Raw genomic sequence first — 67763 nt, 5'->3', positions numbered from 1 at the left:
CCGCCAGTGTAAGTGACTTACAGATGGCGGATCTTAAGTGTATCTATGCAAAAATGATTCTAAGAATCAGGAGCATAGATACACGGGTCAAAAAAGGGAGTTACGATGGAGTATCCTGAGTTACTCCATCGTAACTTTACTCAGAATATGGCCCATCGTATATAAGTAAATGTGGGGGCTGGGCTCAGCTCAATGGACCTAGCTATGTCACTGCCAGTCCTCAGTGCTCAGCCAACCCAGCTCCATTATAACCATCATTGATCTTACCTTATCACAACTGGAGAAAGTGGGGCTTGAGCCACTATAAGATCGCGGATGCTCCCTCCTCTGAGATATTCCATGACGTATAGAAGGTATTCCTGTGTGAAAATGAGAGAGATAAATGAGAGAAAGAGGGATATCAGTTACACCAGAGACATTCAAGATTTATGGGGACATTTACAGACACAAACAAGTGCAGTGTGCGGTTTTCTCATAAGAGTTGGAGGAAATGTACCTCTTAGCTCAGAGATCCAACACACCTCCCAGGTAGAGTTCTCCAATCAGAAAAGCTTGTGTTGCCTGCTGATTGGACAGCTCAAGCAGAGGCATGCTGGACCCCTGCAGAGAGACCACTGCTTGCACACACGATACAAGGGTATAACATACCCTGTGTTTGGTAAGAAAAGGGGTAGATGATAAGACTTACCTCAGTCTGAAAGCTGCCATATAGACAAGTCACGAAACGATTGTCTCTAATTTGTTTCAACACCTTAAGCTCGATCATGGCACCTTTGGGATTCTTCTGGAGCATGCGTCTCTTCTTCACAGTCTTGATGGCCACCTTTTTGTTGGTGGCATTATAGGATGCTAGCACAACCTGGAGGAGACAGAGGTACATTAGTTCACATTTCAAAGTTACAATACAATATTACTACAGTCTGGAGGGGTTTTCCTTTGCCTAGTACTGCACATATCAGGAGTGTCATTCTTACAGTGTCTAGGGAGTGAGTAACTATGATCATATTTTCTGCAGTATTCCCAGATCTGTAGGGCTTAGTTCCGGCTAGACACTTGGGGATGCATGCATTATGTTAATACAGAGCCTTTTTTAACAAGACTTGAGAAACCCCCATTGAAGAGGAACTTCAGTCCCCATTATTTCTGCCCTGTCCCTCCTCACCCATGTAGCCATCTTTAAATATTTTGCATGGGCACATATGTGCCATAGGCCTCTGCCCTGTCTTTAGAACAAGGTAGAGTCCTGTGGCACATCTGCGCAGGCACAAAGGTTTCTTATGTGCACACCAGAATAAAATTGCTTTAAAATATATCTAATTGTGGGGGGGGGGGGCAGGGGGAAGAGAGTTATTTGCGTTAAGCTGCAAGCATTATGGCTTAGCACACTTTGCCTCTAGTGTCTAGTGTAAGTGAGACTTTTACAAGAATAGGGATATTTTATCATGGAGAACATGTATAGGAAAACACATTGCAGACTGTGGCAATCTCCTGGGTAAATCAGCAAAATCACTTACCTTTCCAAAAGAACCTTCTCCAAGAAGTTTGTGAGCCGTAAAGGCCTGTAGGTAGAAACTACATTTGGATGTATTAAGCTGGCATAAATCTCTGTTGCTGGTGTTTCCTGGCGTCAGTGAAGCTTTAGATGGTGGGATGCTAGATGGGACTAATAATGCCGAATCCTTGGTTTTGGCCGAAGCCACAGGTGCCACAGGTGCCTGGATACGTGGGGCAGATAATGTCCAACAGTCATCAGGGGTCAAAGCCACAGAAGCTGGAGATGGTTGCTGGTTGCATAATGCAGATAATGCTTTGTCCTTGGTTTGGGTCAAAGCCAATAAAGCCGGAGATGGTGGCTGGATACATGAGACAGATACTTCCCACCAGTCTTCAGGGGTCGAAGACAATGAAGCCGGAGATGGTGGCTGGTTACATGATACAGGTAATGCTTTGTCCTTGGTTTTGGTCAAAGCCAATGAAGCCGGAGATGGTTTCTGGTTGCATGATGCAGATAATGCTTTGTCCTTGGTTTGGGTCAAAGCCGATGATGCTGGAGATGGTGGCTGGCTACATGAGGCAGATAATCCTGAGTCCTTGGCTTGGGTCAAAGCCGATGATGCTGGAGATGGTGGCTTGCTACATGAGGCAGATACTGCTGAGTCCTTGGCTTGGATTAAAGCCGATGAGGCCCCATCCTCAGGGGTCAAAGCCAATGAAGCCGGAGATAATGGCTTGATACATGAGTCAGATAATGCTGAGTCCTTGGCTTGGGTCAAAGCCAATGAAGCTGGAGATGGTGGCTGGCTACATGAGGCAGATAAGGCCCCGTCTTCAGGTGTCAAAGCCAATGAAGCTGGAGATAATGGCTGGATACATGAGTCAGATAATGCTGAGTCCTTGGCTTGAGTCAAAGCCAATGATGCTGGAGATGGTGGCTGGCTACATGAGGCAGATAAGGGCCCGTCTTCAGGGGTCAAAGCCAATGAAGCCGGAGATAATGGCTGGATACATGAGTCAGATAATGTTGAGTCCTTGGCTTGGGTCAAAGCCAATGAAGCTGGAGATGGTGGCTGGCTACATGAGTCAGATAATGCTGAGTCCTTGGCTTGGGTCAAAGCCAATAAAGCCGGAGATAATGGCTGGATACATGAGTCAGATAATGCTGAGTCCTTGGCTTGGGTCAAAGCCAATGATGCTGGAGATGGTGGCTGGTTACATGAGGCAGATAATGCACTGTTTTCAGGGGTTGAAACCAATGAAGCCAGAGATGGTGGCTGGTTACATGAGGCAGATAATGTCCAGTCTTCAGGGGTTAAAGCCAATGAAGTCGGAGCTAGTGGTTGGTTACATGAGGCAGATAATTGCCAGTCTTTAGGGGTCAGAGCCAATGAACCTGGAGATGGTGGCTGGTTACATGATGCATCTAATTCAGAGTCCTTGGTTTGGGGCAAAGCCGATGTCGCCAGGGATGGTGGATGGCTACATGAGGCAGATAGTGCCGAGTCCTTGGTTTGGGTCAAAGCCAATGAAGCTAGAGATGGTGGCTGGCTACATGAGGTAGATAAGCCTGAGTCCTTGAAGTTGGCTGAAGCCAATAACTCGTTGTCATTGCTGCTATCTTCTGAAGCCAGTTGAGGTTGCTCTTCAGTAAAATTGGGTTGAGCGAATGATGCTAAAGAAGATTTTGACTTTGGCTTAATGTTTGGAGCCGATGATGTTCTGCTGGTGATGCCGGTAGGTGAGGCATCTCTTGGCCCTGGGGAGAGAAAGAAAAATTAATTAACAATTTCTTGTTTATAATAAAAACAATCAGTGAATATTTAAATGTATTTTCTTTTTCCTATGTGAATGAACGGCATCCGTGTAAACAATCCTATCAATGCACGTGTATGTATTGAGGTGTGATTTACATAGAAAGTTTGAAGTTTTAGTGACACCGTTTATTGGATAAGTTAAGTGTTTTTTTCCTCTTTTGAACAGCGAGAATTGTATAACATGTAAAGATCAACTGACAAAGATTTAGGGGCAGATCCTCAAAGACATTACGCCGGCGTATCTGTTGATACGCCGCGTAATTTCAAATTTTGCGCGTCGTATCTTTGTTTTGGTATCCACCAAACAAGATACGACGACATCTGTGTTAGATCCGACAGGCGTACGCCTTAGTACGCCGTCGGATCTAAGATGCAATTTTCCGGCGGCCGCTGGGTGGCGTTCACGTCGTAATCCGCGTTGAGTATGCAAATTAGCTATTTCCGAGGATCCACGAACGTACGAGCGGCCATCGCATTCTTTTTACGTCGTTTCCGTTCGGCTTTTTCCGGCGTATAGTTAAAGCTGCTATCTGGTGGCGTACTCAATGTTAAGTATGGCCGTCGTTCCCGCGTAAAATTATACGCCGTTTGCGTAAGTCGTCCGTGAATGGGGCTGGACGCCAATTACGTTCACGTCCAAAACAATGATGTCCTTGCGACGTCATTTGGAGCAATGCACCCTGGGAGTTTTGACGGATGGGGCATGCGCAGTTCGTTTGGCGCGGGGACACGCTTCATTTAAATGAAACACGCCCCCTACTCGCCGCATTTGAATTCCACGCCCTTACGCCGCGAGAGATACACTACGCCGCCGTAACTTACGGTGCAAATTCTTTCAGGATTCAAAGATTTGCGAAGTAAGTTACAGCGGCGTAGCAAATGTATGTGGATCTGCCCCTTAGAGTGTATGTGTAGCCAAAACTGTTCTAAATTTTTGGTAGAGTCAAGGAGGTTTACAACCCTTAGGGCTCTTTCACACGGAGCGGATCCAAATTGATCCGCCCCGTGTGTGTCCGTCGGCTCAGCGGGGATCCTCCGTAAATCCCCGCTGAGCTGTCGGCGGACAGGGCGGTCCCCGCACACTGTGCAGAAACCGCCCTGTCTTTGCTCTGCTCTCCCCTATGGGGAATCGGATGAATACGGACCGTGTGTCCGTATTCATCCGATCCGTTCCGCCAGACGGAAGAAAAATAGGGTTTTCTTCCGTCTGAAAAAGCGGAACTTTGCGGACGCGGATCGTTACGGACGTTAGCGGATGCATCATCCGCTAACGTCTGCAATCCCATAGAGATGCATTACAAGTCCGTAAACGGACTTGTAATAAACGGTCCGTTCGTCCGCCCGTGTGAAAGGGCCCTTAAAAAGTTATTTTTTGTTTCCTGCTGGGGAGATTTCCCTTCATTTCCTGTCCTGGAGAGGCAGCAAGAAACAAGAGACAATTCCTCTGCCCTCTGAGGCCTAGTACACACGAGAGGATTCATCCGCGGATACGGTCCACCGGACCGTTTCCGCGGATAAATCCTCTTGAGGATTTCCGAGGATTTTGATCCGATTAAGTGTACTCACCGTCGGATCAAAATCCGCGCCGAAATACCATCGCGATGACGTGTCGCGCCGTCGCCGCGATGATGACGCGGCGACGTGCGCGACGCTGTCATATAAGGAATTCCACGCATGCGTCGAATCATTACGAGGCATGCGGGGGATTCATTCGGACGGATTGATCCGGTGAGTCTGTACAGACCAGCGGATCAATCCGTTGGGATGGATTCAAGCGGATAGATTTTAAAGCATGTCTTAAAATTTTTATCCGCTGGAAATTCATCCCAGGGGATAAAAATCAGCGGAAACAGATCCGCTGGATTGTACACACCAGGGGATCTATCCGCTGGAGCCGGTCCGTGGATCAATTCCAGCGGATGGATCCTCTCGTGTGTACGGGGCCTTAGTTGTTATTGGAACCGGTGTCCCCATTGAAAGGTTTCCCCTCTATTCCTGTTCTGGTGACAACTCTAAAATGCTTGCTTTTGTACTGTTGACAATGTCAGAATCTCACAGAGGGGACATTCACATCACAACTCTGCACATGTGTTTGGTGCATTGACGCATGTTACATTAGGTGGTTCATTCAAACTCAATAGGATGCAAGGCTAACTTTCTGAAACTATAGATATAATCTATTTAGTATAAACATTTCTAGTCAAGTGTGTCAAGAAAAATGTATGTATTTCATGAATGCTTTTCTGGTATATGTATGGAGATTTTACACAAGGCAATGGGCGGGCTTGAAATGTCAGAAATGTCAGAATGACCTTCCAGTTCAATCCAATAAAGAAGTGTCCTGACAAGCCTTGTTTCAGCAACATTCTATAGGCCTGGTTCACAACGCCTATACACCTGGATAAGGATTGTTACCGCTTCTAGACAATCAGTGGAGAGGGTGGAATTAGAATTAATTAGATGGACTAGTAGAGTTATTTACATAAGTGCATTTAAATTTTATTAAATTCAATTACATAATTAGGAATGGGCGTTCCTATCCAGAGGGAAGGTGATTGACGGCCGGCTCTGGCACGTCACGCTCCCCGAAGACAGCCGGAGTAGGTCTCGGCTCTTCACGGCGCTATACGGCGCCTGCGCACAGACTATGCGCAGGCGCCGTGAAGAGCCAAGTCCTATTTCGGCTATTTCCGGAGAAGCGTGACGTGCCAGAGCCGGCCGTCAATCACCTTCGCTCTGGATAGGAACGCCCATTCCCCGCGGGGAGTCGGAATCTTCAATATACGATTGCACAGTGAGTACGGGGCTAAAAAAATAAATACAGGCATACTGTATATATATATATATATAGTAAATGTATAAACTGCAGAACACAGGTAGCAATGAGTATATATATTAAAATTATAATCTAATGCAGGGATATTCATTTAATTTTTTTTTATAAAAAAATTAAATAATCTATATATATATATATATATATATATATATATATATATATATATATATATATAAAATTATTTAAAAAATGATCTATTTATTTATTATTCCAATATCCCTGCATTAGAATATAAATTTACTATATATATATATATATATATATATATATATATATATATATATATGTACATGTATAATCTAATGCAGGGATATTGAAATAATAATTCAATAAATAAATAATTAAATATTTAAATAAATTATATATATATATATATATATATATATATATATATATATATATATATATATATATATATATATATATATATATATTATTTATTTTAATATTTATTTATTTATTTATTATTCAAATATCCCTGCATTAGATTATAAATGTACTATAGATATATATATATATATATATATATATATATATATATATATATATATATATATATATATTTATATAGTAAATTTATAATCGAATGCAGGGATTTTGGAATAATAATTAAATAAATAAATAATTAAATATTTAAATATTTATTTATTTATATTAATAAATTATTGGGTCCTAATTTTATGATTATGACACTTACCATTTGTGTTATCTCCATGCACTTTCCTGGCAATGCATGGACACCATTTGCTGAAAAGTGCTGAGATGACTTTCCTAACTGACCTACACCCTTTCTTTTTCTGGGTAGTAGGAACAGTCTGTCGGTTGAGCTGGCTCATCTCTGCTGAGGGTCCAGCTGTCTCTGTTTTTTTTGTGTTGGATTTCAAAAAATCCTTTCTCTTATTCTTCAAGTGAAATCGTTTCATTATTTAATAATGAACAATGGTGAGTGAAGATAAGTTGTTGTTCTGATTGCTGAGCGAAGATAAGTGGTTTTTCTATCTGTTTGCTGAGCGAAGATAACTTGTTATCAATCTAAATGCTGAGTAAAGCTGAACGCTTCCTCTCACATCAGAGTACACAAACAAGTGCTGGATCTGCCCAGCCAGCTGGCTATTTATTGACCAAGGCTATGACATCACAAAGGGCTTCACTGAAATTTGAATAGTGGGCGGGGCTTCAACTGGCAGTTAGAACTTTTTTTTCTCCACTGAAATTTGAATAGTGGGCGGGGCTTCAACTGGCAGTTAGAACTTTTTTTTCTCCACTGAAATTTGAATAGTGGGCGGGGCTTCAACTGTCAGTTAGACTTTTTTTTTTCTTTAGCTCATTCCAAAGCTTTGTGAATGGAGCCTAAAGGGGAACATTTGTCAAGCAAATTAGTGACACAATTAGGTTAAGGTTTATAGACCGGTGTGTCTGTATTCCTAGACAGCCAAGGGAGACAGATTTAGTACTGAAGATGAGACAGATTTCCACTGTAAACAGACACACCTTAACAGCACGGAATAAAATTTGATACTTTGTGACAATACTATTGTTTACCAATCAATTTTTCACTTTATTTACAACCAGTCTCCCAATCTAAAAGTCCCACCGAGGAAACACAACCCCAATTTTGGGGTACACATATTTGTTCAGAATTAAGAAGTGGTCAGGGTCAGGGCTAAAGAGCAGCAAAGGAGGAATTCATGACTCAGGTGGTATCCTTGTAATAAGCCCCCATTCACACTGGTGTGATTTCTCTTGTGTTTCTCTATGGTGCCTGTTCACATCAATGTAGTACGGTGCAGTGCGTTTTTTTTGGTTAGCTGCAGATGCTTCTTTTGGATCAATGCAGTTTAGTGTTTTTTGGCCCCATAGACTTCAATAGGATAGAATAGAGTTTTAGATATAAAACCCAGTGTCCTCTTCCTGCAAAGAGGCACAAAAAAACGCAGTGATCCGGTGCAGGAAGAACAAAGCTGAATTAGTAGGACAGGGAAGTGTGAGGATGGGGTGCACAGTGCAGTAACCCATAGCAACCAGATTTCACTATGCCGCCCTGTAGAAGTGATCACCTACAGGCTTTTTTTTTTTTTTTTTTAACCCTTTCAAGGTCATGGCAGTCAATCCAGTTTGACCAGTGAGAGTTTTGAAACATGTAAGAGTCAATTTACAAAGCTTTACAGCGGGGGTTGCCAGCCGTCGATTGTCGGCGTGCCGATAGGTGGATTGTTTTTTTGTTTTTTTTTTTACTTTTTACTTTTTATTTTCTTTTTGTATTCAAGGTCACAAGAATTTAACATACAGACAGAAAAAAAAAAAAAAAACATACAGTGCAATATCTTATACATATTGTCACTTCAGAGAGCAAATAGCCATATATCTACAAACAAAATTATAACCGTTTCGGTCCTTTGCTCTATTCTTAAAGTAACCAACTTCCAATTTTTAACCACTTTATCTACTTCCCTAGTTCGGATGTATTATCCTCATACACCTCCTCCTCTCTGTTCCCTTGTCCTTGGTGTACCCTACCTAACCCTCCCCTTAATTGGGACCCCCAAACCAAACAAAATATATATAAAAAAAAAAGGGCCTAAAAAATTTCTCTCTTTTGTCATCTGACTTCTCAGAGATGGTAAAAACTCTTTATAATATCCAATTGTGTAGCCATCTGGCCCCGGGGCTTTCCCGTCTTTCATAGATTTTAATGTTGCCTCTAATTCCTCAACTGAGATGGGGGTATCTAGACTGGCCTGGGCAATAGGTGGTAACCTAACCATGTCCACTGTTGAAAGATATTCATCTATCTCTGTTTGGGACACCGGTATCTGAACCAGATTGTACAGGTTGGAATAGTATCTACCAAATTCCTCCGCTATTTCCTTTGGTTTCCTTTTTAATTGCCCCTCCTCCCCCTTAATTTGTGGAATAAACGTTGATTGGCTCTTCTCTTTCAGCTTCCCCGCTAATAATCTACTACCCTTGTCCCCAAATTCGTAATTTGTTTTCTTTCCCCTTTGTATAATTGCTTTAGCCTTGTAACGTAAGAGCTCTGTAATCTGCCTCCTCAAATGGCTCAGTTCTCTACCTACTTGGGGGGTAAGTGTCTTTTTATGCTGAAGTTCTAATGTTTGGATTTCTGCTAGTAAATTTTTAACCTGTTGATCACGTTTCTTTTTTATTTTCGCTCCGTGTCTAATCAAATTCCCCCTGATTACCGCCTTATGGGCTTCCCACACCATCCCTGGATTACTCCCGGGGGTGTCATTCATTTGGAAGTATTCTGCAATTTCTCAGGCTACATCTTCTCTCACTTCTTCATTCTGCAGGAGGCTTTCATTAAGACGCCACCTTCTTTCCTGAGCCAACTCTGTTCCAGACAGCGAAATACGTAAACTCACCGGCGCGCATGGTCTGACCACGTTATGTTACCTATGGAAACCTCTGTGACAGATGGAATCAGATAGTGGGGTATCATAAACAGATCAATCCTAGAATACACCTGATGTGGATTGGAGTAAAAGGTGTAATCTTTCTCCTCTCCATGCAGCGTCCTCCATGCATCCACTAGCTGGGCCTCATACAGTCTACCCAACACACCCCGTCTGATTCCATCTGCGACAGATGAAGTCCCCCTAGAGCAATCAATCTTTGGATTTAGGGGGATATTGAAATCTCCCCCCACTATTAATTTACCTTCCGAAATTGCCATCAATTGCCTCAGGACCTTCCTCAAAAATACATCTTGTTGCACGTTTGGTAGATACACCGTAGCAAGAGTCACCTTAATTCCTCTTATTGTCCCCTTTAAAAAAAGATATCTCCCTTTTGGATCTTGATACCTATTTTCTAATATCCAAGGGATCCTGTTGGATATCAGAATGGAAACCCCTTTGGATTTTGCTTCTTGATTATCCGCATGGTACACAAATGGGTAATACTTATTTTGTAGCATTGGAAGCCCTCCTGATCTAAAGTGCGTCTCCTGGATGTAGACGATGTCTGTTTCTGAAGACCTCATATCCTTCAATAACATCCTGCGTTTCTCGGGGGTGTTAAGTCCCCTAACATTCAAGGATGTAATTTTTATTCCCTCCATCTGAAAGCTAAGGGGAAAACAATACCGAGAGGGCGGAAGAGAAGGAGGGAGGAGGGAGAAGAGAGAGAAAAAAAATTCTGGGCGTGGATCTCACTCCCACTAACCCACTCTACTTCCCCCCACCCCCGTTACCCCTACCACCCCCCCTCCCTCCCCCTCCCCCCCTATGTCTCACTAAAAGAGAGAACCCACTTATGACCCCCAACCCCAATTGGTCAGTGGGTAGTTCCTATTCCAGGGGCCGGTCCAATTTGGCAGAGCACTTTATCTAGTTATTCCAACTTGACCGTAATTAAAAAAGAAAAAATATGTGAAATCCCCAAAAAAAGAAAAAGCTAAATACTCCAAGCTGCCCATCCCCCCCCCCCTCCGTTTTATTGATTCCCTATGGACTCATCTCAACTTCCTTCCCATCCCGTTTCCACCCCTCTTTAACCTCCGCTCTTTCCCACAGCCTCACCCCCGGTCCTTCCCCCCCCCCCTCCTCCCCCCCTCCCCATCAAACTAATTTTCCTCACTTCCCAATCCCTCCCCCTCCCTCCACCCACTCCCCCCACCACCCCCCACATCCCTGGGGGGGGGGAGAGGGGGGGGCGTGAAAAAAGGAAGGAACCCCTGGAGCCCACCCCCCCGCCCCCCCCCACCCATCTGCAAAACAATATACAGGCATACCCCAATTTTAAGTACACAATGGGACCAGAGCATGTATGTAAAACGAAAATGTACTTAAAGTGAAACAATACCCTTTTTCACTTATAGGGTGTAGTGAGGGATCAGGGGGTGTAGTGGGGGTGTTAGGAGCTGTAGTTAAGGTCTCAGGGGCTGTAGTGGGGGTGTCAGGGGCACACTGGAACAGGGCGGGCTATGCTCTCTGAGCTTCAGCTCCTTCTACTGCGGCTGCAAAATGTCTGTACAGTACTTGTAAGGCACTTTACATACACTCACGGGTATGTCCTTACTGGTGAGTGTATGTAAAGTGAGTGTACTTAAAGCGGGGTATGCCTGTACAGTGCATTATACTGTGCTCTTGAAATATTCCAGGAGGTGTGGGAGCTGGCCGGAACGACCGGGGGTTTCCCCCCCGCCTTCCCCCCCCAGCCCCCCCCTCCTCCTCCTTAGTGCTATATACATTCCTTATATTATCGTGATTATCGTGAATATTACTTATGTTACCTAACTTTGACCCCTAGGGTCTATTGTATTATATTCTCGTCCCCTCTGGTAAAGGGGGCGAGGATAATTAAAATAATTAACAACCATGTCAAACAGAACAGAACAGAACTTATGATCTTACACCAAAACACTTATAATATTATCCTCGTACCACTCCTAGTGTTGTATATCCTCTAAGGACAACAACACCTCAATTGTAAAACAACCATAATTAAGGTCTCCCAAAAAAAAGGAAAAATCGGGGGGAGACACAAAAGCATGCATTCCTTAAACACAACAAGGAAAAAAAAACAAACAAAAAAAAACCCCAATAAAGTGAAGACATAAAGCAGAGCATTGGTCTGCAAAAAAACAGTGATTCCAAATATAATAAAGATGGGTCTCCCCACAGGCTACCCTCGCCTGAAGGGGTAAGGGGCGAGGGGGGGGGGGGAGCAACCCAGAGCGTCCGGGGATAAACACCGGAGCACAATGGGCCCCTCCACCTGTTATAATAAACCAATCCAAATCATCCCCGCCAGCGATCCAATGGAGGCCAGGCGGGGACCACAAGGAAATAAACCCCGAAAAAAAAAGGGGCACAAAGAAGGGGGCAAGAGGAGGGGGGAAAAATGTCACATGGGACGGTGGGTGGGGAAAAAAAAAAAAGGAGAAGGGAGGGGGGTCCGACCCCCCCCCCCCTCTATGACCTTAATGCCACAGAAAGGGCCTTAGGGCTACGACCCCAAAAAAAAGAAAAAGTTAATCCATAGTTCCTCTATAGGTCATAAACCCCATCGCATTATGAGGTATAGGGTCTCTATATCCTAAGAGAGCACGGCCCTCCCCTGATCCCTATCTACCCTTCCTAATCTCCTTGACCCTGTAGAGTTTGTTGTACTGTTAGTCCGGCTTGGTAGATGTTGTAGCCAATTTGGGACTTCTATCGCTTCCATCTCCATAAATTTGAACATCTCGGGTAGCTTCATAGGCTGTTGTAAGTGAAATGTCTGTGTATTCTTCTTAATTATAACTGCTATGGGATACCCCCATCGATATGTCCCTCCTGCCTGTTTAACCTTATCTAATACCAAGCGTAGCATAGCTCTCCTTTGGAGGGTAGCACGGGAGAGATCCGGCAATATTTGTATCCGGGACCCTTCATACACCGTTCCTCCTGCATCCCAAGCCTTGCGGCTCACAAGTTCTTTATGTGAAAAATTAAAGAAGCAGCCAATCACATCTCTTGGTCTATTTGGGTTTAATGATGGGGGGCCCAGTGCTCTATGTAGCCGCTCGAATTCCAGGGGTTGGGTGAGGACCGGGCCCACCAATTGTTGGCATATTGCTACTATGCAGGAAAAAGAAATCTCGCGCCAAATGAATTACACTAAATTATATACTTGATAAATCAAGTGACTAACTGAGTGAAGCTGCTCCCAAATAAAATCAGGTGACTGACTTGCATATATTGTATAGTGAGGTGAGGGGCGCTATATCAAAATAGTGGATGCGTGTCTCAATGTGCGTTTGAGTAGTACACAGTGTAACTGTGTACCCAAATCTATGTGAAAAACCAAACAGATTATAGTCTAAACTCTATAAGTACAATAGTGCCAAATGCTGTGGAAAATAAATAAAATATATAAAAAAAAAAAAATTAAAAGAATGTCCAGCAAATAAATAGTTAAGTGCAAAATGGATCCAGTGTTGTATCAAGTCCAGGTGCAAAATGCAAATAATCCAATCCCAAATCGCAGGGAAAAGTGCAAATGCTAAAGTGCTTGTGAATCTTCAAAATAGCCAAAGTGCGAGAAAGAAGTGATCCGCCTTCACCTATAGGTCACCAGAATAATAATGGATGGCTCCTTACCACATGGTGTTGACCAGATTACTTAAAATATGGTCAATCAGGCTTGTTTTAAATGAGGATCAGCAGGGTCTCATTGGATTCCAATGTCAGCGATTGCAGCAAATGGTGTACCAAGAAAGGAGAAGAGATACCACCATAGTGTAAAACCATTTAATATACGAAATATACGTTTCAGTTAAACCGTCTTCAGGAAGCATATCACAGCATACGCTTCCTGAAGACGGTTTAACTGAAACGTGACGTCGAGGCGGTATCCGGGCGCGCACGCATAGCCACGCACTTCCGGTCTCACTGGTTGATGGACAACTAGCAGTGGAACGCACGCTAGTGGACCAGGACGCGGCCATCTCTTATCTTGTCTTACTATCCCCACCACCTACAGCCTCAGTGCCGGGAACGGGCACCAGCAACAGTAAGAGGCCATTTGGCATTGTAATTTTAACTTTCGTATATTAAATGGTTTTACACTATGGTGGTATCTCTTCTCCTTTCTTGGTACACCATTTGCTGCAATCGCTGACATTGGAATCCAATGAGACCCTGCTGATCCTCATTTAAAACAAGCCTGATTGACCATATTTTAAGTAATCTGGTCAACACCGTGTGGTAAGGAGCCATCCATTATTATTCTGGTCACCTATAGGTGAAGGCGGATCACTTCTTTCTCGCACTTTGGCTATTTTGAAGATTCACAAGCACTTTAGCATTTGCACTTTTCCCTGCGATTTGGGATTGGATTATTTGCATTTTGCACCTGGACTTGATACAACACTGGATCCATTTTGCACTTAACTATTTATTTGCTGGACATTCTTTTAAATTTTTTTATATTTTATATTTTATTTATTTTCCACGGCATTTGGCACTATTGTACTTATAGAGTTTAGACTATAATCTGTTTGGTTTTTCACATAGATTTGGGTACACAGTTACACTGTGTACTACTCAAACGCACATTGTGACACGCATCCACAATTTTGATATAGCGCCCCTCACCTCACTATACAATATTGCTACTATGCACTGCTGCAGCGACTCATTCCCAACTGTCTCGGGGACCCCCCTAAACCTCAGATTTTTGCGCCTGCTTCTATCTTCGATCTCTTAAATTTTTAACTGTAGGAGATCTACTTGTAAGGATTGTATATTCTGAGCTTGTTCTAATTTAGCTACACGTTTTTCCAACAGACCCCCCTCCATTTCAACATGTGCCAACTTATCTGTCAGGTGTTGTACTTCCACTTGGACAGACTCCATCTCTCTCCGGTGGGACTCCTCCATCCGCAGTACAAGCGCTTCCATCTCTGCACGTGTGGGGAGTGCTAGTATGTCAGCCCGCGTTGGTAAGGTCAGTAGTAGTTCCTTCAGGGACCTGAGCTCTGGATCCTGCGCTCCTTGTTGTAGCTCCATCCCGAGCTAACTCCTCTCTTCCGGACCAAGGCTACAGGCACCCCCTCCTTTTACTACACCGTCGTCCGCTATGGCCCCGACTGAGGGGGGCTCACTTTGATCCTCCGTGTCGCTGTAGTCAGACGCTGACGGAGCACACACTTCCGCACTCCCACGTGACTCGGCGGAGCGAATCCGGTTCACCGCTGCCCTTGTCTGGGGAAAGTACTGCTGGATCTCAGCTTGAACGCGGGATCTGGAGGACTTCACCTCCTTCTTCATCCCCAGTATACCACTTAGGTCCAGGGAGCCGCTGTGCTTCTAAGTTCTCCACACGATCGGGTAAATTAAATTTTACAGGCCATAGGTTACCGCTCGATTTCTGTCTTAATCCCGGAGGGGGACGGAGGTTAGAGGAGCTCTGGAGTCAGCGTGCTTCTACTCCGCCATCATTAGGCCACTCCCCTCTTGTGTCGACAGTTCATACTTACAACATAGTAACATTGAGTGTATTATCACACTAATAAACCATGATGAGTGAATAAACAATATAATATCTTGATCATAAAATATTAATTAAAGTCCATGTAAGATATATTCCACCACGTGAAATGGGATATAATCCAAGGAATGTAGTAACGTCCTTGAAGTGATCGGACCACCACCAACAGTGTAGTAATCTGCTTACCGGAATTGGTGGACTTAAGGGGACATATGTCGCCAGAAGTCAGAAAAGGCTTTTATGTATGTATTCAGGGTCATGGAAGCAGGCAGCTGGATATGGTGCTCATCAGATGCTTCTAATGGAACACGGCTTCAAGGGGAACTTTGTGTTGAAAAAGGAAGGTTCCTGAGCCAAACCACTCAAAGTGGTGTCAGAGATGTTTTTAGGAGGTAAAAGAGAAGGGTGGCCACATAGCGTAAAATTGTAAAATAAAACATTTATTTTTAAAAACAGCATTTACACTCACATGTAGGCTGAGAATTCATGCGTGTATACACACAAATGAGGCGGCAGTGGAAGCGACCCGACGCGTTTCGTCTGAGAATACTTCATCTCAGTATGACTCAATATGAAGGCACCATTCCATTCAACAAAAAATGATTGGACTTTTGTGGAAGGAGATTTCTGGAAAGTTTTTGGCCAAACAGCGCCTATATCTGTTCTGGTATTCTGATGGCCGGCTGTCAATATACAATTGCCCAGCAGGGGGGTTTGCCATTTAGGGAAATCTGTTAAATTTTATTTATTCAGCCCAAAAGCTATATGTGTATGACCCGCTGTAGCTACATTAATAGAGCAAAGTAAAAGGCTACTAGTAGTTAGACCACAGTTTGATAGCGCTTACTTTGCAAGGTAGATACTGTAGGTAAAAGTGATCCTAGACCATACATAGTAGAGCTCCAGGCAGGCAGCTGTAATACTCATTTGAAAATGTTTTAGCCAGTCTTATGATTTGCATACATGCAATGCCAGGATGGTAATCAAGCTATTAATTTGATGGTCTACTGCATGACCTTCCAGTTTATTGGCCAACAAAATATTGATAGTCACCTGCCTGGACATGTAGAATGGCAGAGGTATGTAAATCACAATGATGTAGAAAGCTGCAACAGTGATGTCACCCACTTGGACTTGAAGCAGGCAATATACAAGAACTGAAGTGCCACACCACTGCTTTATAGTCCAGATACAGTTTTTTTCCAGTAAAGGTCAGATGAACATTCGAAAGGGTAGCAAATGCATTTCGTGGGTCCTTCATCAGGGTTAAAAGGGTGTTTTTTGGACCCCCAAAATGCTCTGGAACACATTTTGATTGTTCATCTTACCTTTAGGCCCCCGTACACACGATAGAATCCATCCGCTGAAAAATCTCAGCGGATCGGTTTCAGCGGATAGATTCTATAGTGTGTACATTCAAGCGGATATTTATCCGCGGATATTTCCGAATTCCAGCAGATAAAAATTTGTAGACATGTCTACAAATCTATCCGCTGGAATCGGAACCAGCGGATCGATCCGGTGGTCTGTACAGACTCACCGGATCGATCCGTCCGAAGGGATCCCCCGCATGCGTCGTAATGATTCGACGCATGCGTGGAATTCCTTTTATGACAGCGTCGCGCACGTCGCCGCGTCATCATCGCGGCGACGGCGCGACACGTCATCGCGAGGGGATTTCGGCGCGGATTTCGATCCGATGGTGAGTACACTCCATCGGATCCAAATCCGTGGAAATCCTCGAGAGGATTTATCCGCGGATACGGTCCGTTGGACCGTATCCGCGGATAAATCCTCTCGTGTGTACTAGGCCTAAGGCTGGGTTCACACTTGTGCGGTGCGAATTCCAGCTCTCTTATCTCTGCAAAGAGATAAGAGAGCTGTTCAGCAGATCATCTCCGTTTTAGCTGTGAATTTGGAGACCTGGGGGAAGGGGGAAATGTATTCAGGAGAAGGAGAGAAATCCTGATGAGAACTGAACACATCTGCGAATCAGATGCGTGCCCATAGAAGATAATGGGCCTGAATTCGCACCTGAAAATGCCTAGAAAATGCACACTTTTTTGGGCAATGTGCAGTGCGAATGCATCGCACATATGTGAACCAGCATCATTAAAATCAATGTATTTTATAATGTTATGCGAATTGGATGCGGTTTAAGCCACAACCAATTTGCATAGGTGTGAACGCAAAGGTCTTAGGCCCCTTTCACACTTGCGGACCGTATGTCTGCTTTTTTATCCATTCGTTTGCGAATGAAAAAGGGACATACATTGGTCCCTATGAGATCGCGGATGTCAGCGGATGAACATCCGCTGACACCCGATCTCACCCGCCACGGCAATGATCTGATTCTGCAGACGGAAGAAAACCCTATTTTTCCTTCCGTCTGCAGATCGGATGAACATGGACACGCGGTCCGTGTTCATCCGATCCCCCCCCTCATCCGATTACCCCCTGTCATCGACCCGGCTCAGCGGGGATCAATGGAGCGATCCCCGCTGAGCAAGCGGAGCATACGGAGGCGGATCATTACTGATCCGCCCCGTGTGAAAGGGGCCTTACTGTTATAAAACTGTATCTGGACTATTGAGCAGTTGTGTGGCACTTCAATTCACATTTCTATGGTAGTACATTACAAACAAGGGAAACTGTGGAGATCCTCTGTGATCATGTTCGTCTGCTGCATAGGGCAAGGGGGGGGGGCAATTGACCCCCCCTGGAAAATCGAGAAGGTGTTGAAGAGTCTTGCGGCTGTGGGCTGTCTAAGCAGTCCCGGGCCGGGTGTCACACAGACTCAGCGAGCAGAGTGAAGCCATCTTCCCCTCCAGTGTTTATGTGTACACAGGGGAACTTGCTGTGCCCATGCCGTGCTGATGGCTGATCTGAGGTACTGAATGGGATTCGGGGGTCCGTCTGTGCTGAAGGTTTTTTTTTTTTGCTGAATGGAGGTCCATCTGTGCTGAATGGAGGGGTCTGTGCTGAATGGAGGGGTCCATCTGTGCGGAAATGTTTTATGCCGAATCAAGTTACACAAGTAAATATTACCAACAACAACTTTAACAAAATGGGACATGGCACTGGGGCAAACCAGAGGGACATGGCACTGGGGCAAACCAGAGGGACATGGCACTGGGGCAAACCAGAGGGACATGGACTTTTTTACTTCTGCAAATATTGCTCTCCCTCTTCTTATGTACAAGACTCCCTCCTCCTCCTCTGCCTTCTCTCTAGAACCAGGTCTTTTCCCCCATTCTCTTGCTGTCTCCTCTGCAACCCCCATCCATCCTCCTCTCTCTCTCCCTCTCCTATTCTACCTAGGGTGACCACATTTGCAAACTGCCATTCAGGGACACACCCCCTCTCTTACCATTCCCCCAAAAAAGATGAGGGGCGGGGGGGGGGGTGAATGTAGTTTCGGGGTAGATGGGGAATTTGGCGGCGGGTTTTTTGTCAGGTGAATGTGCCATTTGCCACCAGATGCAGTGCCGCTTGCCACCCATAGCCTGCCACCAGATGCAGTGCCGCTTGCCACCCATAGCCTGCCACCAGATGCAGTGCCGCTTGCCACCCATAGCCTGCCATCTGCTGTCACTTCCTATGCATGAGCCACGTGCGTAGAAGGAAAGGAGTGATGTCACTATCTGGAGAGTGAAGATCACACCAGTCCCTGCTGCTTACCGCCGGAGAAGGAGGAGGTGCCAAGGTGGGTGGGGACAGCAGTGCCACACTAGGCGCAGGCCTCGCTCCTGGTTTCACTGTCTGAGAGTAAATTGTCACTGGTTGCAAGACGCCAGGCAGCGCTGGCCCTAGCAACTAGTTCCGGAAATGTACTTATTAGTTAGTAGGGAGTGGCTGTGTCCTCTGTTTCATTCTGGGACATTGTATTGTCCCAGAATGAAGGTGCCCGGGACCCGGGACAGACATGTCAATTGCGGGACAGTCCCGGGCAAACCGGGACACGTGGGCCCCACAATTCTACCCACTCTCATAATCAGGAGCCCCTGTGTGCGGCTCCACACTTGCATGTCCCCACTTCCCCCTTTCATTGTCGGGCAGTGAGGAGAGGAGCTGCAGCACAGCGGGAGGGAGTACAATCCAGCACCGAGATTCACACTCTGTTGGTCATGCAGAACTGTTATCACTCGCTCCCAGCTTAAATCCACTCGCCAAATGCTAGCAGGCGAGTGGAAATTTTGAGGGCTGCTCTAGGCTATATTCATATGGGCATAGAGTAAAGCTGAATTATCTCAAGAGCTATTTCACACTGCCAGCTGGCTGCGTTATCGGTAAAGCGCCGCTTTACCATCATTTTAGCTGCGCTATTTGGCCAATAGCAGGGTGCTTTTAACCCCTGCTAGCATTTAAAGAAAGGGTTAAATGCGTATTGCTGCTGCGGAAGCCCCACCCCCCCCCTGAAAAAATTTCAGCAGACGCCCATGTCTGTGATATAGACAATGCCTTTCCAGTAACCAGGTCACCTACACCAACATTATTACAGTACAGTACAGTGGGACAGCAATGCCAATAGAATAACTTCATAGGGCGCTTTATTTCTACTTTCTTAATGGATTGTAGCATCACAAATGTAGTATGTAAATCACAATGACATAAGAAGCTTGGTTTTGGGAATCATTATTCAGGCTGAACAGAAACACAAACACGTTGGCAGGTAAAACAGTTCACTTAGGTTAATTGTTTGCCTAGCGTTTTGCTTTTGTAGTTCCTTCATTTAAAATAATTACCTGAATTTCTAACTAATAATTTGAAGAGTCAGTTTTTCTTTAAAAAACATTTTTTTTTTTTATTGCAAAGGTTTTCAAACAATTACATTTAGATGTCAGTGCTAAATTTGTGTTTTTTTTTTTTAATACATTATATAAATATAATTGCCAACATCCTTTATTAAAAACATGGTACTATTGACATTACCACTTACAGAGAGGCTTCCTTCCCCTAGCTACGACTATATTTAACTACAGTAAAACCTTGGTTTGAGAGTAAATTGGTTTGAAAGCGTTTTGCAAGACAAGCTATTTTTTTTTATAAATTTGGACTTGATATACAAGCGATGTCTTGATATACAAGAGAGGCACCTCTAAGTGGAGCAATATGGTTACATTTAACCACTTAAGCTCCGGACCATTATGCAGGTAAAGGACCAGGCCCCCTTTTGCGATTCGGCCCTGCGTCGCTTTAACTGACAATTGCGCGGTCGTGCAACGTGGCTCCCAAACAAAATTGGCATCCTTTTTTTCCCACAAATAAAGCTTTCTTTTGGTGGTATTTTATCACCTCTTTTATATTTTGCGCTATAAACAAATAAAGAGTGACAATTTTGAAAAAAAATGCAATAGTTTTAACTTTTTGCTATAATAAATATCTCCAAAAAATATATAAAAAAACGTTTTTTTCCCTCAGTTTAGGCCGATACGTATTCTTCTACTTATTTTTGGTAAAAAAAATCACAATAAGCGTTTGATTGGTTTGCGCAAAAGTTATAGCGTTTACAAAATAGGGGATAGTTTTATGGCATTTTTATTAATAATTTTTTTTACTATTAACGGCGGCGATCAGCGATTTTTTTTTCGTGACTGCGACATTATGGCGGACACATCAGACACCTTTGACACATTTTTGGGACCATTGTCATTTTCACAGCGAAAAGTGCTATAGAAATGCACTGATTACTGTGAAAATGACACTGGCAGTGAAGGGTTTAACCTGTAGGGGGCGCTAAAGGGGTTGAGTGTGACCTAATTTGTGTTTCTTACTGTAGGGGGCGTGGCTGGGCGTGTGACGTCACTGATCGTCGTTCCCTATGACAGGGAACAGACAATCAGTGACAGGCTCACTAGGAAGCACGGGGAGACGTTTGTTTACACTTACCTCTCCCCGTTCTTCCTCTCTGTGACCCGATCGTGGGACACCGGCGCCGATCGGGTCTGCGGGTCCCGCAGACGTGGTTACAAAGCACAGGACCGGGTCGCGAGCGCGCTGGCAGTGGCGTGTTCGCGACCCACGGCTGGGCTTCTTAAAAGGGGACGTACCTGTACGTCCATATGCCCAGTCGTGCCATTCTCCTGACGTAAATAGTCGTGCGGCGGTTCATAAGGGGTTAATGAAGGTACAACATTTAGCAACATATTGCTACACTAAGGCCGTGTACACACGGGCAAACATGTACGATGAAACCGGTCCGCCGGACCGTTTTCACCCTACATGTCTGCCCGGGGCTTTCTGTACGATGGCTGTACTAACCATCGTACAGAAATCCGCGCGTAAAAAATACGCGGGGCGTGTCCGCGGTGTCGGGCCTGCCAGTTAAATGCTTCCACGCATGCGTCGAAGTCATTCAACGCATGCGAGGGATGGCGGGCGCTCGGACAATCAGTGACAGGCTCACTAGGAAGCACGGGGAGACGTTTGTTTACACTTACCTCTCCCCGTTCTTCCTCTCTGTGACCCGATCGTGGGACACCGGCGCCGATCGGGTCTGCGGGTCCCGCAGACGTGGTTACAAAGCACAGGACCGGGTCGCGAGCGCGCTGGCAGTGGCGTGTTCGCGACCCACGGCTGGGCTTCTTAAAAGGGGACGTACCTGTACGTCCATATGCCCAGTCGTGCCATTCTCCTGACGTAAATAGTCGTGCGGCGGTTCATAAGGGGTTAATGAAGGTACAACATTTAGCAACATATTGCTACACTAAGGCCGTGTACACACGGGCAAACATGTACGATGAAACCGGTCCGCCGGACCGTTTTCACCATACATGTCTGCCCGGGGCTTTCTGTACGATGGCTGTACTAACCATCGTACAGAAATCCGCGCGTAAAAAATACGCGGGGCGTGTCCGCGGTGTCGGGCCTGCCAGTTAAATGCTTCCACGCATGCGTCGAAGTCATTCAACGCATGCGAGGGATGGCGGGCGCTCGGACATGTACGGTAGGTCTGTACAGACGACCGAACATGTCCGAGCGGGCAGGATTCCAGCGGACTGTTTTAAAACAAGTCCAGGAATATTTGCCCGCTGGGAAAAGGCCCGGCGGGCAAATGTTTGCTGGAATCCTGCACGCACGGGCCTACACACGACCGAACATGTCTGCTGAAACTGGTCCGTGGACCAGTTTCAGCAGACATGTTTGGTCGTGTGTACGGGGCCTTAGAGGCGCCTCTCTTCTCTTTTATACTCTGTAGCTCCTGCTGGATTGTGCTTCTAATCCCCTTGGGGAGGCTTCCATGTGTAGATGGACATTTTATGGTTACACAACCTATCACATTGCTATAATATTTTTATATGGACTATAAACTGAAGGACCTAAGAATAAATGGTTGTGGAACGAATCATTTGAGTTTCCATTATTTCTTATGGGGAAATTTGCTTTGATATACAAGTGCTTTGGATTACAAGCATGTTTCCGGAACGAATTATGCTCGCAATCCAAGGTTTTACTGTAAAGTTCTTCTCAATGAACAAGACATTTTTCTGACCAATTATCCTTTTTTAATCCAGCTAACCGATTGTGGAAATATTTTGAGAGAAATTTAAAAGAGTTTGTTCAACGCTGGCCATTGCCACAAAATGTTACATTGTAGATAATGGAATATTTTTCTTCTATGTGGTATAGATGCTTGTCATAAGGGAAGAGTAATAATCTGGGGATAGTTTGTAATAAACTCCATTTGTGGTGTGTGTTCTGATGGTTATTAAGCCGTGGTATCCTTCCATGAACGTGCCCTGGTCTTTGGTATGCTCCACTGTTAGTGTGTATGTAGAGGAGGCCTTCAAAAGATGGATAGTGCTTAGCCAACCCTTGCCAAGAGCCACCGCCTGCAGTTGGAAGGACACATCCTGCCACACCCCTTCAAAGAGCTTTAGCATATCCAGCACCATCGGGTCTGTGTATCCATTATCCAGCTTCTCAGGAGGCCATCTTGGGGCAATGGTGACCCCTGGGAAAATGTCGTTGATGCTGCTGATGAAATCTTCTCCTTTGATATATCCTGGTGTGCTGAAACTGCCATAAGATATCTCCATGCTGATCCACACTGGAACATACAGCAGTTTATCGTTGTTTAGCCTATTTAGTAGATGCAAAGTCTCATTGAGAGAAACGTGATCTTTAGGTTTCAGATAGACGCCCCATGGGAGAGCGGAAGCAATCACCAGCTTTAGACAGTCTTCCAGCGGAAGTGTAGCAGATGACTGGGCAACCACCACCACGGGCATAAGAGTGGAACTGACCAACTGAACTTCAACTTGAAATGTGACCATTCCAAAGCTACCTGCAACACAGAGAACATTGTCATTGTATGCGATGGGATACACATTATTACATAGATGCCTGTACATGTGCTCAGCCTTCAGGAGTATTACATGACTTTTCTCCAAAATACATTGGCCCGGGTTCACATACATCGGCCCATATTTATGCGGGCATAGCGTATCTAATATACGCTACGCTGACGCAGCGCACATTGGCAACCACTGGATTCACCAAGCACTTGCTCCCACTCGCTCTTAGGCCTTGTACACACGAGCGGATCTGTCCGATAGCAGATTTTGGTCTGATGGTTGTACACACCATCAAACCAAAATCCCCGTGGACAGAGAACGCGGTGACGTATACGACACCGACGTTCTCTGACGCGGAAGTTCAATGCTTCCGCGCATGCGTCGAATCACTTCGAAGTCATGCGCGGGTTCTCGGGCGAGCGGACATGTCCGATGAGTCATACTGACCATCGGACATGTCCGGTGGACATGGTTCCAGCGGACATGTTTCTTAGCATGCTAAGAAACATTTGTCCGCTGGAAACCTGTCCGATCCGCCGGAAAATTGTCCGGTCGGCCGTACAGACGACCGAACATGTCCGCAGGAAACTGTTCCGCGGACCAGTTTCAGCAGACATGTTCGGTCGTGTGTACGAGGCCTTAAAGATACGCTGGGTTTCCTCGACGTAAGCCAGCGTAGGTGGAAGTGGGCGTGAGCCATGCTAATGAGGCGTGACCCCATGCAAATGATGGGGCAAGCGCCAAAGAAGTACTTAAAATAAACGGCGCATGCGCCGTCCCGTGGCCGCATCCCTGTGCGCATGCTCAGAATCACGTCGGAACTACTCCCTAAGATACAACGGATCGCTGCCTACGACGTGAACGTAACCTACGCCCAGCCCTATTCACGTACAACGTAAACGACAAAGGATACGACGGCTTGTGTTCCCTGGTCCATACCTTTGCATGAGTTGCGCCTCCTATATGGGGAATAACTTTACGCCGGATGTACGACTTATGCAAACCGCGTATATTATGCGCCGGGCGCAAGTACGGCCGTGAATCGGCGTATCTCCCTCATTTGCATATGTGCATAGAAAATCAATGGGAGCGGCAAATGTGCCCAGCGTAAATATGCGCCCACAATACGCCGGCGTAGGAAAGTTACGTCGGTCGGATGAAGCCTATTTTCAGGCGTATCTCAGTTTATGGGCATGGCGCATAGATACGACGGCGCATACTTACACTTACGCGGCGTATCTCGAGATACGTTGGCGTAAGTGCTTTGTGAATCCGGGCCATTATCACTAACTGAAGGAGCTAGGTGAGCTGGTAAGACAGGTTTGAGCAATAGATAGACAAAGAAGGGTGCACCAAACCAGTGCATTACCTCAACTTCCAACATTGACTATTAATCCTTATGTGGCCAGCATTCGTCAATAGATAGGAAAGTATATTTTATTTACGTGTTTTAAACTTTTTTTTTAATTTCTTAAGTTAACTCCTAGTTTCCAGGAGTCTTAAGGAGGGGAGGAGGGGTTTTCTCAGCTAAGCATACCCTCCTGACTGCATGCCTGTGCTAAGGGCAGATGGATTCCAGTAAGTAAATGCCACATGAATCATTTGCCCTTAGATGGCCAAGATGACCACAGCCAGAAATGCTAGGATGTTTTTCAAATTGATTTCTTAGCAAAATAATGGAGACATGGATGGATCAGTGAGTTTCCTTTAAACATTAAAAATTAATTAAATAGCGTTTGTGGGGCTCAGATGCAGTGTAGTTCCAGTTTATAGCACCAATTCATTTGTACAAAGCAGATACAGTAAAACATACTAACAAACAACAAGAGTTACAGGTACAGGCAAATGCTCATTGATGCACATGGGGAACAAAGGTTTCCCTGTGTAGTACAATCTAATAAAAGAAGTGCTGTAGCTCAAATTGCTGAAAAAGTTAATGCTGGTTCTGATATTAGGTGTCAAACCACACAGAACATCTCAATATGTTGTGTATGGGGCTGCGTAACCACAGACCGGTCAGGGTGCCCATGCTGACCACAGCCAGAAATGCCTATATTGGGTGTGTAGGCTTAAGAACTGGACCACGGAGCAATGGAAGAAGGGGGCCTGGTCTGATGAACTCAAGAATGGTTTAACCTGCCTGGCGGTATCCCCGAGCGTGACTCGGGGGGGGATTTTCAATGCTAGGATCGGTATCCCTGAGTCACTCTCGGGGTAGCTGTGCAGAGTGTGCAGCGGCGCGGCTTACCTTCGCAGCATCCACAGACAAGTTACTCACCTTGTCCCTGGATCCTGCGATGCATCCCCGTTGTCCTCGCTCGATTCACAGTGTCCCCGTGTGCCGCCGATCTCCGTTCCCTGCGACGTACGGGGGCGGAGAACGGCGCAAAATTCAAAAAAGTAAACAAACACAATACATACAGTATACTGTAATCTTATAGATTACAGTACTGTATGTAAAAAATACACACCCCCCTTGTCCCTAGTGGTCTGCCCAGTGTCCTACATGTACTTTTATAAAATAAAAAATGTTCTTTCTGCCTGAAAACTGTAGATTGTCCAAAAGTGTCCCTTTATGTCAAAAATGGTTTTAGAGCAGCTAAAAAACAGCGATAATAAATTATAATCACTTGCAGAATTGTGCGATAGCGATTTGTGGGAAAATACGTCATAAAAAAATAAAAGTAATGACAGCGACAATTCTGCAACTGAGCACATTTCAGTGATTTTGAGTTGATTACATTATTGAATAATTCTTATTATAATTATATTATTATTTGTTATAATTATTTATTATATTATAATTTATCATTTTGTTTTTAAAAAAAAAATCATACCCGGGATGCCTACAAGACTCTTGTTTGGTCAGATTTAGGTGAGTTATTCCTAAAAATTACAGACCTACAGTATAAAACGCCAAATTTCCTTGCAAAATAATTGTACCGCTTTTGGTACGTAATTCCAGACAGAATCATACCGCCAGGGAGGTTAAGGAACACAACAATGGGTTTTAGGTGTTGTCTTGGGCCTACAAATTCTCCAGATCTCAATCCAATAGAGCATCTGTGAGATGGAAAAACAAGTTCTATCCATGGAGACCCCACCTCTCAACTTACAGGACTTAAAGGGTCTGCTACTGACAGCTTGGTGCCAGATACCAGAGCATACCTTCTGAGGTCTAGAGGAGTCCACACTTCAACTGGATATGGTGGGTGGTCATAATAATTGATCACTGCAATAATATAATACACTATCCTAAGGTATCTCCATGTTTTTATCAAATAATGAGAGCTAAGCTTTTGGTTCTGTATTGGGGGAAGAGTGACCACATTGGTTTTGAATTGTGCAATCAGCTGCGCTGATGTGCTGTATTAAAGCCGAACTGAACCTTCAGTTTAAATCAGCTAAATATTTGCACTAGGTACATCAAAACGTTTAAAGTCATACAGTTAATTTTCTTGGGGAAGTAGCCACAACCTAAGTAGAAAAGTCTCTCTCCTGCCAGCACTTGCAGAAAAGGACCCATGTTTCTTGTGTAGAAGCAGTGACCTTTTTCAAAGTCCACCATACCAACTGCTGAGTCAGAGCTCTCCAATTAGGAAGAATATGCTTTGCGGATTGTAGAGCTATAGCAGTGTTTCTCAACTTCAGTCCTCAAGGCGCCCCAACAGGTCATGTTTTCAGGTTTTCCATTATTTTGCACAGGGGATTTGATCAGTTTTACTGCCTTAGTAATTACCACAGCCGTTTCATCTGAGAGAAATCCTGAAAACATGGCCTGTTGGGGAGCTTGGGCACTGGAGTTGAAAAAAACTGAGCTATAGCAAACCTTCCAACCACCCTGGATTGCCTGGGACTGTCCTAAGATTTGATGTAAATTCCCGACTTCCCAGCAGAGCAAATTAATGCTTTGTCCTGGAGTGAAGCCAAGTCCCGGAACAAGTTTCGGCACTTGGCTCCAGTGACTTTCCCACAAGCACGCACTAGCACGGGCACCAGTAACAACTGCCCTGCGACTTGTGTGGGATGTCTGGGGTCCTGCACTGCTGTGTATATGTGACAGGCAGCTGGGGATGAGCGATACCAGTTGCCGCACCCATACACAGTGCACTGCAGAGGGGCTTGTGACTCCTCCTCCTCCTTGGCTGTGATGCAGACAGGAGGGTGGAGGCGGGGAGGAGTCATGTAATGGCCGGGTCTATGGTGGTGGTGGGGTGGGTTGGCTGGGCTGCCCCCCAGGCCAGCTCCCCAATGATAGCGTACCTGGCCACTGAGTAAAGTGACATTCATTGGTTAAGAGAAGGAATGGGAGGGGAAATGACCCCCCTGTACTCTGCCCTACTGACTCCTGTCCTGCTGACCCCTGTACCCTGCCCTACTGACCCTGTGTCTTCTGTCCTGCTGACACCTGTACACTGCCCCACTGGCTCCTGTCCTCCCTCCTGCTGACCCCTGTACCCTGCCCTGCTTATCCCCTATCCTGTGTCCTGCTAATCCCTGTCCTCTGCCCTTGTGACCCTTCTTCACTGCCATAATGACCCCTGGTCCCTGTCCTGCTGACCTCTGTACTCATTAAGCCCCTCCCACTGTTAAGAGTTTGGCCCACCCACATTCTGCCGCTGCTACACGCACCGCAGATCCCTTCCTTCATTAAGTGTCCTTCATTCTGAAGTTTAAAAGTTGGGAGGTATGCTATAGGTCTGATTCAGTAGGGGGTGTGTCCCCACAGAGAACAAGTGTCCTTTTCTGCACATGCTGGCAGGGCACGGGTTTTTCTAATCAGACTGTGGCTGCTTTCTAAAGGAATCCAACCAAGATTTTGATCATCCCTTTTCTGAATGAAGCTGGAATGTGTTTAGCTAATTTAAACAGAAAAGTGCAATTGAGCTTTAAGGCAGCCCATTTATTTTGAACTGGCTGCCAACGCGCTGCAATAATTTTAATGGACATGCATCATTTATACAATGCAGTGCACCATAACGCACAGATGTTAAAAATCTGGTGTGCCATTTGTTGCAGTGCACTTGGTTTGTGTGTTGGGTGTCCAGTGTTTCTGTGCATTAACGTGAATTGACATTTAAATGTATCCAGATATAAGATGATCCTATGAAAAAAAAACAAGCAGTGCATTTGCTGTCATATGGGACGTTGAGTAACGCAGCGATGTCAGTATGTGATGTGAAGTTCCCTGCCATGATGACAGAATCTCTGCTTACTTTGTAGAAGGCTCTGCACAGCGGAAATGTCACCTTCAGCATCAAACCATTTCACAAGAATTCCGTCATTGTCCTCCGGGTGGAAATACAACCGCAAACTGCCACCGGAATAGAACAATTTCTTCCTGTTTGGATTCACTAAGTAAATGAAAAAAGAGGCGTTAATGCGTTCCGGCCCCTCACTAATGGACAACATAAATAAAAACAATATATCTAGATTTACGGTATATAAAGCTTCACCCTTACAATTTTTTACTGTAAATCCCTGTACACACGGGTGGTAATCCCGTCAGGAAAAAAACGTTGTTTTTCCTAACGGGATTCCTGGCAAGCTTGCCGTGCATACAGACGGCCATTCAAAAGAACCACCGTTCTTTTGAATGGCAAGAGCGCAGTGACGTCATCGACTACAATGACCTGTCGCTCTTCATATTCGATGCCGTCGCCGCCATCTTGCTACACCCCACACTAAACTTGTATGCTACAAACTCTTATCGAGCATGCGTGGTTTTCAAATGGAACAGGTAAGCATACAGACGACCGGTTTTCTCGGCAGGAAACACTCTGCCGGGAATCCCGACGGGAAAATAGAGAGCAGGTTCTCTATTTATCCCTGGGCAGTTTTCCTGTCGGGGAAAACTGCTAGGGAGCATACACACGGCCGGGATTCCTGGCCAAATGCTCTTCTGGCAGTTTTCCTGCCGGGAAAACCGGTCATGTGTACAAGGCTTAACTCCAAAATGCTGGATAGGACTTTACAGTCAGGGGCTTAGATAAACTGGTGCATTTTTCAGAGAAAATTAGGATTTGCTGGGAAGGGGGTTTGTTCGGCCCACTTTCATGTATTTTTTATGTCTGGTATGGAACTGCTTGAGATTATTATTTTTCTGTAGTATGCCAACAACTAGCAGCAATTTTATTAGCTACAACTTGTTTGTTAATATGATTTTGGTATCTTTCTCTGACCTCTGTTTCTGTTTAGTGTGGGAGTCAGCAACCCATAGATCCTGATCTACGAGTAGATTGCGCCCAAGTAACTGGTAGATCGTGATCTGGGCTTGCTGACCCGCCATCCCAGAGCAGCAATGCAGAGGGACTACTTGTAAAGCTGGAGCTAAAGTAGGAAACAAGAGCCACATAAGCCAATGCCTCCTCTGTAGTGCCGGCTCCTGTCCCATGTGGAGTGATACCAACTGCACTCCACCTCTTATCCCGGCTCTAGAGCGGTGCCAGCAGCAGGAAAGAAGAGATATTCAGGTCAGTGTGCAGCACATCAGTGTGAAAGCAGCCTTATAGGGGGAGTCAGGTAAGAGTACATTACATATTTATTAGAGACAAGGACAGATGGCAACTCACATCAAATCTGGTAAAACTGGCTCATCAGCAAAGAGAGAGTCTCTGGTGAACAACTTCAGCCCAGAAGGGTACCCCAGTCAAGGGTAAGCACACCGGGTAGGTCAGTGGTATTCCCGCATGGCCGAGAAAACATACTATTAATGTGTACTAAACTTTAGGCTTCATATACACTACAGCTCCTAAAATTGAATTTAAGAGCTTTTGGCATCTTTTTGCCAAAGCTCCTAAACTCAACTCCATAAAAGCCTATGTGTCCATGTACGACGTCCACGACTGACACGTTTCGTCACAAGCCGCGTGACTTTTCCAAGGGAATATTGGATGTTCAATTAGTTCTTTCAGATAACTGGGAGCCAGCTCATTTAAAGGAAACCTATCATAAGGAGAAAAAAGTGTGCTGCCAATACTAACCTACTGGGGATTTTAACATGCTTCCGAACCCTAGATAAGCTGGTGGAAGCACCCTACTGAGCATGCTTTTAACTGCCATTCAGCTTCTTATCATGTGCTGTCTCGCATAGACTTGGTCTATGTTAGTGGGGGACTACTGACTAAATAAAAGTCATAAGGCCTTATCCACAATCTTGTTCTAGGACAGAGATTCGAAGATTTAAAGCCAAAAGGTCAGTATGGCATTCAGGTTAATTGCAATTTTGGAAGAAGTCAGCAGCCATTGCTGACCTCTCCCAAACCTCTTTAAACAGATTGCTTTGATATGAATATCTAAATAAGAAACATAAAAATTCTCTGATTTCCCTGCTTGTTGATGAAGGCCAATTTCACACAGGCAGCCAGGGGGGAAATGAGGGGGAAAAAAATGTCTGTTGATACTGGCCTTTTTTTATCCCCTGACTACTTACCTACGGTGTGACATGGTGCCACCTTAGGGCAGTTCACATTGCCACAGCACTTAACTCAGTATTGGCAAGTGGTGCAGCTTGAAAAACGTACCCAAAACCTTCTCCAAATCCCCAAATCTCACTACAAATCTAAGGGAGAACGTAGATTCTCGGTCCAAGGACCACGGCTCTGGAATGCTCTACCCACGGCCATCCGCATGGAAGAAAACCATCGGGTTTTTAGGAAAAAACTGAAGACCCACCTCTTCTGAAAGTCCTGTACAACTCTGGTCGCCAGCGCCTTGAGGCGATTAAGTTCGCATTTGTTGCGCTATATAAGTTTCTCACTCACTCACTCTATTGAAGTCAATGGGACCGTACCAAAATCGCATGCCAAACGCATTCAGGGCAGAGTGATAGCCCAATCCTCAGCAAGGCACACTCACCCATTCACATTCTTTTTTGGTGTTGGATGATGTGGGAGCTTACCCAGGTGTGTGTTGTCACTGTTCTCTCCATTGGACAGTTTTCAAATTTGGCAATTGTCCGTTCAGACTTGGATGGATGGTGGTGAAGTAGTGCAGATTAGTAAGTATAACTAGCGGGAGGCTATCAAAAGGCATTGGGTGGAAAAGCGAGTGTCTCTTTAAACTTAAAGTGGAAAAAAACTTTGCGATACTTACCCATCCTTCAATGGTCCGTTTATTTAATTATTAAACGTAGTGGATGCATTGTTTTTCTTTTCTTAGGCTTTTCCCCACTCTGTTTTCACCTGGTGATCTGGCCAGTAACACACCTCCTGAATTGGAGTGCCTCCACTCTGGATGAATGAGCACAGGGGTACCTCTGGACGGCAGCATTGTCAGTCTGGGGGGGAGTGTTAGATGGACTAGCAGGTTTTGGTACACTAACAAATTGAAGTCAAACTCCAGCCAATGCTTCATAAGCAGTTACATTAATGGTTTTGTTCCTTTTGGGATAAAGATTTTACGTAAAAATATAAAAGCTGATCAGATTGTAAGCTCATAGTAGCAGGGCCCTCCTAACCCTCTTGTATTGAATTGTATTGTTGTTGTATTGTCTCCCTGTGCCGTGTCTTTCTGCTGCTCCATTCCTCTGTTATCAGCATGATAACTTCTGACAAGTTCTACGACACATAAGATAAAAGCAGCTGGAAATTTGTGTCAGGGAGGGAGCTTATAGGTAGATTATCAGAGAGCTGGTCTATTCAGACTGCAGCTCTGCAAGTTTCTTTGTTCCTCTGCCTATGTGGGGGGGGGGGGGTGCATTTCTTCCAATCAGCTCTCACACATTGTATCCCCAGACTCTACACCCACTGCTGGAAGAAGAAGAAAGATTTCTAGCACGACGTGCACTTTTTAAAGGGTGAAGAAAGAGAAAGACTGCAGATATACATGTAAAACGTATGTAGGGAGATTTGTATAATCTGAGGCTGCTCACTTCACTGGGTATTTGTAAGGGTTTACAACCACTTTAAGCACTCACGTCAAAGTTAAATTGTTTGACTCAACCCTCTAAGTGCTACATCTGCAGAACAGCTAGTAGGACTTACTGGCAGGATTACCAGGTGAAAATAAAAGAAAGGAAACCTAAAAAAGAAAACCAATGCAGCTGTCACATCCAAGAATTGGTAAGCTGCAATATAAGAAATGTTTGCTTGGCTTTCATCAACTTGCACATCTTTTGAACCGTTTCATCTTCCCCTTGTCACACTGTAGACTCTGGACCGATACTTACACGCTATCTTTTTGAATTCTGATAAGAGCGGTTCATAAATGTCATAATAGATTTGCTCGGGATTGCTGTTATCTCGGATATACAACAGGTCGTGCACAGTAAGTGGGTCTGAACTGCCTTGCCATAAAGTCAGCGTGTACCTGTGCAGGGAACAAAAACAACCCTTACATCAAACCAACACAACCACTATGCACTATGAATGTACAACTGACAATTAACACCAATTATTCTAAAAGGTGCTCAAAACCAATATGTCTGTTGTGATCATCACTGAGTATTATATGTGAAAAAATAAAACAAATTAATCTTAAACCTTAATAAACAATGTGCATCACATAAATGTTAAAATAATAATCACATCATAGATTTGTGCATAACAAAAGGGGTAAACTTCAGTATTCAGTAGAGATATTGTATATTCTTAAACCAGTAGATGGCATTGTTTTTAAGTTTGTAGCTGCAACTATGGTATGCTCTATGTCTTTTCCCTGAATAAAGTTTCCTTTTCCTGTCTGCAGTTAAGCAGCAAAGCCCACGTGGACTGTGTACTGTCTGTCTGTTCTGTATGGCTATATACAGACAGACAGTGCACACCGCAGAAATCATCCAAATGGGAGGCTACACCCAGGGTATCACTGACACCACTACCTGTGGGGGAAACATGTGGAAGAAGGTGCTCTGGTCAGGTGAGACCAAAATGTAACTTTTTGGCCTAAAAGCAAAACACAGGGCCAGATTCACAAAGAGATACGACGGTGTATCTCCTGATACGCCGTCGTATCTCTGACTTACACTGGTCTTATCTATGCGCCTGATTCATAGAATCAGTTACGCATAGATATGGCTAAGATCCGACAGGTGTAACTGTGTTACACTGTCGGATCTTATTTGTAATTTAAAAATGGCGCGGGGGGCGTTCCCGCTGATTCACGTTGAATAATATGTAAATCAGCGAGATACGCAAATTCACGAACGTACGCGGACCCGACGCAGTGTTGTTACGACGTTTCCGTAGCGGCTTTCCCGGCGTATACTTACCCCTGCTTCTATGAGGCGCAGCCAATGTTAAGTATAGCCGGCGTTCCCGCGTCGCTTTTGAATTTTTTTATGTCGTTTGCGTAAATCGTTCTGTAATACGGATGGACGACGTTTACGTAAGCGTCGAAACCACTGACGTCCTAGTGACGTCAGTGGGAGCAATGCATGCCGGGTAAATTCACGGCCTGCGCATGCTCATTTAAATCGGCGCAGGGACGCGCCTGATTTAAATAGTACACCCCCCACTAGCTGCGGAATTTGAATTCCGCCGGGGGATTTGCGATACGCCGCCGCAAGTTTGGAGGTAAGTGGTTTGTGAATTACCCACTTGCCTCTCAAACTTGCGGCAGGGTATCTTAAATCAGATAGATCACGCGGATCTAAAGATCCGCTGATCTACGTGAATCTGGCCCGCTATGTGTGGCAGAAAACTAACAATGCACATCACCCTGAACACACCATCACCACTGTGAAACATGGTGGTGGCAGCAGCATCTTGTAGGGATGCTTTTTTCAGCAGGGAAGCTGGTCAGAGTTGATGGGAAGATGGATGGAGCCAAATACAGGGCAATATTAGAAGAAAACCTGTAAGGCCCGGTACACACGAGCAAACATGTACGATGAAACCGGTCCGTCGGACCGTTTTCACCGTACATGCCTGCCAGAGGGCTTCTGTACGACTTCTGTACGATGGTTGTCTGCGTCGTCGCCGTGATGATGACGCGGCGATGACGCGGCGATGTGGGCGGGCCTGCCATTTAAAGGCTTCCACGCATGCGTCAAAGTCATTCGACACATGCGAGGGACGGCGGGCGCTCGGACATGTACGGTAGGTCTGTACTGACGACCGTACATGTCCGAGCGGGCAGGATTCCAGCGGACGGTTTTAAAACACGTCCAGGAATATTTGCCCGCTGGGAAAATGCCCGGCGGGCAAATGTTTGCTGGAATTCGGCCCACTCGCGCCTACACACGACCGAACATGTATGCTGAAACTGGCCCGCGGACCAGTTTCAGCATACATGTTTGGTCGTGTGTACGGGGCCTTAGAGTCTGCAAAAGAATCAAGACTGGGACGGAGGTTCTCCTTCCAGCAGGACAATGATCCAAAACATACAGCCAGAGCTACAATGGAATGGTTTAGACCAAAGCATATTCAAGTGTTAGAATGGCCCAGCAAAGTCCAGACCGAAATCCAATTGAGAATCTGTGGCAAGATTTGAAAACTGCAGTTGACAGATACTCTCCATCCAATCTGACAGAGCATGAGCTATTCTGCAAAGAAGAATGGGCAAAAATGTCACTCTCTAGATGTGCAAAACTGGAAGAGACATCCCCAAAAAGACTTGCAGCTGTAATTGCAGCGAGAAGGTGGTTCTACAAAGTATTGACTCAGGGGGGAGGAATACAAATGCACGCATTTTCCTTCCACTTCCAAAATATGTGCCACTTTAAATCCCAATAAAACACATTTATGTTTTTGTTTGTAACATGACATGAATGTGGAAAATTTCAAGGGGTATGAATACTTTTTCAAGGCACTGTGCTTCTTTGAAATTTAGGTGTGGAGGGTCTAAGTTTACTATAGCTTTAAAGAATTTGTAAAGGTTTGTTTAAAAAAAGAAAAAAACAAACATGCTATACTTACCTCCTCAGTGCAGTTGGTTTTGCACAGAGTGGCCCCTGATCCTCCTCTTCTGGGGTCCCTAAGCGACGCTCCTTGCTCCTCCTCTTCTCGAGTGCCGCTCTCCCTCGGGGCACTCATGCAGGTGCGTTACCGTGTCTTGCTGCTGTGTCCAGTGACAGACAGCAGGACTCGCTTCCGCCCCCGGCTCTCACGTCACTGTATTTGATTAAGAGCAGCGGGAACCAATGGCTACGTTGCTATCAATCTATCCAATCAATCTATCCAATCAGGACCCGAGAAACAGGCTGGAGCTGGTGTGCTCGTCCCCGTCGATGGAAAGACCGGGCTCAGGTAAGTAAAAGGGGGGCTCTGGGTGGCTGCTGCATCACAGGAGGTTTTTCACCTTAATGCATAGAATGCATTAAGGCAAAAAAAAACCTTGAGGGTTTGCAACCCCTTTAGGGCTCGCTAACACTTGCTTCAAAATGTGGCTTTGGACATGCTTATTTAAAGTACTCTGAATGCCAATCAAAGCCCCTGTCACTAAATAAAATGGTTACATTTCAGTCCGGTTCTAAAGTTGTATTTGCTTTGCTTCACTTCAAAAACAATACCCCATGTTGATTTCTTGGTGCTTCAAAGCATCTCCAAAGCCTCCATAGAAGTCTATGACTATGCTCGCTAACAGCACCTGAAGCTTTTGAGTTGAGTTAGCTTTGTTTTGGAGATAGTGCAGGTATGAGATATCCCAGAATGCACTGGGAAACCAACAAGCGAACTGGAAAGGTGGCATCAGCAGTCACTTCCTGTTCATGTGTATATATTCTAGGAGTAGCTGGTGCAGAAGTCACATCTGGTATGCAGCATGGAGGAACAGGGATGTGAGTGGGATCTGCAATGGAGCAGAGCAACTAGCAGACAGCACATGTGGTGTGCAACATGGGAACACTATAGCGAAAAGTGAGCGGGGACCAGATAGAGAGGACTGAGTGGCAGAGGATTAGCAGAATGGGGGGACCGGAGCAGGAGAAACTAGCAATGTCACATGTGTTGAGCAGCATGAGAGCAATATAGTAGGAGGTGATCGGAGACCAGAGAGAGGGGAGGATCAGCAAGCCAAGGATCAGCAGAGCTGGGGGTTACTACTGAGCAGTGGATCAGCAGAGCTGGGGGTTACTATTGAGTGGGGCATCAGCAGATCTGCTGAACGAGGGTACCAACAAGCTGGGGCTCTGCTGAACAGGGGTGCTAATGAGTTGGGGATCTGCTGAATGGGGGTACTGCTGACCCGGGGAACAAATAGAAAATCAATACACACACAGGGCATTTTCCAATCTTCACAAAAGCTTCAAAAAAGCACCACTGAACCACCAAAAAAAGCATGTTGAAGTGAAGTCAAAGCAAGTGTAAATGAGCCCTTAAAAATTATCTTTTAGTCTTTGAGGGGATATCAATTTTAGGTTCTGGTTCACACTGGTGCAGCTTTGGAATTGGGCGACTTCTCTACTATGTGTCTGATTCACACTACCGCATTGCACTAGAGTGTGGGCGGTGGTGTGTGACTTTGTTTGACATAAGTCTGTGCAAGTGGCAACGAAATCAGAAAAAAGTAGTACAGGAACCTTTTTCAAACTCACTGCGACATGAGTCGTGGCAATTTGAACGGTTCCATTGCCGACAATGGGATGGGACTTGTCATGCAATATGGAACTGTCAAATCGCATGACAAATCGCACTGGTGTAAACAGGGACTAAGAGTCCATTCAGACCTACGCCTCAAGGAGGTGTATCCCTTGATAACGTGCACGAAACACGTCAGGACGGGCCTACATGCTGACGTCACGCTGCCGCGTCCATGTGTTTGGAGCGGCGGCTGCCATTGTAAACTTTGGTCATTCTGCTAATGCTGCAGCTTCTATCTGGATGTAGTTTTAAAGTTTTATAATAAACTACTAATCTCTACAAGCTCTTTTGGGCTCCTGTTGGGTGAGCTCTTTATACACAGTTTGTGGATCCTTGAAGGAAGGCTATTGACTGGAGCTGTTTTATATCCTAATTCTGGTGAGTGCGTAGTTTGAGTGGATTTCCTGGCTTTAGCACAGTTGCAGAATCCTCTGGCTAGTATCAGCTTTCATTGTTCCCTGGAATTACTCATTAAACTTTGAGGTGGACAGCACTGATGACGGGCTAGGGTAGCATCTAAGTATCTAACATGCAAGACATGATGCTAGTTACCGGTTAGACTTCTCCAAAAGCCAGTTGAAGTGAGGCCAGGCAGAGGGGGTCAGGAGGACAGCTCGAGCTGGGAAGGTGATTCTCTGGGGAAGATCCTTCACTAGATCATACATCTTCATAATCATTTCTCTGGTGTACGTTCTGTTGGAGATAATCGGTGGCAGGTACAATGTCACCCAGCCAGGGGAGATTGTGATATCCGGGAATTTCTCCTGGATTAAACCCAGAAACCTGCAACAATGGATCGCAGTTACAATAACTACTTTCATCAATTTATCCTATTTGTCAGAATATCTCTAACTTGCAAACAATATCACCAAATATCTTCAGGATACTGACTGTGTGGCATTGACTCCTATCTCATGGTTGACGTTGGGTCCGGCCACGATGTCCGCATTTATCCACACAGGGCAGTTAATGTTCATTTGTGATGACTTTTTCAGCAACATGTCAAGTGACGGGCTGACAGCTTGGATGCTCTTGAAGTCCAGTTTGATGCCTGTATAAAACAAAAGGTTAAACTGTACAACTGATACATAAGAGGTTAAAATGTATCTAAATGTATCTAAACTTAAATACAAAAACTGAATATTTGCAGCTTGACAGTACTTTTTTCTGGCTTTTTTCTCCTAGTGATAATGTTAGTAACACACGTTTAGGACTACACGTTGTAGTTCCCAGCGCTAGGTGGGAACAAAGCTAACTACAGTGGAACCTCGAATTACGAGCATAATCCGTTCCAGCAGAATGCTCGTAATCCAAAGTATTCGCATATCAAAGCGAGTTTCCCCATTGAAGTCAATGGAAACGAAAATAATTTGTTCTGCATTGACTTCAATGGCATGCGATACCTCACGCGGCCAGAGGTGGGGAGTGCCGGAGAGCCTTGGAAATGGGCAGAATGGACCGAGGACACCTCGGCAAACCGTTCCCGAGGTCAGCCGAGCTGTCTTCGGGCAGGGCTGGACTGGGACAGAAATTTGGCCCTGGACTTCATCCAGACCGGCCCACTTTAATTTTAAGTGTCCCCCTTACATCAGTGTCCCCCCATCAGCGCCCCCCTTGCATCAGAGAGTCCCCCTTGCATCAGAGCCCCCCTTGTATCAGAGTATCCCCCATCAGAGTCTCCCTTGCATCAGAGTGTCCCACATTACAGTTTTTCTTGCATCAGAGTGTCCCCCATCAGAGTCCCCCTTGCATCAGAGTGTCCCCCCTTGCATCAGAGATCCCCCTTGCATTAGTGTTCCCCTTCAGAATCCCCCCTTGCACCAGAGAGTCCCCCTTACATCAGAGTGCCCCCCTTGCATCAGAGTGTCCCCCCCTTGCATCAGAGTGTGCCCCCTTGCACCAGAGAGCCCCCTTTGCATTAGAGTGTCCCCCCTTACATCAGAGTGTTCCCCCTTACATCAGACTGCCCCCCTTGCATTAGAGTGTCCCCCCCTTGCATCAGTGTGCCCCCTTGTACCAGAGAGCCCCCTTTGCATCAGAGTGTCCCCCCTTGCATCAGAGTGTCCCCCATTGCATTAGAGTGTCCCTCATCAGAGTTTACCCCTTGCATCAGAGTGTCCCCCATTGCACCAGGGTGTCCCCCATCAAAGTGTCCCCCATTAGTGTGTCCAACCCCTTTGAACCCCTCTCCTCCCCCTCCCACATGTACTCATTCACAGCTCTCCAGAAAGGCAGCATTGTTCCTCTCTCCAGTCATGTGATAAGTGATAAGGGGAGAGAGGAAGGAAAGTCTGCCGGCTGTCTATCTCCCCCCTATAGGGCGGGAGGGAGCAGAAAGGCTAATACTCACTCCAGCAAATGACAGCTGCTGCTTCTCTTGACAGGAGTGAAATTGCGATTACTCACTCAGAGAGGAGCGGCTCGAGGACTGCACCTGACCGGCCCACTGAGCCATCGGCCCACCGGGAAACTCCCGGTAGTCCCAATGGCCAGTCCGTGCCTGTCTTCGGGCCTTCCTGTGCATTTCCGAACGGCGACGATTGGCTGCGATCGCAGTACTGCACACCGCTTTGGCCTGAATCGTGCTCGTTTTGTGAGACAACACTCGCAAACCAAGTTATGATTTTTAAAAATACAGTGCTCGTATTGCGAAACGCTCGTTAACCGCGTTACTCGCAATCCGAGGTTCCACTGTAATAACATTCAGCACAGGCAAAGAGCACACAAGATTTCTACTATCATAACAAAACACTTTCAATATTTTTTTAATCTGAACTCGGGTAAAAACAAACATTCTCTAAATACAAAAGTTATGTGTATTCTTACACGAATCTTGGTGTGCTTTCTGTACTTCTTCCAGATCTGTGCAGCAATCCAGCATAAACTTTGCCTCTGTTTAGGAGCTTCCTGTAATACAGACCGGGCACTGCTGCTCTCTTTCCATGTGCAGGGTGACTGGTCTTGTCTCCGCCCCCTACTGTAGTTTTTTGCAGACAGCCTGTAATGGGTGGGGCCTGTTGGGTCCCTCCCACAGCTCTGCTCTCTGGACAGACTACAGTATGTACAGCACAATGATGATATTATTTTTTATAATATACGGGTTTGGAAAGGCATTTTGGGCACACAAAGCTTATTTTGTGACTTTAACAGGTCAAAAAGGAGCAAATAACAGACGTTAATTGTTATAATTGACATATGTTTAAGTAATTCTCCATCGTACCTTTTATAACATTGTAACCTTGTCTGTTCCACATGTAGGCAGGTGCAGTCTACATTCTCCACCGAAGATAGCGCTTTTCTACAGCGGCACTGTTGATGGAGAGAAAGTCAAGAGGAACAGAATTCCTCTACAGTTTCCTGGGTCACTGGGGAAGCTATCCTATTGGATGCTGCCAGCCCATGTGATTCTGGCGGCCATCTTTGATCAGGCAGAACCTATTTAAGGCTCTAGCGCTCAGTTTTGGCATGCATTTGGTGAGTTAGTAGTGTAGGGAAATGTACCCTGCCTGTTAAGAAAGGAAAAGGTTCCAGACAAGGAGGGAAAGCATAGGGACTTCAGCTCCTCTGGACATACCTCCTGATTGGGTATGAGACGGCCAGGCCGCATTCTACACTTTTTACAGGCGCTCTCAGTCTGGCTGAATATTGCTCTAATCAAATTGCTAGAAACCATAAGTGCACCCGGTTGGGTGGTCTTCTCTTCCCTCCAGGTTTTGTTGGGAACTGTTGCTGCATTACTTCAATTACAAGTTCTCTATAGCACCTGACTGTGTGAATTATTGATGCCACACTATGCTGCACACAAATAACCATTAAATGGTCATATATTACATATAACTTTTTCTGATCCATTCACATGAAGACCAGAATTTTACCTTTAGACGAAAGAAGCACAGCATCCAGCCATTCTTGCAGTGTATTGTCACTGTATATATCAGGGGGATGAGCCATGATAGGTATATTTGTCTCATTGACTGTTCCTAGTCCCTGAACATTGACGTCAGCCTCCAACACCATGATGCCACCTGCAGGGTTATACATAGTAATCAGATGAGGATTTGTAGGTGTTCCCTCAATTAATATTAGGCATGTCAAACTGCATTTTTGTTTCATGACTGCAAGAGAAAACCAATTACAAGATAAGTCACCTAAGAAGCAGAGGTGGACAAGGGTCAGCATGGGCACCCTGACTGCTCTGCTGCTATTCAACCCTATACGCAACATACTGCAATGTCCATTTTTTCTGCTTTAAGGGCCCTTTCACACTGGTGCGTTTTTGCCGCGTTTTCGCGGTACAAATAGCGCTATTAAAACGCTCCCCATGCCCCCTCCATTGAAATGAATTAAAAAACACTGTAAAAACGCGGTAAAAACGGACCGTTAAAATCGCGGTAAAACACCGCGATTTTACCACAATTTTACGACGTTTTTAATTCATTTCAATGGAGAGGGGCATGGGGAGCGTTTTAATAGTGCTATTTTTACCGCAAAAACGCAGCAAAAATGCACCAGTGTGAAAGGACCCTTAATACATCAACTTTATTGGCTTACTTGCTGCCTAATATATGCTTCCAACTTTCAGAATTAATTTTTTTTTATTGTGTCTTGCATTTGATATTGTGATCTTGTGTTGTCTTAATTGAATATAACTTTATCTTAATTTCCCTTTGGGATTAATAAAGTATTCTAAATATGAATACCCGTCAGTGTGCTTATTGTTATGGCTGATTCGTGTATGGTGTCATTGTGCTTAATGGTGTCATTGTGCTAAAAGGACAACAGTATATTAGCCAAGTCCAAAACATGGACCATTACCTGCTTTTTATATTTTTAAAAAGTCCTGTTTCTTCTTCTTGTGCGTGAGCTTTTATTACTAAATTATCGGAAGAGAGCTAGTAAAAAATAATCAGTTGTGTTTATTGGAAACGTTACATACATGATAAAAAAATGTCAGCTGTGTAATAAAATTGGGACCATTTGGTTGGCTTCACATCTTTGCCCTGTGGTAACACATTTAAAAATGTGATTATACCACTCACTGTAGCAGAATGATATTCACTATGAATGCCACTCCAATGGACCATGCAAATGCACACCAACATGTGTCTACTGCAGTGCACCACAAGCCAAAAATAGGAACCATCTGTGACTGTGGTGCTTTTAAAAAGAGTACAGTGCCTTGAAAAAGAGTCAATACTTTGTAGAACCTCCTTTCGCTGCAATTACAACTGTAAGTCTTTTTGGGGATGTCTCTACCAGGTTTGCATATCTAGAGAGTGACATTTTTGCCCATTCTTCTCTGCAAAATAGCTCAAGCTCTGTCAGATTGGATGGAGAGCGTCTGTGAACAGCAATTTTCAACTCTTGCCACATATTTTCAATTGGATTTAGGTCTGGACTTTGATTGGGCCATTCTAGCACATGAATATACTTTGATCTAAACCATTCCATTGTAGCTCTGGCTGTATGTTTAGGGTTGCTGTCCTGGTGGAAGGTCAACCTCTGCCCCAGTCTCAAGTCTTTTGCAAACTCGAACAGGTTTTCTTCTTAGATTGCCCTGTATTTGGTTCCATCCATCCATCTTTCCATCAATTCTGACTGGCTTCCCTGTCCCTGCTGAAGTAAAGCATCCCCACATCATGATGCAGCCACCACCATGTTTCACAGTGGGGATAGTGTGTTCAGGGTGATGTGCAGTGTTAATTTTCCACCACATATAGGCCCAGATTCTCAAAGGGCTTACGACGGCACAACGCAATGTACGCCGTCGTAAGTCCTAATCTGGGCCGTCGTATCTATGCGACTGATTCTTAGAATCAGTTACGCATAGATATCCATTAGATCCGACAGGTGTAAGGCTCTTACGCTGTCGGATCTTAAATGCAATTTTTTTTTTGCCGCTAGGTGTCGTCTCCGTCGTTTTCCCTGTCGAGTATGCAAATTAGCTAAATACGTGAATTCACGAACGTACGCGTGGTCGACGCAGTGAAGTTACGATGTTTACGTTAGATTTGCGCGCCGTAAAGTTGCCCCTGCTATATGAGGGGCAACCAATGTTAAGTATGGCCGTCGTTCCCGCGTCGAAATTTTAAAATTTACGTTGTTTGCGTAAGTCGTCCGTGAATGGGGCTGGACGCCATTTACGTTCACGTCGAAACCAATGACGTCCTTGCGACGTCATTTGGAGCAATGCACCCTGGGATATTTTCCGGATGGCGCATTCGCAGTACGTTCGGCGCGGGAACGCGCTTAATTTAAATGCTCCACGCCCCCTACCCGGCTCATTTGAATTAGGCGGGCTTGCGCCGGGTGATTTACGCTACGCCGCCGCAACTTTACAGGCAAGTTCTTTGTGAATAAAGCACTTGCCTGTAAAACTTGCGGCGGCATAACGTAAATCAGATACGTTACGCCCGCACAGTTTTACGCCCATCTACGAGAATCTGGGCCATGGTGTTTTGCTTTAAGGCCAAAAAGTTAAATTTTGGTCTCATCTGACCAGAATACCTCCTTCCACATGTTTGCTGTGTCTCCAACATGGCTTCTTGGAAACTGGAAATGAGACTTCTTATGGCTTTCTTTCAACAATAGCTTTCTTCTTGCCACTTTTCCATAAAGGGCAGATTTGTGGAGTGCACGACTAATCGTTGTCCTATGGACAGATTCTCCCACCTGAGCTGTGGATCTCTGCAGTTCCTCCAGAGTTACCATGGGCCTCTTGGCTGCTTCTCTGATTAATGCTCTTCTTGCCTGGCCTGTCAGTTTAGGTGGACGGCCATGTCTTGGTAGGTTTGCAGTTGTGCCATATGCTTTCCATTTTCAGACGATTAATTAAACAGTGCTCTGTGATATGTTCAAAGTTTGGGATATTTTTTTTATAACCTAACCCTTCTTTAAACTTCTCCACAACTTTATCCCTGACCTGTCATTGGCCTTTATTATGCTGTTTGTTCACTAAGTCTATCTAACAAACCTCTGAGGGCTAGACAGAACAGCTGTATTTGTACTGAGATTAAATTACACACAGGTGGACTCTATTTACTAATTAGGTGACTTCTAAAGGCAAATGGGTTCCACTAGATTTTAGTTAGGGGTATCAGAGTAAAGGGGGTTAAAGCGGGGGTTCACCCTATATAAAAAAAATGTTTTATTTTTTTTCCCTCTAGCATTAAATTCGGCATAGTAGCGCGAGCTACAGTATGCCTGTCTGTATTTTTTTATCCCCGTACTCACTGTGCTATTGTACATTGAAGATTCCGGGGAATGGGCGTTCCTATGGAGAGATAAGGTGATTGACGGCCGGCCCTGGCACGTCACGCTTCTCCGGAAATAGCCGAAATAGGCTTGGCTCTTCATGGCGCCTGCGCATAGCCTGTGCGCAGGCGCCGTGAAGAGCCGAGACCTACTCCGGCTGTCTTCGGGGAGCGTGACGTGCCAGAGCCGGCCGTCAATCATCCTCCCTCTCCATAGGCACGCCCATTCCCTGCGGGAGTCGGAATCTTCAATGTACAATAGCACAGTGAGTACGGGGATAAAAAAATACAGACAGGCATACTGTAGCTCGCGCTACTATGCCGAATGTAATGCTAGACTGTTGTTAAGGAGGGTGAACCACCGCTTTAAATACAAATGCACACCACACTTTTCAGATATTTATTTGTAAAAACAAAAGAAAACTATTTATTATTTTCCTTTCACTTCACAATTTTGAGCCCCTTTGTGTTGGTTTATTACATAAAATCCCAATAAAATACATTTACATTTTTTGGCTGTAACATGACAAAATGTGGACAATTTCAAGGGGGATGAATACTTTTTCAAGACACTGAACATGGACATTTTATAGTGCATTGGCATCTCTCAATGAATGGACTGTATTAACGCAAACTCTTAAATACAGTAATGGAATGTAAAATGTAAAGCATACTCACTGTTCAGGGCTTCCTGCATTTCACTCTTGTTATTGGCTCTATGATACCAGGTGACGAGTAACCCATCCTTGGCTTCGATCTGCCCATTGGACATTAGGTAGTCTAACATATCTCCATCCGTGCTGAACAGAGGCTTGGAATCTGCTGAGAATCACAAGAGCATTAAACTTATAAAGAAAAGCTGTTGTGTAAGCCCATATAGATAAAGAGGGGATTAAGGAGGTTTTCAAGGAGACCGAGAGTTGCAATATTTCTGTTTACTGTAAATTGAAGGCCTTAGCTATTGATGACCAGCAAGTGTGTGCAGTTTTGTATAAGCGATTCCAAAGTTCTGCACATGATCAGGATGTTCGCCCCAATCTCTAAAAGGTTAGAGCTGGAAAAACTCATACAGTATGTTTATAGGTCCCTCCATGACACTGTATGGCAAAACCACCTTTGGAAAACCAATCAGTCAGTATAGATTTTCTAATCAGATTTCTACTATTTTCCCCACTGCACACCCTCTACTCCACAGACAAATCAGACCAATCTCCTGATACAAACGTCATTGTCTGTTGCATACGTGCACAGCTATCCCGCAAGAAATATCTCTAGACAGCTTAAAGCGGAGCTCCACCCTAAAGTGGAACTCCCTCTGATCGGAACCCTCCCCCCCTCCGGTGTCACATTTGACGCCTTTCAGGGGGAGGGGGTGCAGATACCTGTCTAAAGACAGGTATTTGCACCCACTTCCGGCCACACAGTCTCGGGCAGACTGCGGGCATGCCGTCACCTCCCCCCCCCCCCCCGTTGTGTTCTTCTGGGAACACTCGGCTCCCAGTACACAGCAGGAGCCAATCGGCAGGCGAAGCGCGACTCGTGCATGCGCCGTAGGGAACGGGGCAGTGAAGCCGGAGCGCTTCACTTCCTGGTTCCCTCACCGAGGATGGCGGGGGGGGGCAGCAGAGTGACGAGCGATCGCTCGTCCTCTGCTGCCGACGGCGCTGGACTACTAAAAGTCAGCAGCTGCAGTATTTGTAGCTGCTGGCTTTTAATACATTTTTTTCAGCGCACATCCGCTTTAAGGCTCACAGCTCTCAGATTTTGCCATCAGAATCAATAGCCCAACCCAAGGTCCACAGGTAAGCAGCAGATGTGCTGTGATATCCTGTTTGTCAGTGCATGGCAGAGAATTAATTACAGCCAACTTTAAGCTGAATTAGAGGTTTTTGTTATAGGACAAACAAACCCCTAAAGCATATCTAAACCTCCAAAAAAAACTTTATATATTGCAGTATACCAGTCCTTAGATGTGATAGTTTTCATAGTTTCTAACTTTTACGATAAGAAAACACTATGGGCCAGATTCTCGTAGATCGGCGTATCTTTGTTCCGGCATAGCGTATCCTATTTACGCTACGCCTCCGCAACTTAGACGGGCAAGTGCTGTATTCTCAAAGCTCTTGCTCCGTAAGTTGCGGCGGCGTAGCGTAAATAGGCCGGCGTAAGCCCACCTAATTCAAATTTGAAACAGGGGGGCGTGTTTTATGTAAATAACTAGTGACCCGACGTGATTGACGTTTTTCACGAACGGCGCATGCGCCGTCCGTGGAATATCCCAGTGTGCATTGCTCCAAAGTACGCCGCAAGGACGTATTGGTTTTGACGTGAACGTAAATGACGTCCAGCCCCATTCACGGACGACTTACGCAAACGACGTAAAATATTAAAAATTCGACGCGTGAACGACGTCCATACTTAACATTGGTACACCGCATGTACGCCTCATATAGCAGGGGTAACTTTACGCCGGGAAAAGCCTAACGTAAACGGCGCGTCTGTACTGCGTCGGCCGGGCATACGCTTGTGAATTTGCGTATTTAGCGGATTTACATATTTCTAGGCGTAAATCAGCTACACGCCCCTAGCGGCCAGCGTAAATATGCAGTTAAGATCCGACGGCGTAAGAGACTTACGCCGGTCGGATCTAATAGAAATCTATGCGTAACTGATTCTATGAATCAGGCGCATAGATACGACAGCTCAGACTCAGAGATACAACGGCGTATCTGGAGATACGCCGTCGTATCTCCTTTGAGAATCCGGCCCATAGTTGGTAAGGTTGAATAAAAGAAACTAGTCGATCCAGTTCAACCTGTGTACAGTATGTTCGTTCAAGTCGATAATTATTTCCCATATCCTTGTATATTGTGTTCACTAAGATGCACGTCCAAGAGTTTTTTAAAACTATCAATACTTCCTGCTGAAACCACCGATTGTGGAAGCGACATCCTTGCCGTCCTGACAGTGAAAAACCCCCTACGCAGCTTATAGATAAACTGCTTCTTCTCCAATCTCATTGTATGGCTCCGTGTCTCCTTACACTCTCTGAGACTGAATAGTTTCCTACCTACGCTGGGACACCATTGAGGTATTTGTATTTCGCTATTATATCTCTTCTCGTGTGTCTCTTCTCTAGGAAGAATACATTTAGTGCTTGCAGTCGTTCCTCATAATTGAGTTCCTCCCACATGGATTCCACCTCCCCCTTGCCTCATTTGTGATGTCAATCCTCTCTTCCACCCATAAATCATTCTTGATATATAGGCACACCCCTCCCCCTCTTCCACCCTCTCTGTCCCTCCAATACAAGGAATACCCCTGGATAGTTACCAGTCGTGTGAGCTGTCAAACCAAGTTTCTGATATTCCCACAAAGTCTAAAGCCTCCTCTTGTAACAGCAGCTCCAGTTCCTCCATTTTGTTAGCTAGCCTCCTGGCATTTGTGTACATGCCTCTCAGTTTTGTACAGGTGCATATTATTTCCTTTAGTTTTTCTGACGCTGCGATTTTGATTTTCTAATGCACTCACCAAGGGTTTAGGTATTATGGTTATATTATCGCTAGTGCCTCCATTAGTACCCTCTGACCTTCGCTTACTGCTGGCCATCACTTCCCCTGATCCCTCCCTCCCCATCACCTAGTTTAAAAGATCCGCCAACTTTTTGGCCATCCTATAACCCAACAGAGCTGCACTGCCCTTTTTAGGTGTAGTTAATGCCTACTAATGAACCGATAACCGACTGAGGTCAGCCCAGTTCCCCAGGAACCCTAAACTCCTTTCTACACCAACTGCTCAGCCACTTGTAAAGTTCTCTAAGCTCCTGCTGCCTCTCTGGTGTTCAGGTAGTATTTCTGAGAAAACCAACTCAGAGGTCCTTCTGTTCAATGCAGCCCCTAAGCAACTAGCTCACATCTTGCACAGCAGCATTCATCCTCGAACGGCTCTTTAAGGAACACATACATGGAGTAAGATGTTCACTGGGTCACATTACCACTCCTGTTGGACATTTTACCCACTACTCTAGTGGGGATAATCAAAAAAAGTTACTCCAGGTACTCTATGCTACTCCAAAGATGCTCCTGGTGCTCAAGCTACTCCAAGTTCCTCACAGTCACTCCCAGTGCTCCACGTCACTTCCAGGACTCCAGGTTGTTCCAAATTACTCACAGTTACTCCCAATACTCCAAGTTATTCCAAGTCACTTCCAGCACTCTGGTTTATTCTAAATTACTTATGGTTACTCCTGGTACTCCAAGTCGCTACACAGTACTCAAGTTATCACTCAGTACTCCAAGTCACTATTCAGCACTCCAAGTTACTACTCGGTACTCCAAGTTATTGCAAAATTCTCACAGTTACTCCCAATACTATAAAGTTACTTCAAGTTACTCCCAGTTCCCCCAAATCACTCTCAGTATTTCAAGTCACACTCAGTACTTCAAAGTTACTACAAAGATTTTACATAAATGTCTGCCAGTAATCCAAGTTACTGCTTAAAATTACTCCCAGTACTCCAAGTACCTACAACTGTTACTCCAATTTACCACAACTATTACTTACAGTACTCCAGGTTACTATAACTATTACTCCCAGTACTCCAAGTAACTACAACTATTACTCCAATTTACCACAACCATTACTCCTAGTACTCTAAGTTATTAAAACTATTACTCCTATTACTCCAAGTTACTCTTAATAATACTTCCAGTACTCCAAATAATACACCTAGTGCTCCAAGTACACCAAGGTACTACAGATATTCTCCTCAGCGGTCAGTCATATACTTCTGTCCCACACCCTCACTTACAGCATGTCCCTTGTTCTCCTGTCAGATGTTGGCTGCTCCTCTGTCCCTAGCTCCGCGCTCACCTGTCAGTGTGTCCCGCCTCACACACCCACTCTCTGGCTGCTCCCCCTGTCAGTGTCTCCCCTCAGCATCGAACCTCGGTCAATTGGTCTTCTCTCTCCACCACCTTGCAAGCTGCCTATGCCTCCCCGTTCTCCAGCGACTTGCAGCAGTGTGCCTCTCTCAGCGTGTTCCTTACAGCTCTCACGCCACTTGCAGCAGCGTGCCTCTCTTAGCATGCGGCGTGCTTCTCACAGCTCTTGCATGACTTGCAGCAACTCAAAGCCCGATTTTGGGAAATCTAAAAATTCTTTCATGCTGTGGGGTTGTGCCCTCACTGCAAGTGTTAACTGCTTGTATAAGTCTAGGGGAGAATAAAAGCACTTTTAGGTGCCCAATCCCCTGCTCCCCTGGCAGCCGCCCCCCTATACTCTGGTGGTGCACTATATCACGTTATTGTTATTATGTTAATTTAATTGATCATAGGTTCACCATTTTATTTTAGCGCAACTTATTGTTTTCTTATATACTCTGGTGGTGGCCTGCTCTTTTGGCATTAACACGTCCAAAGCAGGGCTTTGAAACATGCATTGATCTTGATGATGTCAGGACTGGTCTAGCAGAATGGAGGAGTGGGTAAGTAAATCTTATTTTCTATGCCCCTAGACCTGAACGAGCAGTTAACCTTTACAGTTGGGATTTAATCTCCATAGGTTCACCATGTAATGGAGATGTAAAAAGGCAGATATGTTTAAAGTTCAGTCTGTGCGACAACCATGGCCCCTCCATAGATTCAATGGAGAAATAAGTCAAGACATGAAGAGACAAGAAGTGGGATATTTGCAGGACCATTATGTGGAAATAAAGAGGAAAATTATTGAAGAAAATAAAATATAGCCATCACATCTAATAAATAGGAAGCTGCAATATATTACATTCTGAGTATTGGCTTTGGGTATGCTTTAAATTGTCCCTTTTGGCAGTTTTATAAAGAGACAGCCTTCGCTTCCAAGCCCTAGAGAGCACCCTTATCGTCTTCTATGGTGTACTGCAAAATTAAGCTGGTGGTCATGAACCTCACTGCCTGATGACCATCCCAAAGATTATCTAACCTCTGGCTTTTTGTATCTGAACTTTGGCCAAGCAATAGAAGAGCTGGCGTCGTCCAGCTCTGTTATTAAGGCACATGCTATATGTCAAGTAAAGTGAAGAGTTGTTACATGCAGTACAGTATCTTAAGGGCCAGTGTTGCCTATCTTGGGGCTTTTCAGCAGGCAGTGAGGTCCTTGGTGAACAGATGAATTTTAGAGCATGACATAGACAACATTAAGTCTTCCTCCTAATACAGAAAAAGGGATGAGGGGTAGTGGATGCCTCGTTACAGCACTAAAAAAAACAAAAAAAAAACAGGGGAACCTGTTTACATCTCATACAAGGACTGCTAATGAGCACCAGAGCCCAGCATCTCTCAACATCAATGAGTCTTTTTTCTAGTGCTACGTTTTGGAGCAGATCATGAAGCACGTTTGCTTCTTCTATATCCAACGCTACCAGGGGTCAAGTCCTGGGGAAAAAAGTGTGGGAACTCCCACCCAAGATCCACTCCCCCACAAAAAAAAAAAAAAAATGATACGCTCATATGCATAATTACTAAACCGCAAGTTCTTTCTAAATCCTGAGATAACTCGCCGCAGACCTCCGCAATGTCTCCTGGGAACAATGACAAAAGCTCCCAGGAGACATTGCGGCATCAAAGAAGTGATGGAATACCTGCACACTACCGATAAATCCATATACAGGAAGCGGCCAGTAACAAAGGATTACTAAGGTTCGCCTGCCCCTGACAGTGACTCGAGCTGGGCATCGCCACTTAGTGAAGAATTGGCTCAGGCGGCTCAGCTGCTCTAGTCCTGCAAAGGGAACTGCGTTCCTGCTGTGAAAAAAGTGCAGGAACTCCGTTCCCATGGGTTCCCGCAGGACTTTAGCCCTGAACGCTACCAATTATTTCATAATAAATAAAAGATTTCTTTTTTTGATGATTTCTTGCCATAACCTTGTATAAGATGGCAAACGGAAATTAGAGTTAAAAAAATGTTTATTGTCAATTTTATATACATCACAGTGAAAAACATAAGAAGTTACAATCTAGAGACAGTCGCAAATAAACATGTGTAATGAGTCAGCCCAATGGTTATCGCCCATAGCTGGACTCCCATTGTCATTCAAGACAGTGTTAGAGTTGACGACTGTCGCTCGGTTTGAGGAATAATTCTGGCCAAAAGAGCCTTGTTGTCCTTAAAAAAATTCTATGTTTGAGTTATTAGGAACTAAAAAGGAAAAACCAGGTCAGGGGATAAACAAAAAAGATGAAAAGAAGGGGGAAGAAGCGACCCAAGGATGGGGGAGAGAGCAAGATGTAGAGAGGAAACAAGGAAGGTGGAGGCCAACGGAAATGATACAATCAGTCCACATTGTCTATCCTTACCTTTCTTGGAGGCTTTCCCAAAGTTAAGCAGAGAGCAGCGATTGCGACACAAACCCCTACAAACACTAAAACTCCTGCTATGGTTCTTAGATTTACCAAACTGCATCGCTTCATCATAGCATGAACAACTTCTTCCAAACTCCAAAGTATTAGAGGACTTTCCGATCTGTGAATGGCGAGCCTTCCTATGGATGTAAGTGAATGCTACTAAGCTCAATGTCCTTTATTCAAGACCACAATAAACGGTCTGCTCTTTTTAGACGTCTTCTCGCATTACAGAAAATCCTCCAGCTCCCCCTCCATTTAACAACGGCTCCGTTCTATGGGCGATACAAGATACACGCTAAGAACTCTGCCCTCGGAGTTTATGCTTCAGCATTCTTTCCCATAACAGCACAGAAATGCAGCCGTTTTCCTTTTCAATAGATAGCGTGTATGTATTATTATCATGGACTCCAGTACACCCAGCTCCAATTACAGCTTTCTACACCCCCTTCTAACAAGGCAATTTTCAGAAAAATCATGGCTCAACAGTTCTGTATTTGTTAATATTAAACTAAATAGTAATAGTAATCTAAAACTTCGCTTTAAAGGGAAACTGTACAGTATTATTGGCGAAAACACATTTTGGAACTGTAAGCAAAATAAAAAATGACGTAGGTGATGTCCCTAGCTTTAACCCCTTCTTGATAGATTAAAAACAAACCTTAATGCCTGAACACATTTTTACAACTTTGCTATGTGTTAGTAAAACTGTACAAATCATTGCAACTACTTAGTGCAGCCATGTGAATAATATCTTGATTTTTTTTAATGATAATTGAGCTTTTATTTGGTGGCAATTGTTAATAAATATTTTCCTATTCTTTTTTTTCCATAAAGATTTTATTGAGAGAAAAGATATTTTAACAGACATCTTAAAAACATTGACAGGAATAACAATAAAAAATAGAGACCAAGGGGCCCCGGTAATACAGTAACATATGGCATAATCTTAATGAAGCCCAAATAACACTTTCAGCCAATATAAGATCGTCATCAGCCTAAGTAAAAAGGAAACTATGGGCTAGATTCACAGCGGAGATACGACGGAGTATCTCAGATACTCCGTCGTATCTCTCAGAGTATCTATGCGACTGATTCATAGAATCAGTTACGCATAGATAGCCCTAAGATCCGACAGGTGTAATTGTTTTACACTGTCGGATCTTAGGATGCAGTACCGCGGCCGCCGCTGGGGGGAGTTGCTAGTATAGTTTCCCATCGCAATTTTAGGCGTCGTTTGACCTGCCCTAACTTTAGACAGCACACGTATGTGCTGTTTAAAGTATGGCCGTCGTTCCCGCGTCGAAATGAAAAAAAATTTTGTTTTGCGTAAAATGTCCGGGAATACGAAAGTACGCTACGCACGTCGTCGCCGTTCGAAAAAATGACGTCACTTCGCGATACGATACATTACGCCGCCGCTAGTCTACGTGAATCTGGCCCTATGTGCCCAACTATCACAAAAGGCTCAAGATAACATGGGTATACTTCAGTGTTTCTAGATTCTCCACCCCATAGAAGGGGGAAGATATACACACGTACAAAGAACCCCCAGAAAGATGGGATGAGGACTCAGGTCGCCTGCTACACCAGAACAGGGCCTTTGGTTTACTTTTGCCTTAGTCCTTAAAGAACCGTTTCCTCTAACGAGGGGGGAGAGAGACAAAAAGAAAAAAAAGAAGAAAAAAAAGGGGGGGAAGCAGCAAGGGGGGGGGGGGGATGGGGAGAGAGGGTCAACTGAACTCGAATGCCCGAAGAGGGGGTGGGGAATCCACCAGCTACCCTTTCCATCTACTATGTTGATAAAGAAAAAAGTCGACCTTATCATACAACAGATGCAAAGCCGGCTCACCTTGCACACTATTATTCATCACACCGTCTTGATAAGGTCCTGATAGGTAAGCGTATTCCTAAATGTAAACCAGTCTTCCCAAACATAGGAAAAGCTAGAGATTCTATCTTGTGCAGTATGTATCAGCTCCTCTATCGCAGCAATATGGTTAATGCGTGCCACCCACTCTTCCAATTCTTTTTCATTATCAAAAGGAAAATTGGCCAGAAATACAACCCCAATTCCAAAAAAGTTGGGACTGTGTAAAATCTACATAAAAACAGAATGCAATGATACGCAAATCTCATAAATCCATATTTCATTCAAAATAGATAACATACCATTTTAACCACTCACGCTATAGCCAAACAAAGGATACAGTGCGCACTGCTAGTCCCGGAAGGGTGTCTATTGAAGTCCTCCTGTGATCATGGCCGCCACTTGCCCACTGCAGGGCGTGGGTGGTGCACGCTGTGATCGCAGTGCCCGTAGGACACTGCTGATCACAGATTGAGGTAAATAGACAATTAGCAGCTTTTTACCATGTGATCAGCTGTGTCCCATCACAGCTGATCACAGAGGTACAGTGGGTTTATATTTTACACAATTAGATATTTTTTTTATAGTCACAATTTTTTTTATGTTACAATTTAGTTCAATTTGGCAGTTTTTTTAGCTTGGAGTAGGTTAGGGTGTGTAGCAGCGCAGTCAGTATGGTGGTCAAGTTCTCCCACCTTCTATGTGCTATTTACAGTCTTCTGCCTATTGTTTCCAGCCTCTGGAGCGCAATTAGTTGAGTAGGATGTGCCCTTTTTCCCTTCCTAAATATAAACAGCGTGATGTTGGGTCTTAGCTATGCCCCCGATAATGTCATTGATGATGAAACACGTAGGTTTGAGTCATTATGCACCAAATGCAGTGGCCATTTTGTTGGTTAGAAATTTTCCCATGCAATTTTCTAAGGTTTTATATGTGGGTGTATTATTTTTATCTGGAATAAACTTTTGATTAGACATGTGGAATTCGTTTAGTTCCAAATATATTTTTTAACAACTTTTGACAAATTAGTTAATTCCGAAATTTCCAAAATTTCTGAAATTTCCAAATATCCGAAATGTTGAATTTCGCAAAATCTACAAGTTAGGAAATTCGAAAATTCTAAGTTCGGAAATTCGAAATTAGAAATTCCAAAATTTGAAAAACCAAAATCCAAAAATCAGAAAATTAGAAAGTTAGGAAATTCGAAAATTTAAAATTCGACAATCCAAATTTAGAATTTCTGAATTTTGGAATTTTCAAATTTTGGAATTTTCAAATTTCTAATTTTCTAATTTGAAATCCAAATTCCTACATTTTAAAATCGGAGATTTGAAAATTCGAAAATTGAGAATTTGAAAATATGGATTTTCAAATTTCTGAATCCCAAATTTTCGAATTGCAAATGTTTTGAATTTCCGAATTTTTTTAAATTCCGAATTTCTGAAGAAAGCAAGAAATGAAGTGAAAACTAACATTTTTTTGGCAGTGCACATGCCTACTTTTGATTTTAACTAGCTTGCTGCACTATGAGATCACCTATTGAGAGTGTGGATGGTCATCAGGATAGGACATTTTACTGTATTTAGTTATCCTAGGAAAATCTGGAGAGATGTTCCATTTCTAAAGGGAGTCATGAGTGCTTTCTGACCATAAGGTCAGGTCTAATTGGTAAGAGGCTGTCCATGTGGTTTGGTGGTGAAGGTCTGTGTGTCACATTCCTTTATGAGTTTATAATTCACCCAAGGACTTGATTGTCTTTGCAGTTTGCACCTGTTTTTGTTCTCCCTGCATCAAACTCTGTCTATTTTTAACATTTGTGCTGCACCTTCCTATGTCTAAGCTGCTTTCTTTTTGTAAATTGAGCCTTAGCGCAGGTATTATTTGTGGTCAACTCTATAGAACTCAGTAAACTGGTCACATGACAACCATGTAGCTGCCTTGCAAACCTGATAAACAGAGGCACAGTGGTGAAAAGCCCAAGATGCACTGTCTCAGAGCCTTGGTAGAATGAGCAGTAACAGGAAACTGAGGTTCCAGCATAGGTGTGCGCAGCCTATTGCATTAGGGTGTGCACCCCAAAGCTCAAACATATTTGCATGTGTATATACAGTATACTGATGGTGTCAGCAGAGCGGTGGATGGTGTCAGTAGGGCAGTGGACAGTGTTGGTAGTTTTTTATTTTTATTATATATTTATTTTAGGAGCCCCATTAGGGTGCTTTGGTGAATGGTCTATTTCTGTGCGTTACTGCACACTTAACACAGTATATTTCTGTGCATTACTGCATGTTTAACGCAGTATATTCCAGTGTGTTGCTGCACATTTAATGCAGCATATTTCTGTGCATTAGTGCACGTTTAACGTTGTATATTTCAGGGTGTTATGTGCCGTTTAACGCTGTATTTTCCTGTGCGTTAGTGCGCGTTTAAACGCAGTATATTTCAATGCAATCTGCACCACACAGGGTGATAAGGGTGTGCCCAGGCACACCCTGTGCGCACGCCTATGGGTTCCAGACCTGACACAGTCTGACAGATTCACCTGAAAATGGTGTATGAAGAGAGGCCATGTGTCCTTTCCTAGAACCATTAATGACTAAGAACAGGGAATTCACCTTCCGCACATAGAAAGTAGAATTCAGGCAGACCCTAATAGCCTGAACCCAGGTGCAAGGATTTTTGCCACTCTAGATGAAACTTTATTTTGCCACCCCCCCCCCCCCTTGGCTCCACCCCTGACTTCACCCCCTTTGCCCAGCCCATGTATACCTTTTCAATGACTGCTGCTACTATTTTGCATGCAACACTTTACTAGAACCGCTAATTTTTCAAAATTTTACAGTTTTGCCCCCAAACCAGCTTTTGGATCAAATAATTAAAAAAGATAAACAGTAAAATAGTAGATTTTAATTGTAAACATCTTATCATTTGCAAAACATAACATAGCAGCCTTGCATGTGTATCAACTGGCAACAAGACTCACAAAAATAAGACATATAAAAAACATAACGTTTTAGAAACATAACATTAAAAAAATAAAAATACACTATGAGACTAGAGAGATATAACATTTCAATATTTCTAACGTCTCTCAATAAATTTGCTACAAGAAAAAAAAAAACTACAGTACAAAAGAGCAAATTATAAATTCAATTATAATGCAAAAAAAACATATAACAGTGCAAACCTAAAAACAATCAATAATGCTCTTTGAAGCTGTTCAAGCATGTTTTAACTAAGGCTATTGGGTCTACAAAAAATTGACCTTCCTTGCTTTAGCATTAGCAAACTCCTTCAGCAATATTTTAAACTCAATCTCTTGAGCAATGGCATTCTCAATAGACAGAGTGGCAAGACCCACCAGCCGTACTTGTGACATTGAAGAATGCAAGTAATTTTCAATTTTGAGAAGCTTCTTTCACCTAAAACCACTGTGAAGGGGAGTGTCAACAGTATGCAAAGTGCTATAGCTACATTTGGACAACCACTCCTGACTGCGTATTCCAGAATGTCAATTGGTTTCATGCTTGCTGACATAACAGGAGCCAAGACAATCAGCTTCATTCCATCAATATCTTCATCCTTGGTCTTTACATCAGTTAACACGTCTTGTAACTTCATACAGCTGTTCAAGATTTGCTATTTCCTAACCATGTCTTTAAGTTTCCTGATTTTGTACAAAAACTGAAAATAGTTGCTATGACCTGTAAGCTGTTCAAATTTCTCCTCAACAGATTTAATTATGACATCCAAAATAGTGTAGAAACACTCAACTTTAAACTGTTTTTGGGGATCTTGGATCGGATCATCTTTAGGGTGACCATGTGGCCCGGGACAGTCCCACATTTTGCAGGTCTGTCCCGGGCACCTTCTTTCCAGGACAATACAGTGTCCCGGAATGAAACGGACACAGCCACCCCCCCGGGGCAATCTGATGCCCCCAAAAAAAGCCGCCAAATCATCGCTTTACTCACTGACAGTACTTGTCCTGGCTGGGAATGCCTGGAGGAGCACAATCCTGCCCTTAGCTTGTGATTGGAGAAATCATAAATCCCGCCTCTTGTGTCCAATCACTGTGCTGTGATTCGTTACAGCACAAGCTGATTTTTGGGAAGGGAGGGTGTCCCTGAATGGTAGTTTGGAAATGTGGTCACCCTAATCATCTTGTATCTCGGGAAAAAGTATCTTCTTTTTTCTCTGCATTGTATAAGGGAACACAGGATCCATTTCCATTCCAGTGCCATTGTCCGTGCTTCGCAAGTAACTCCTCAAATACATTATCAGGCCGATAAGTTTCCAAGTACCGTATATACTCAAGTATAAGCAGAGTTTTTCAGCAATTTTTTGAGTGCTGAAAATGCCCCCCTCGGCTTATACTCGAGTCACCTTTTTGTGCCTGATCTCCCGGACTTTGGGGACCCGGTACCATTCTCCTGGACCCCAAACTTAGCACACATGTAGCCCCACTCTTTCTCTACAAGTGTGAAAGGGTTGTTGTCCAGGGAACCTACGGCCTGGGAGCACCGATATTTCAAAGCCAGGCACCCCTTCTATAGACTCCCATGTTAAACGGTAATTTCTTCGGTGATTTTGGGGACCCAGTACTGGCCGGTCGTAGGTCCCCTGGACCCGAAACTTGCCACACATGTAGCCCAATTTCTCCTCTACAAATATGCAAAGTTTGTTGTCTGGGGGACCTACGACCAGGGAGCACCGATTTTTAAAAGCCAGACACCCCTTCCATAGACTCCCATGTTAAACGTCAGGCATGGGCACAGTGAGGCATGGGCACACTGAGGCATGCAGATGGACAACCTAGGCTTATACTCGAGTCAATACGTTTTCCCATTTTTTTGTGGTAAAATTAGGTGCCTCGGCTTATATTCGGGTTGGTTTATACTCGAGTATATACGGTAGGTTTTACTGGCTTCTAAAAGCTCCACAACATCAGGCAAGTAAATTGTTTGACTGTAGAAGTTTGATTACTTCATTAATGCTACTTAATATGTTAAAGCACATTACTGTTCAACACAAAAATGTAAGGCGGCTGTTCAGCTCTTTTGCCAAAGAAGCAGCCTCACTTCTTGCAAGAATAGCAAATGCCGGGTCTTCTTTAATTGCCATCAGTGGGCCATATATTTCAACTATTTAAAATCTGAAAAGGACGAATGGCATCAATTCTACTAGACCAGGGGTGCCCAACTAGTGGCCCGGGGGCCACACGTGGCCCGCGGAGCCCTCCAGTGTGGCCCACGACCTCCTGCACTGGGATGGAATAAAATAGAATAGAATACGGTTATTAAAGGTAAGTTTGTTACTAAAATTACAGTGTGTATATATGGGTATATCTGTTCTGCAGTGGTTACTGGGCTGCATTCAAACTGATCCACAGGTACAGAGAAGTGCACCTGTGGGTTACCTGCACTGAGCCATAGACTTCTATTACCTGCGAGTAATAGAGCTATAGAGCCGAGTGGGCTGCCATCAACCCGCTCTGCTCATTGTGGCCCGCAACCGGTTACCAAGTCTCTTAAGTGGCCCTTGCTCTTCAAAAGGTTGGGCACCCCTGTACTAGACCATCTTGTATTTGATAGTGGCTTCATCATCAGCCTACCAAAATGCCTCTTTAAGATGTCCCACGATTTGTAGAGCCAGACAAAAAAAACATATATTTTCTGCAGGGTTTTAAAAAAAAATGAACTGGCTTCCACACAACAGCATCATTGACAACAAGGTTTAAAGAATGAGCGCTGCAAGGTATATAGAATAAATTCAAATCCTTGATTCTCTTCTGAACACCAGAATGCTTGCCTTTCATGTTGGACCCATTGCCATAGGCTTGTTGGCCTCTCATATCGCTTAATGGTAAATTCAGTCAACACTTCTCCAGTTGAACTGGGATGAATCCAAGAAACCTTTCTTCGATTTTCACTTCAGGGCTTGCGGTTATTGAGTCCCCTTGTATGATTGACACAAACCTAACAATGATGGTCATCTGTGCCACAAGAGCAATATCTGGGGTGCAGTCAAAAAATTTGGAATGGTATTTGCCATTTTTATTAGTAGTAGAATCCGTCTAGTTATTTCTTTAGAAATAAGGCCAATCAAATTTTGTATATCGTTTCCCAGATAATGGCAATGAATTTCAGAATTTGTTATTTTTTTAAGGTGGTTCTGCATCACTGTATCAAATCATTTCCACCAGTTGCAAATAATTACCATTGTTTGCACTGTAACGCGTGTTGTTGCTACCTCTGAAACCCAAACGCTGCTTACTGAGATATTGGATGATGGCTACAAGGCACTGGAGAACACTTTCTTTGCCAGTGCCAAGTTTCTGTTGTTAATAACCTCTGGTAAGTCCGGTCAATCGTTTTTCTTGATCCAAGCCTCATAAATAACTCATTCCGCCTTCCAACAGAAGCAAGATGATATGCAGACTGTTCTTGTTGTGGCAAAATATGCAATATATTTTTCCAGTTATCGACACCTCCAGCAATCAAACTTATTTTATTGTTTGGAAACAGTTTGCAACAAAAGCAAAACACACTGGCCTAGATTCAGGTAGGGCTGCGCACTCTTACGGAGGCGCAGCGTACCATTTTAACGCTACGCCTCCGTAAATTACCTGTGCTACGCTTCATTCACGTAGCAGTAGCTCCGTAATTTGCGTGGGCGCTCCGTAAAAATGGCCGGTGTAAGCGCGCGTAATTTAAATGATCCCGTAGGGGGCGTGGATCATTTAAATTAGGCGCGTTCCCGCGCCGAACGTAGTGCGCATGCTCCGTCGGGAAACTTTCCGGACGCGCATTGCGGCAAATGACGTCGCAAGGACGTCATTTGCTTTAACGTGAACGTAAATGGCGTCCAGCGCCATTCACGATTCACTTACGCAAACGACGTAATTTTCAAACATCGCGACGCGGGAACGACGGGTATACTTAGCATTGGCTGCCCCTGCTAATAGCAGGAGCAGCCTTACGCGGAACCTGACGAACGCAAACAACGTAAAATGCATACGCCGGGCGCGCGTAGGGTTGTGAATCGGCGTGAGTATGCAATTTGCATACTCTACGCTGACCACTACGGGAACACCACCTAGCGGCCATCGTAAGAATGCAGCCTACGATACGACAGCATACGAGCCTTATGCCAGTCATATCTTAGGCTGCAGTCGGCGTAACAAGCTTTCTGAATACAGAAAAGTCGTTATGCCGGCGCAACTAAGCAATTGCGCTGCGTATCTATGGATACGCAGACGCAATTGCTTACTGAATCCACCCCTTTGTTTAGCTTGGAAGAGTCAATTAGCCAATGTCTTTTACACTTCTCCTTTTTCAAGGCGGCGTTTGTAATGGACGCCTATTAGATGCATCCCTGGGAAATGCAAAGTGTTAATTTGGCTTTGCTGGGCCTTTCACTACGATGGTATCATTGGTCGGATGTCATCACTACGTTATGTTCAGGATAGGGCAGTGATGGCGAACCTTGGCACCCCAGATGTTTTGAAACTACATTTCCCATGATGCTCATGCACTTGTGTAGAAGGACCCCCTCTGTATGGCATGAAATATTACAGCGGCTGGTTTTGGAATGGTGTATGTAGTGTAGTATTGGCCCCTCCCATACACGTGTTCGATACAGGGTATCGTATCTTCATCAGGGGGAATTTCATGCCATACACAGAGTGGTGCACTAACACGCCTGGGACATGCGAGTACCCCACTGGGGGTTTGTTCTTATTTGTTTAATAAAACGTTTAAAGCGATATCACACTATCAAGGCTTTTTATTCCCAATCATTCCCGAGATACTGCGTGGGAAGCCCAGGATACTGTTACTATTATAGAACCCGTACATTATGTATAGAATACAATAATGTGTCAAAAGTGTCCTAAGTGTCCGCCATAATGTCGCAGTCAAAAAAAACCCACCACACTGATGGCCGCCATTACTAGTAAAAAAATAAATAAAAATGCCATAAAACTATCCCCTATAACTTTTGTGCAAACCATTCAATAAACACTTATTGCGATTTTTTTTTTACCAAAAATATGTAGACTACGTATCGGCCTAAACTGAGGAATATATATATATATATATATATATATATATATATATATATATGGCCTGGTCTTTGACAACCCAAATGGTCCGGGGCTGAAGTGGTTTAATTGTCCAAGGATTGTGGAAAAAAAAAAGAAAAAGATTGTTGCAGGACAAAAGAAAGCCTTGTTTGTCCTTAAAAAGAAATGTATTACATTATCTTAAATAATGACAAAGTGATCACTGAATAAACAAGCTCATAGCAGAAATCTGAAAATTGCTCTGGTCCATAAGGGGTAAACCGGTGGGAAAGCCAAAGTGGATAATATAATATTAATATAAACTGATTTATTCCAAACGCCATACAACGGTTTGATGCTTGTTGGTTATCATCAGTGCAATGCATGGAAACTATGGGCTAGATTCAAGTAGCCTGTTGTAAGTTTGTGCGGGCGTAGCGTATGTTATTTACGCTACGCCGCCGCAACTTAGACAGGCAAGTGCAGTATTCACAAAGCACTTGCTCCGTAAGTTGCGGCGGCGTAGCGTAAATCAGCCGGTGTAAGAGCGTCGAATTCAAATTTGCAAGAGGTGGGCGTGTTTTATGTAAATAAAACATGACCCCACGTAAATGACATCTTTAACGAATGGCGCATGCGCCGTTCTTGAAAGAATCCCAGTGCGCATGCTCGAAATTCCGCCGCAAATCGTCAATGCTTTCGACGTGGACGTAATTTACGCAAAGCCCTATTCGCGAAAGACTTACGCAAACGACGTAAAAAATTAAAAATTTGACGCGGGAACGACGTCCATACTTAACATTGCGTACGCCTCATAGAAGCAGGAGCAACGATACGCCGGAAAAGCCTTATGCAAACGACGAAAAAAATTCCGCCGGGCGTACGTACGTTTGTGAATCGCCGTATCTAGGTCATTTGCATATTCTACGCCGAAAATGACAGAAGCGCCACCTAGCAGCCAGTGTAAATATGCACCCTAAGATACGAAGGTGTAAGAGACTTACGCCAGTCGGATCTTAGGCTAATTTCGGCGTATCTTGCTTTCTGAATACAGAAAGAAGATACACCGGCGCAGCTTTGAATTTACGCGGCGTATCTATAGATACGCTGGCGTAAATCCTTGCTGAATCTAGCCCAATGTCTTCTGTGGTGTAGGAGTTGGGCCAAAAGGAACTAAAAACCCCTCCAATGAACCAATACTACTCTTATTCGTGGTCAAGACAGTGCTGGTAGGTGGCGAGCTGGCTGGGTGTTCATGGCTGACCTTCTAAGGACATCTTGTGGTCATACACAAGCACTGCAGTTATCAGACATCTACAATGTCACCGGTGGGTTCCAGTATTCCTTTAAAACATGATTTATGTAGGCAGTATAAAATCTTATGCACACAGGTGTTAAGTTACACATACATTGTTGTTGGTTTGCCTTTAAATAATTTTTGTCCCTACCTCGATCTGTAGCTAGGGAATGCTTTAGTACTTCGTACCTTCTTTTTCATGCTTTAGCCTCCATTCATTGCATGTACTGTATTCTGTTGGAGCTAGACATATTTCCACTGCATTTGTGAAGAAAGCTTCATGGCGCCCAAGAAAGTCCAGCAGGCGCCAGGACCATCTCCTACAGTTGATACGGCTGCGGAATGGGGGCACCACCAGTGGCAGCAGGAAGGTGTGAGGACATCTGCACACATTGAGTGAAGACGTTTGGAGGATGGTCCAATGTCAAGGGCAGAAAATAAGTCGCTTCTCTCCAGGAAAAACATTAGGGACAGACTGATATTCTGCAAATGGTACAGGGATTGGACTGCTGAAGACTGGGGTAAAGTCATTTTCTCAGATGATTCCCCTTTCTGATTGTTTGGGACATCCAAAAAAAAAACCTTGTCCAGAGAAGAAAAGGTGAGCGCTACCATCAGTCCTGTGTTGTGCCAACAGTAAAGCATCCCGAGACCATTCATGGGTGGGGTTGCTTCTCAGATAAGGGAGGGGGCTCCCTCACAATTTTGCGTAAGAACACCGCCGTGAATAAAGAATGGTACGAAAACATCCCCCGAGAGCAACTTCTCCCAACCATCCAAGGACAGTTTGGTGATGAACAATGCCTTTTCCAGCATGATCGAGCACCTTGCCATACGGCACAAGTGATAACCAAGTGGCTTGGGGAACAAAACATGGAAATTTTGGGTCCATGGCCAGGAAACGTCCCCAGACCTTAATCCCATTGAAAACTTAGGGTCAATCCACAAGAGGCGAGTGAACAAGAAAAGCCCTCACACATTCTAAAAACTCCAAGCATTCGTTATGGAAGAATGGGCTGCCATCTGTCAGGATGTGACCCAGAAGTTGATTGACAGCATGCCAGGGCGAATGGCAGAGGTCTTGAAAAAGAAAGGTCAACACTGCAGATATTAACTCTTTACATAAACTTAATGCAATTGTCAACAAAGGCCTGAGACACTTGAAATGCTTGTAATTATACTTCAGTATACCATAGTAACATCTGACAAAAAGAAGATCGAAAAACACTGAAGCAGCAGACCTTGTGAAAATGAATATTTGTGTCATTCTCGAAACTTTTGTCCGCGGCTGTAAGTGTCAGATTTTATTGCTAACCCGGGGCTCCATTATAGAGATTGCTCTTCACTTCTTGTCCTGGTGAGAACTGTTTTGCTAGATGGAAAGTAAGGGTAAAGCCCGATACACACAATTGGATTTTCCACGGACAAAGCGTAGGACTTTTGTCCGAAGGGCATTGGCAGTGAATTTGTCTTGCATACAAAATAGAAAATAATTGTCGTCCAACAAACACGAAACTACGTGTTTTGTTCAGCTCTTTAGCCCACCCTTTGGGCAACTTCTGCTAATGTTTCTAAACATGCGTGTTTGTACTTTGTAGTTTTATCTCTGACGGACTTGAGTACACATGATCGAAAAATCCGACAAGACACATTTGTTGTCGGAACATTATAAAGCATGCTATCCCACATTTGTTGTCGGAAATTCCGACAAAGATTGTCCGATGGAGCGTACAAACGGTCGGATTATCCGGCAGCCTGTCATCACACAATTCCGGTCGGAAAATCCGATCGTGTGTACGCGCCTTAAGTCTCCAAGCAACACAGACAGAAATGAAAACATGAAAAGAAAAATAAATTGCGATGACCCCCTAACCTTGTGATATTAATAATAAATTGGAAAAATAAATCACCCCAAAAAATTATATATATACCCAAAACCAGGTTAGTGATAAACAATGATATTAACATAAATAAACAATTCCCTTAATTCAAAAGGTGATAAACGTGAAAATTGAATTAATATATTAGTAATGACCAATAAATATGATTCAAAAAAATTCCTAAAAAATATATGTAGTCCATAAATAATTGATAATAATGAACACCAGTACTTAGTGCAAAAAAAGTCCATAAATTGATAAACTATCGTGTCCAAAAACGTGATGAATCCTCCACCAATCAGCAGAAATGACTTCTTACCAGCTTGCTATGATCCCCTATAATGGAGGATTACTATGTGCATGTAATCAAGATTCTCACTCCAGAAAACAGCCAAAACAAATCCGATTCTTAGGCAGTTACTCTCGTCCAATAGCGAACAGGAATCATCAGCAGATATAACGATATATGAAAAATTATCGATGCGCCACATAGTGCGTTAAACGTATACAAAAATGTATTAAGAAGTTGGTAATGCACTTACAGTATTGCAGATCAAAATAGGCATATAGTCTGGTGTGCCAGCCAGTAAACAAACTCAGACACCCGTCCTACTGGGGAACCATATGGAGCTCGAGGTGACGTCAGTACGCCGCTCCGCCCTACGTCAGTTTCGTAATAACTTACTTCGTCCAGGGGCACACGAAAACATATTTGTAATGTTGATTGCACAGAGTTTGTATGGTAAAATTGTAATGTGTATAGTAAGCCCAACTGAGATCCAGTTAGCAATTAAACCCCAACAGATGTTTCTAATCCTACCTCACTCAGTTCAAAGCTGAAGAACAAACTACTGGCTGTACATACACATTGAATTGCCTTCATCTGATATTACAGAATAAATATGACACTCTGAATTCCAAGTCAAAGGATTTGGGTACTGTTGCCTTTTATTCCATAGCTCTCCCAGTTCAGTTTCACGATCAGGAGTCTAATGAAATAAATGGCCATAACAGATACTGTCAGCACACCAATGTTGAAGGAAAACTGAACCAATATAGCTGGAAACGTTCAGAAAATCCTCCACTGTTCTCTTGTCTCAGATCAGAGATAAAAAGCTGCTGGTCACAGCTTCTGTACACATGGAAGAGCTGAGCGTGCTGATACAGTATATTCACTGTCAGCTTAAAGAGAAATATTTTTTGTGGCCAAGCACAACCTTTGTATCAAAAATGTACTTTATTTTTAATGTACAGGAGGTGCACCCACTGAGGCTGAATGTTAAGCCAAGATTTCCCAAGGAGCACTGCAGTGTCCATGATAGCAAATCAAATAGCAATTAAAAATAAAGCCAGCGTGACACACATTACGTCCAGGTCAAAGTTCACATAGTTTATCTATAAAATATCAGCATATCCTCTGTAATTTCTTATCTGAAAAGTATTTCCTGCAGAAGGGAGATTGCTTCACAAATATTAAAAATGATGGAGTTCCAGCTTTTACACGAAATCTGTAAAGATAAAATACAAAGGAAGGTTGAACATATGATTTCAGAAGCAAACATTTTACCGGACATAAAAGTCTGAGCTGTCTTAGTTCAGCTTTATCTTCTGCATGGGACCAGACAGACTTCAGTGTGAATGTGGTCACAGTGTGCGTGAACAATTACAGTAAGTCAAGTAAGAACCCTGGGATCATCAGGGGATCATTCATGCCTAGATGTCCAGGCCAACGACGACAGGATATCGGTCTTTGACAGGTACCCTTTACCACTTCCAGGAGTTCGGGCCGCGGCCTGTGACGTCAGCGCGGGGCTCCCTCCTCCTCCGGCCACCAGGCCAGTAGGAGAGAGAAGCGGGCCTCGCGCATGCATAGTAGGGTTCCCAGCGTGAAGCCGGAAGTCTACACTGCCAGGTACCCTTACCCGCAATGGCGGCGGCAGCACCCCCCGACAGCTGATGGAAACATCAGCTGCCGGTGCCGACATTGCTGTACTCCAGGAAAAGTGTCTATTTATTAAAAGCCATCAGCTGCAGTATGTGTAGCTGCTGGTTTTAATTTTTATTTGGGCGGAACACCGCTTTAAGCAGTACAGCCTAGTCTCATCCATGACCCCAGCCTGCGACTAGACAATGAAGGCAGCAATAGCTCATATAGAACTATGAAATTGATGGTATCCCTTAGTCATCTCACCTGCTGTGCTGCATGGTTTCCAGCAAGGTGCTGTCTGGATCCACCTGGTAGAAACATTCAGAGTCTTCATCCTCAAAGTAAACCTACACAGACAGGTACAATATATTAGTTACCAGAATAATGTAAGGCGTTGGAAAATGCTTATATGGAATATTAGAAACACTACTACTGTGCCATCGCCCAGAGGCGATCCAGTTTGCATGTGTTGCACTTTTTTCAAGTATCTCACCCACTCTCTCATTAATGACATTAAGTATTTGAAGAAAAATATAAAGATTACCTGCTGTTTTATACGCATAGAATATTGGAATTAACAAGGTCATGTAAATATAGAACTCCAAATGTGCTACAGTATAGATCATGAACCTGCTTTAAAGTCGGCCATACATTGAAAAACTGAACCAATTCCCCTATCCACACAAGCGAGCAGGATAGAGGAATTGGCCGCATTGCTGACAATTTTTTTCCCCCCCAACAAGCCTGTTCAAAAGGTAACAGCCATAGAAGGTATGAGATTCAACCAGTTCAGCAGATTTCGTTCCATCTATGTTAAATTTGTGCAAATATATCATTCCAAAACTATGCATATTCTGCCCAAGCCCAAGTGATTAAATACCACCAAAATAAAGCTCTATTTGTGGGGAAAAAAGGACGCCAATTTTATTTGGGAGCCACGTCGCACGACCGCGCAATTGTCAGTTAAAGCGACGCAGTGCCGAATCGCAAAAAGTGCTCTGATCTTTGACCAGCAATATGGTCCGGGGGTTAAGTGGTTAAAGGGACAGTTAAGATGAAAACAGAAATTCCTAGAGTTATTCTAACATCTGTAGAAATGCTCAGTCTGTCTCTAGTGCACTAACCTCTAGA

The 67763-nt window shown here is 44.2% G+C and overlaps 3 protein-coding genes across 4 annotated transcripts in view; all 3 read right to left on the bottom strand.

Annotated features, from left to right (window-relative positions):
- The window catches only part of LOC120946227 (nascent polypeptide-associated complex subunit alpha, muscle-specific form-like), an 8906-nt gene extending 1923 nt beyond the window's left edge, over positions 1–6983 (bottom strand). The window contains exons 1-4 of the mRNA XM_040361051.1: positions 6845–6983; positions 1515–3253; positions 689–859; positions 268–359 (exon numbers count right to left, since the gene is read on the bottom strand). Of these exons, the coding sequence (XP_040216985.1) occupies positions 268–359; positions 689–859; positions 1515–3253; positions 6845–6983 (2141 nt within the window). The remainder of the gene's footprint in view (positions 1–267; positions 360–688; positions 860–1514; positions 3254–6844) is intronic.
- A 15628-nt stretch (positions 6984–22611) lies between these two features.
- Positions 22612–51997, bottom strand: FAM151A (family with sequence similarity 151 member A). Of its 2 annotated transcripts, none has more exons than XM_040360417.1 (8): positions 51549–51997; positions 44893–45033; positions 40837–40986; positions 37853–38012; positions 37514–37744; positions 32614–32753; positions 28661–28798; positions 22612–23434 (listed from the first exon to the last, which is right to left on the bottom strand). In XM_040360417.1, the coding sequence occupies exons 1-8, from the start codon at positions 51652–51654 to the stop codon at positions 22764–22766; spliced, it is 1737 nt and encodes a 578-aa protein (XP_040216351.1). In that variant the 5' UTR covers positions 51655–51997; the 3' UTR covers positions 22612–22763. The 2 variants fall into 2 exon arrangements, with proteins under 2 accessions (XP_040216351.1, XP_040216349.1); XM_040360415.1 differs by having other exon boundaries at positions 44893–45036; positions 51549–51996.
- Positions 51998–65627: 13630 nt separating this feature from the next.
- Positions 65628–67763, bottom strand: part of TTC4 (tetratricopeptide repeat domain 4) — a 25330-nt gene continuing 23194 nt past the window's right edge. The window contains exons 9-11 of the mRNA XM_040360414.1: positions 67757–67763; positions 66897–66979; positions 65628–66213 (exon numbers count right to left, since the gene is read on the bottom strand). The exon at positions 67757–67763 is cut by the window's right edge and continues 78 nt beyond it. Coding sequence (XP_040216348.1) covers positions 66111–66213; positions 66897–66979; positions 67757–67763 — 193 coding nt within the window. The 3' untranslated portion in view covers positions 65628–66110. The remainder of the gene's footprint in view (positions 66214–66896; positions 66980–67756) is intronic.

Source organism: Rana temporaria, chromosome 7 (assembly GCF_905171775.1).
Source record: "Rana temporaria chromosome 7, aRanTem1.1, whole genome shotgun sequence".
Taxonomy (NCBI): domain Eukaryota; kingdom Metazoa; phylum Chordata; class Amphibia; order Anura; family Ranidae; genus Rana; species Rana temporaria.
The sequence above is the reverse complement of the archived record's forward strand: the minus strand, read 5'-3'. Positions and strand labels throughout refer to the sequence as shown.

Excerpts from the sequence above, each read along its gene's own strand:
- FAM151A (XM_040360415.1), bottom strand. The coding sequence starts at position 51,654 with ATGCAGTTTGGTAAATCTAAGAACCATAGCAGGAGTTTTAGTGTTTGT. Across the intron at positions 40,987-44,892 it reads AATGCAGGAAGCCCTGAACA|GTGGCATCATGGTGTTGGAG; the intron begins GTGAGTATGCTT and ends ATAACCCTGCAG. Across the intron at positions 28,799-32,613 it reads AGAATTCAAAAAGATAGCGT|TGAATCCAAACAGGAAGAAA; the intron begins GTAAGTATCGGT and ends TCATTTACTTAG.